The sequence below is a fragment of the Petromyzon marinus genome, chromosome 61, assembly GCF_048934315.1.
Source record: "Petromyzon marinus isolate PM22_M1 ecotype Great Lakes invasive population chromosome 61, UKy_Petmar_22M1.pri1.0, whole genome shotgun sequence".
NCBI lineage: Eukaryota > Metazoa > Chordata > Hyperoartia > Petromyzontiformes > Petromyzontidae > Petromyzon > Petromyzon marinus.
Window position 1 is genome coordinate 7,096,928 of NC_133727.1, and position 72,089 is coordinate 7,169,016.

General features: G+C 46.7%; 2 protein-coding genes and 1 long non-coding RNA gene across 3 annotated transcripts; 1 reads left to right on the forward strand and 2 right to left on the reverse strand.

The window, feature by feature from the left end:
- Nucleotides 1-6,790: 6,790 nt before the first annotated feature.
- LOC142906065 (uncharacterized) lies at nt 6,791-11,930 on the forward strand. The gene is made up of 2 exons (XM_076053508.1): nt 6,791-7,262; nt 11,196-11,930. Exons 1-2 carry the CDS (start codon nt 7,022-7,024, stop codon nt 11,906-11,908), a joined length of 954 nt encoding a protein of 317 aa, XP_075909623.1. The 5' UTR covers nt 6,791-7,021; the 3' UTR covers nt 11,909-11,930.
- A 3,257-nt stretch (nt 11,931-15,187) lies between these two features.
- Nucleotides 15,188-19,475, reverse strand: LOC142906066 (uncharacterized). Its single transcript, XR_012930044.1, has 2 exons — nt 16,805-19,475; nt 15,188-15,528 (listed from the first exon to the last, which is right to left on the reverse strand). It is a non-coding gene; the product is annotated as an uncharacterized LOC142906066 (long non-coding RNA).
- Nucleotides 19,476-26,017: 6,542 nt separating this feature from the next.
- LOC142906016 (exosome complex exonuclease RRP44-like) lies at nt 26,018-28,536 on the reverse strand. Its single transcript, XM_076053390.1, has 3 exons — nt 28,382-28,536; nt 26,659-26,769; nt 26,018-26,305 (listed from the first exon to the last, which is right to left on the reverse strand). Exons 1-3 carry the CDS (start codon nt 28,502-28,504, stop codon nt 26,018-26,020), a joined length of 522 nt encoding a protein of 173 aa, XP_075909505.1. The 5' UTR covers nt 28,505-28,536.
- Between the last annotated feature and the right edge of the window lie 43,553 nt (nt 28,537-72,089).

The window sequence follows — 72,089 nt, forward strand, 5'->3', positions numbered from 1 at the left end:
GCTGTGAGATCTGGCCACGCGTAGAGAACGTTGGCCGCGAGGTGCAGCGGTGGCGTCTGCGGCTTTGGCCACGATGACGTCTCGATCTTTGGCCTTTCCCCGACCCCTTCCGCAGAACGCCGGACACCATGGAGATAGCAGAGTCGCGAGCGAGAAGGCGACCAAGACCGTCCGATTTGCGGAATCCGAGAGAATCTTCTAAGGGGGAAACGCACGGTGCCACGTCCACACGCGGGAGCGCAGACTCACCAGGAAACACCTTTCCCCAATGGTCAGCAACCAGAATATCAACTTGGCATGTATGGGTAACCCTCTAAACACAACAACAACAACGGTTGCCGTTTGCCCGCTAAGTGGCGGGGATGTCACCACGGAGTTTGTGCGAGGCTCGGTGCACTTTGAAGCCACCGCGTGAAGTGTCAAGGCTTGCTGTGGCAGACCCATAACACCTGGGTCTGTTCTCAGGTTTTAATGGGTTAATTCTACACATGGGCACACGCAGCTACGTACTCAAATGCATGCACACATCCTCGCGCACACACTCACGCACGGATGCACAGGTTGCTGGCCAATGTCACTCTTCAACGTGCACAGAAGCACCGCAATGCTTTTGGTGCAGGTTAATTGGGTTTGGGTTTCTGAATTTTCTTAATTATTGTTATTATTTAGCTTTTTGTACACTTTAATGTGTTAACAAACAAATAATTCCTTTTTTTTATTTGTTACTGTTTAGTAGTTTAGTCAAAGAATAACATTTTGAGGAAACTGAATGTCAGGTGAGTGGCGACGCATTCAATGGCACTTGGATGATCTCAGTTAGCTACGTACGGCGCGAAGGAAGCTCAACGTGACTTTACCGAAAGAACCAAGAAGATGGGTATATACTTCCACACTCCCGCCAGCTCCACCGTCTCGTTCATCCCAACCTCGGGGGTGGAGGGTTGGCACCGTATTCCGACGCGGAGAGAACTCCGCACCCCCACGGCCTGCACCGTACCCAGTGGCACGAACCGCGAGTCCTGCTCCCCGTGAATTACGCCAATGCCTACACTGCACTCATTGTTGGGGGGGCAGGCTATTTGACCATACTTCACCACGCTGGTTCGTGCGGGTTGTCTAAAGGCAGGGGAGGCATAGACGTGAGGGCACAGCAACGGTACAATTGATGTTGCTGTGCCACCACACCTCTGGCTGCCCAGACTCGGCATAGCTCGTGATAAATGGCCCGGAATGGGTGCCCGATCTCAGCAGCTAAGCAGTATGAGCCTGGCTAGCTCTAGGATGAGTGACCGCCGTGCATGAAACAGGCTGCATTGTGGAGATGCGTGTGACGTGACCAACGTGTGTTGAGAAATACGTTAATAAATAATACCGGCCCATTCACTAATTTTCAAGGTTATTTTTAAAACCCACATTGTCTACGTTCTTAATCGCGTAATGAAAGCCATGCGTTTTTAGCGCTTTACTGAATGAATGATCCTGTAATAGATAGAATCAAGAATTTGTACTACGAATGCTGGTCACCTCACAGCCCAAGTCTTACAACAACTGGCATTCAGTCTCCCACAAGATTATCCAAAGGCGGTGGTAGTTATGCAATGCCTATAACCTAGTCTGGGAAAACTAGACGAAAGACCCATGATCAGGGGAGAGACAATAACTGACCACACGTAGGAGGAGTGTCTTTATACAGATTGTCCTTGGCTAAAAACCAGGCTTACGTGGCTGTGGAGACCACTATAGAGGACATTGTTTGAGCTTTGACTTTGTAACCCTTTCGAGTACTTTTCAAGCTAGATTTGAGATGCAATGGACATTTTCCAAAATGTCAGGACCTAGCATTAAAGACTGAGTATAGGAGCTACCAGCAGCATTCTTGAGGGCATGAGAAATGCTGGAGGCATTGACGGTGGCATGAATTGAAGCCCCGTTAATGAAAGGGGGGACACGTTGAGATATGAGTTTGATGGGTAGAGAGTCAAGGATAGAAAATATTTTTTTAATCGATTTGTAGAATTAGTACATGCTACTTTTTAGCAAAGTGGTTTGCCCACCCCTGTGCAGTAGCGCACTATGATGAGCTACAAAGTCTGAACACGATTCAGCATTTGCTTACTTGTATCTCTCTTCCACTATAGACTTGAGTTTCGACAGAGCAGAGCCAGCCAGGCTGTTTTTTTCCATGGTAGAATCCGAGCCGCGCTGTTGACGTCACACGCAATTGACTATGTTGAGACGCATGTAGATGACCTGGTGACACTGTCCTCACAGTGTACTAACTGACGTCACACACGATGAACAAATCATTTGCCCTGGCCTTGCTTGGCCATGAGCCAGATTAATAAAGTGTACTTAACTCGGTGAGAGCAAGAGGCCAGAATGAGTCTCATTTGCAACCATGAACTGAGGGAATCATTCTGCCAAAAGGGAGCGATGATCCCTTTGCATCGTTCCAAATGAGTTACTTGCAGGTAATTTTTGGCATTTCGCAGATTTGGACCCTAATGCCCACACACATTTGGCCATTCTTGTGACTCGCATCAAGGGATACTCAACGTCCACTTCAGCAGACAGCATGGTATTCTTCCATTTGTTACACCGGCATTATAATAATCGGGGCGGCTGATTGAGCCAAACCACGAATCTCTGCAACAAGCGGCGAACGAGCTACTGTAAGGGGCCACGTCCATCGCATCACGTTCCTTAAGAATGTATCGTGAGGCCCGCGTACCGCTGCTCGGTTCTGGCTCTGCTCTGCAAATGGCTAGTGGAAAAACCATCCAATATGGCGGCCGACTAATATCGCTAGTGGAAAGAGGGGTATGGTAATTAACTCTGGGTTTTGTACACGGGTGGTGAGGAAAGTGGTTTAAGTATGTGTACACGCGCGCGCTCGTTACGCTCCGCTTTAGTACTTGCACGTGCACGCTGCATGCCTGGCGAGGTGGAGGTTCGATGAGTTTGTAAGGGAGGAGTCGGGGTGTTTTCCATCCATTGGCAGTGATTGTGAACAGGCTGTTCATGTAACTTGGCCAAAATAAACACAAGTCTGCATGCATCTTTAATTAGCCTGCTCTTCATTTACTTGACCACTACAGTTCCCAATGCTAGCGGCCTGCGTACGAACAGTGAGAACTGGGAACTGTTAGGACGGCGGATGATGTTCCATTGAAGTCTCAGCATGAATCCAAGTCGACTAAGTGGGCTCAGGGGGCTCGTACCATGTACTGCAGCTCCCAAGACGTCTCTTTGGCACCCTGAACCCTGTGGCCTCACGGCAGGTGCTGGAGTTGGCTCCACTTTCACTGTGGCAGCACGTCGTGGCAAGCGGACCCTCCCAGGCGTGCTCGGGTATGGCACGAATACAACTCACTCGGGTCGCCACCAAGTGGCGAAGTGACTACATTATCAGTGGTGGAGTATCGACATTATCTGCTCAGGGGGTGCGGAAATCAGTCTGGTTGGGGCCCCAATATCTGATTCGTCACGCACGGTCTCACCCAGGCTATGAAATATCGCAGACTCCTCTTGCCTACTAATGACGTCGTCGTTACACTGACGGTCTCGAACATTTATTGCTGTAGGGGCGCTCCGCTTTCGCACAATGAAACCGTGACTACAGCTCCACAGTAACATCTTTGCCATATTATGTTACCGCTCTAATTACATTCAACTAAAACGAGGAAGGTACATGAAATTATTATTTTTTTAAATTATTTAAACCATGTTTTAAATAAAATTGTAATCTTTGATGCACCCCCCCCAACTCGTAGCTTTGGCTACCGAGGAGGTGGGGGCAAGACACCCACTGCCCCCACGATAGTTATGCTGCTGCCACTGGGTTAGAGGCAACCTAAAAGTTAAGACATTTCCTGCTCAAATGAGACAAGACAGCGATTATCTCCTGTTTTACAGCAATGAGCCCTTGATGGAAATTTCACAATCCTATGGTAGGCGCGAGTCTCTCCATCGTCGGACAACCGTTGTTGACGTCCCCACAATGTGGTACGTATTTTATTGACTCTGTAGGGAAGATGGACTGAAACTCAAGATCATTCTAATACAGTACTTGCATTCATATTGTACCCATGTCTTATAACGGGATTGTTTAGCCTAGGGGACCTACTAATGGCAGCTGCCCTTTGCAAGACAAAGTGAACAGAGCACCGGCCTGCAAGTGGGCATTAATTGGTCTGCCAATAGGTTTCAGTGTTGCTATTTGTTATTCTGATTAAGTAGGATGTGGCCAGTCTACTTATGCCTGGTTTCCACTGCCATTGGGAAGCCGGCTCTGCCGGCCCAGTAAAGTACTGGCCCAGCACAGCACCTAGGCCCAGGTCTGTGTCCCAACTTAATGCACCATGTGGCTCCGTGAGCTTACACAACAATACTTAGTTTTCCCCAACCCAGGCTAAACCACAGGCAGGTAGGATTTAAGAAACTTGCACCATGATTGCAACTGCCATGCCGGGAGGTCGATTCAAACCGTCGACCTCCGTATTGGGAACTGCGCTAGTGCTAATGATTGCACCACAGCAGTGCCCTGGCTAGGGTAGGTGACCCTTGTCAGAAATCGCTTTAATTGGCTCTGTGTCACAGCTTCTGAGCTTGAGAGATACATGCTAAACTTCAGGAATACCAACAATTTCACATGCGTGGCTTTCATAGAATCAGATATTTACGTAAAAGCCCGCACACAAATCTAAAGGGGTCCTTAATCTGCCCCTCGAACACTCAAACAATATAGCGGATCACTGCCAGGAGATCCATCACCACCATCAACACCGATGCCACCGCCACCACTGCTGGTGCCAAAGCCACTTGGTAAGGCAAACTCCATGAATTTGTTCGAGAACTTCACTGGTCAGCCACCACTGGAAGATCCACCACCACCCCCCGTGTCTGCAGGCCGATCCACCACCGACAACGCCACCTAAGCGCCCGCCACCACCGCCATCAGATCGACCTCCATCACCACTGGTGACAAAATAGCCTAAGAAGACCCAATATACGGATATGTAAATTACTTACAATAGACCCAGTCCTTCCTGACCAGGCATCCTTATTGCTTAGACCCACTGATTCCTGATTATAAATCCTTACTCCTGAGACCCTATCCTAACCTTAACTGATGGCTGTTAATTTTAATAGCCACCAACTGAAAATCGGCAGATACAACACACGCAAACACACGGATATCTAAACTGCTGTTCAAATTGTTAATTCTCTTGTTATGTTCTAAACCCGTCGAGAAATAAATTGTTGGACCGTGACGTGTAGTCATTACACTTTCGATGTTTTGCTTTCAATGTTGTGTTTGTCACGCCGAAATAATTGCCACGTTTTGCTTTCGAGAGAGCATTGCTGAGAGGGAGAGGACAACTGCGGAAGGAAAAAACCGGAGCTTTCTTTGGGGTGATAGGCCATGTAGGTTTTTACAGCATTATGCAGCTGAAAAAGAAAGGTTATACCACTCGACTGATTCAGAGTAAGACCTCCACTCTCAAATCGGAGCTGGTCATAACGAAACTGCCCAGGTATGGGAACGCCTCCACTCTTTCCTTAACTGCCCTATCATGCGGAGTTGAAGGGGGTGGGAGTACTTGAAGACATAAACTATTCAGGCAGGTACTTCTGCGATTTGGTAGGGCATATGCCCTATGGTAAGGCACCATCTCTCGTTTGTATGTATGTATGTTGAATTTCTTTTGCACCGTATATAGCCAACCACACTAATCAGAGACGCTAACGTTCAGTGTGTCACCAGCAGCAGCGTCAGCCTTGCTGGAACCAATGCTGGTGGACTGCAAGGCGCGTAGAGTTTGGGAGGGGCTTTGGTCGTGACGTCTCAAGCCCTTTTATGGGCAGGGAGCAGTGGGCGCGAGACCCCCCCCCCCACCACCGGGGGAGCGGGGGTGGGGGGGGGTGTCTCCGTGGTCACGTGCGTGGCGGTTTTTATTTTAAAATGTTATTACCTCAGAGCCGAGCGCGCGCCTTGCTATGAACGTTTTATTATTATTATTGTTTAAATGTGCACAGTATATAACGAAATTAAAATGTTACAACTAATTTGCAAAGATAGCGGGCCGCTTGTGTTAAAGACGTTGAGTTACATTTCGACAAAAAAAAAACCCTAAATAATAATATACAACAGTCCCTGAGGAAAATATAAACAACAACAAAGACGATCAGACAACAAGTGTGGGGCCGTCCATAAATGACGTCACGCACCTGGGGGGGGGGGGGTCAGACATTTGTGACGATGTGTGACGAGGGGGGTGGTTGAGAAATGTGACGTCACATCAAGATGCGCAACTTAAATAAATATAGACACAACACGTTCTACTTAATTAAATAGACTTTGTAGTAAATGTTTTCTCCTACAACATCAGAGTGCAGCGCCACATTAAATACGCACAACAATGACAATAGTTTAAAGCGATTTGAAGCATGCTTTATATATATTTTTTTGGGGAGGGGGGAGCAGCACTTTGTGACGTCACATTTGAGGGGGGGGGGGTCTGACTTTTTGTGACGCCGTGTGACGAGGGGGAGGGGGGTCAAAAAAATCGTCCAAAATCGCGTGACGTCATTTATGGACGGCCCCCTGTCTGTCTTGCACGGATTTGTCTCTGAACGCACACTCTTAGTTTCGTACACCCCTCCTCCACCCGACATAGCCAATGAAAGTTGTCACGTCGTGAATAACACAACGCCGCCAGTGTATTCATGCGTGAGCAGCAGCAGCAGCAGCAGCGGCTGCAGCAACGGCCACGCTAAAGAGAAGTCCACACAGCACCCTGAACAATCGAGTTCCCCTAGTAGAGGTGGAGAGCGGGGTTCAAAACGCCGCTCTGTTACGTCGCAAGGAGCGTGGCTGCAGTAGCCCACGTGACCGTGCTCTAGGGGAACGCCCCCACCGGAAACTTGCGGTGACGTCACGTTCACGTGACCGTGACGTCACTCTTGCGACGCCACTCGGGGACAACGGTCAGACACGCGCAGCAGCTCGCAAGCGAGGATGGGGAATTCCGAGGTGCTGCTTGACCTCCTCTGGCGAATGTTGTTCAACTGGATCAGCACTGTAGGAGGAGAAGAAGGAGATGTCGTTGAGAATCCCTGCGACAGCTGCCCTTGCGAGCTGCCCCCAAAAGCTAACCCCTCCACGGGCATCGACGCAGTGATGGCTGCAATCTTGGCGTTCACGGCAGCGTCCGTGATGTTCTGGGCCGTGCTCTACTTTTATGTCAACAATAGCTACAGTAAGCGCGTATATCGGTCTCGACGTGAGTCGTGAGTCTCAAGGGCTATGTGCGAGTCTGTGTTTGTGTGCACCTCAGTGGCTCTGCGTGTCTAAGTATATATGTGTGCTTCTATGTGTCCCTGTGCACATCTCTCGGTCTCAGTGTGTGTCTATGTGCACCTGTAAATCTCTGTGTAAGAGATTCTATCATCAGTCTATGTGTGTGTCCATGGATCCGTGTGCGTGTTTATGTGGGGAACGGTGGGGTAGCGGTTAGCGCGCTGCGTTACACACCCGACGACCCGAGTTCGATACCCACTCATGGCTAACACCAGTAATAATTATCTAAACCAGTCCTGGCCCTCCCTGAGGTCGACTTAGCCTCAAATTTGTACCTGGTATAGCGTGTAAAAACATTGCCACTGGGGAGATAAAGGCGATCGGACGTGGTGTTCGCCACCCACCCCCTCATATACGTGCCGGCCTTCATAGGTTTTAGTTAACTACACTTGCCCCAACAGTCTGTTAAGGCTATATGGAGGATGTGTCTTTTTGTTTCCGTGTCAATGTGTCTCTGAGCGTGTCAGCGTGCCTCAGAGCGTGTTTATGTGTCTATGTGCTTCTGTGGTTCTCCGTGTAGGTGAGTATATTCATTTCAGTGTGTGTATTGGCCTGTATGCACATACATGGGTCTCATTCTAAGTCAATGGATCTCTGCAAGTCTAAGTGTCTCTGTACACATCTATTTGTCTTGTGAGTCTTAGGGTCTATGTGCATGTCTGTTTGTCTGTATGTATGCACATGTGATGGGGCAGTTGTGGAGAGAGTTTGAAGTTTCTGTATTTGGGCAGTCTGCTAATAACCAACTTGAGTTTGGCAGCCAAGGTCTCAATCTGACTTATTCGAGCAGCATTATATTTTCATGAGCTGTGTAAGATACCTAGCCTGTGACTCCATACAAAGCTTCGGGTCTTCTTGGCCACAGTTATAACCTCCCATCTCTATTCTTGAGAAACGTGGAGCCTTCTAAAGGAATATCTGGGCCTGGTTTTGATACATTCAGGCTGGCCGGTTGTGGAGAGACACTGGATTGTGCGAGCTCACAGAACCTTTTAAAAATCAAGACACAGTCCCATCATTGAGCTCCTCCAGAAATCGAGGCTGCGTTGACTGGGTCATGGAGCCCAGTCAACTGGACCTGGACCGTACTGAGACTGAGCACAAGGCGGGGCGCAGGCATTGACTCAGAAATGATCATATTTTGCCTGTTTCAGCTGCACCTTCATTTAATACAATAACATATTCGCAGGCATGTTACACAATTGTCCCTACGTTTTTCTCCCTTGTTCCATTTGCGAGATCCGTAAGATGACCGACTCTTGCATCTTAACACCTGTTTTATTGCCAGAAATAGTAAAACCTATTCCTATTTTTCATACTTTGATACTGGCAAAGAGGTCTCATGATATAGCTGCTCGCCCCGTGCTATAAATGCTCTGATAGGGCATTGTCTTTGTACTATTCGCCTTTTTGCGTTCTCTGGTCTAATACTGGTGAGGCTAGGCCATAAAGAAGACTGTCTCTGGTGTAGGCCAATCAATGTCAAAGACTATATATTATCAGAGGATGTTTGTTTGCATGTTCTCCACAAGTGTGTGTGGTGAATGCAGACTTGATTCCTTACGAAGGTATTTATTTGGTGTTTGAACATCCTAACACCTGATTTAATGCCAGAAAGGGTAAAACCTATTCTTATGTTTTCATACTTGTGAATTATGTATGTAGATATATATTGATAATCCGCCACTACAATTTGGTGGTAGACCTGCACTGCTACCCAGCATCTCCGCAGGTGGCGGATAGTGGAACGACCTTCTCTCAAGGTTAGCTGCAAAATAAGCAGCGGCCACCCTGGCGGATAAGCAGTTGTGTACCAAGCAGCGACAGCACCACCTGGGTGTGGTTAGGACTGTAGATTCCAATGCTTTTCCTCTTGAAAAGCGACATATACCCTTTAACTATGCTGTGACATGGCGAGTATAGGCCACCATTATAATAAGCATACCATGGGTTAACAAGTCCTCAATAGAGCAGGAGGAACAAGATGTTAACATCTCAACAGCTGTGAAGGCGGACCAAGACAGCAGCAGAACGATATCTCCAATCGTATTGATCTCCTTGCCATTGCATTCATGGGCCCGTTCTATCAAGAACTGCGTGGAAGCTGCTGTACAACAGCTTCTCCACAATAAAATAAATCACGTACAGGCGTGTTTCATTAAAGGAACAATATCTTCTGGCACATTCAATACAATTCTTTGGCGACCAGCTAGTGACGACGGGAGCACGATTGTGAAGTCTGGAAGCTTCTAGCCACAAACTAGCACAAAGGCGGCAGCTACAAGATGGTCGTCTAACACTCGGTGGAGAAAAGAGTGTGTTTCTGTAACTGCGACTAAGCAGTCCTTTTTAAGGATCCACTCTGCTCACCCCACGTGGGGAACGGGCTAAAAAAGTTTCCCTTAACAGTCTGTCTCACTCTTTTCCGACTGGATAACCACATTCAGAAGGATCCCCATTACTGCGGTGGAAACAAAACTATCAGAATCAGTGAGCGCCTCATCCTCAAAGTGGTGGGGAGCCAATATTCCACTGTCATCAGCGCATATGCCCCGACTCTTCACTCCGATTATGAAACCACAGAGGAATTTTATGCCAATCTTGACCAGGTCCTTTCTCCCGTTTTCGTGGGAGACAAGCTTATTCTGCTCGTTGATATTAATATCAGAGTTGGAAGAGACTTAAACCTCTGTAATGGAACCATCGGCAAGGAAGGAATGGATAAAGTCAATTCCAACGGCATCCTCCTCTTGACTAAATGCACGGAACATGGACTCATCATCATCAACACCCTGTTCCGCCATAAAAACAAATATAAAACATCATGGCATCATCCGTGATCGAAGCACTGACACTTGATAGATTACGTCATTGTCCATGCCCGGGATCGCACAGATATCTGCATCACCCAGGCTGTTCTAGCAGCTGATGATTGCTGGACTGATCATCGACTCACCTGCTCAACCATGTCCATACAACTGGCTCCCAAATGACAGCTGTTTTGGAAGAGATGCCTACAGAATTTTAACATTGAAGGTCTCAAGGACTCGATTAAGCAAGACCTCTTCCACCAATGCCCAAATGAAAAGCTGTCAAACTTCATTCAGTGGGAGGATGAAGGCCGTTAGAGAAAGTGCTTCAAGGATGTCCTCAAGGACAACATGAAGAAGTGCTCCATCGACACCAACTCATGGGAGTCTCTTGCCCAGGATCACCTCAGGTGGAGACAGAGTCTATTTCAAGGAGCCAAACATTTTGAAACTCAACATCAGGAACAGGAAGAGGAAAAGCGGGACTGGTGGAAACAGCATGCTGCAGCCCGACTTACTAACGCAGTTCCACCCACCACTATTTCTGGACACGTGCCCAAGTTGCGGCAGAATCTGTCGATCCCAGGTTGGTCTCTTCATCCATCTTTAGACCCACAGAAAATCCAACTTTTCTATGGAAGATATTAATCCTCGACTGCGAAGGAAAGCCTATGATGACACTTTTGTCCCTGGTTCCATTGAGAAGGACGCAGTTGGGTTCATATTTTCACTTCCACCACAGCGTTCCTGCCCCTATTCTCCGCTATATGTGACTCAGTCTACGGGCCTCTGAGTCTGTGGGTTTGTATGTGCAACGTTAGTTCATGGGCTTCTGTGGACAGGCAAGATATTGCTATTACGAAGCTGTAATTGCCACAGCCCTGATGTGTTATATGTAATTTTTGGTGTGACTGAAATTATGTACATTATATAAGCGATATAGTTTGAAGAGTTGCGATGATTAGAAGGCTCATGTAGAGGCTAATGTTGACCAAACTGTTGATGATTTGCCTGTACCCAAGGATACAAACGGGAAAATGCAGAGCTCCATCTGCAGTTGGAGATGATGCGTCGACAGCTCAACGAGCTGGAGAAAGCCACGGCCACGGTCTCCACCAACACCACCACTGCCTCCAACGCCACCCTGGCAGCCACATGCAGTTCCGCCGCCACCACCAGGGATGCTGCTGGGAGATGCATCAACACCCCCACCCCGACTGCTTCTGGCATATTATTCACCCCCACCGCTATGGCGCTTGATGTTGGCAGATTTAACGCTGTCACCCCAATTGCTGCTGGCAGCTCCCTCACCGTCACCACCACCCCGGCTGCTGCCTGGAGATTAATCGCCCCCTTTACCACCACGGTCGCCACATACAGATCCAACCCCCCGGCTGCTGCCATGAGATCTAACGCTGCCACCCCAGCTGCTGCTGGCAGCTCCCTCACTGCCACCACCAACCCAGCTCATGCTGGTAGATGCACCACTGCCTCCCCAGTTTCTGCCGGGAGATCCACCACCATCAACATTGGTGCCACCACCACCGCCTGTGCCAAAGCCCAAAGGATCGCCAAATTGCGTAATTTTATTCGAGAACTCCAACGGTCGGCTACTACTAGAAGAATCACCGCCACTACCCCTGCATCTGTCGGTCGATCCATCGATACCACCCCTGCATCTGCAGGCCGAACCACCTCCACCACTCCTGGCTCTGCATTTGTCAATATCCCTTGAGAAATAAACTGTTGGACCCTGAGGTTCTTGCCTTTCGTGTAGTCATTACACTTTTGATGTTTTGCTTTCAATGTTGTGTTTGTCACGCCGAAATAATGGCCACATTTTGCTTTCGAGAGAGCATTGTTGGGAGGGAGAGGACAACTATGGAAGAACAAAAACAGAGTTTTGTATGGAGTTGTAATGGATTCGAATTAGGCACACTCGCAACTTCTTGGGAGGCAACACTATTTATTATTAACACAACGCAACACTTAACATAGGGTGGTGACCACCGACCTATTCTCGCTCACACACACCATCACTCACTAACACTTGACTCTCGGATACTAGCGTGGCCAAGCCAGAAGGGCTACTGGTTGGCCACGCTGACTTGAGGCTTGACTCTTCTTCACGAGGCGTCTTCATGAGGCATCTTCTTCCCGGACACGAGCAGCCCCGAACCCGGTGCGGAAGCCGCTTATATGCGCCTCGGGGTGTCCGGGCCACACCCCGGCCACGCCCACCTTTGAGAACTCTCGAGAAGCTCCTCTCCTGTCCACGTGGCACCCAAGGTGCCCCTGGGGCCCCGGCCCCAACCTTAAATCCCGTCTCGTGTCCAGCCGGGTTCACTCAAGAGTGCCACGGCCTCACACAACCCCCGCGCACTCACCCACGGCCTCCAGATCCCCTGAACCGGCCATGATGTCATTCCCGTATCCAGACGGGATGACGTCATGTGTGTATGTGTAGGCCCGTGTGGTAGTGAAGCTCCCCCGCATAGTGACGTCACGCGTGTGTGTGTGCACGGGAATGACGCTACAAGTCACTACAGAGTGATAGGCCATGTAGCTTCTATACAGCGCCATGTAGCTGAAAAAAAGGGTATGTTCCTGGACTAATTCAGAGTAAGACCTCTGCTCTGAAATCGGAGCTGGTCATAACCAAATTGGCCAGGTATGGGAACACCTCCACTCTTTCCACAACTGCCTATCATGCGGAGTTGAGGGGGGTGGAGTACTTGAAGATATACAAAATATCCAGGCAGGTACTGCTTAGATTTGGTAGGGCAAATGGTAAGGCCCTACCTCTTATTGGAACGATCAAGGTTCTCCATCAGACTCTCCCACTCCTCGAAGTGAACAGCCATTACGAGATCATCATCACCACCATCGTCAGCACACAGATCATCAGTTCTCTCTCCTTCTAGATCAAGAAAAACCGTGGGGCATGTTACACGTAAAAATTGTTACATCACGATTCGTAGATGGAAGTACATTTTAATACAGGCAGACCTCGCTTAGCGTGCCCCCGTAAAACACTGATTCGTTATTGTGATAGGTGTGGGGCCAAATTTTCTGTCCTGACTTCTAACGCCAAGCAAACTTCTCAACATTTGTGCATTTCTCCTGTTTCCTTCTCCGTGCGGAACCCTGATGCTTGGAAATGATCAAACACCTTAATGCAAAACGGAGCTGAGTCCCGAGACTCAATGTGACTTTTGTGGGTACATCAAGGATATTTCTAGGTTTGATTATTTACATGATTCAGCCCAGCAGCTGCACTGCGATGTGCCAGCCTTGCTACTGCGTCATGGTGGTGGTGATTAAACCGATTCGGAATCAAATATTCAGTTTGCGTCGTGATTTTTTATTTTAAAAGTGTTAATTAAACGAGTTCCGGTGAAGTCATGGCCGAGTGAGCACTTTATAGGGGGCCTATGAAAAGCTTGTTTTCTACTTTAGAGCTTCCTAGGGTGTTCCACAGACTGCTTAGGTGTAGGCGCCTCAGTAAGCAACTCGAGCCTGACCTCATGGCTAGGCCAAGGGGACTTCCTCTCCGTATCGTCCTGCTCCATTGAAGACAGATCCCCCGGGAAAAAAGCCACGGGTTCGTCTCCGCTGGCCTCTCCGTTCAAGTTGACACCGAAGACACGAGTGGGAGCAACGAGAGCTCTTATAATCCCTTCTGGAAAAAAAAACCGAAGAGAATACTGGCCTGCTTCAGGTCCCCAACGAGAGGTCGAGAAACTTTTGAGGAGGGTAGAGAAGCAGGAGGCAGCCATATACGACCCTTCACACTACGCTAGACGAGCAGAGCGGCGAAATGAAGACCCACGAAGCCAGGCTGCTGGAGCTTGAGGAGGCGCACAACAGACTGGCCGGTAAGGGACGGGAGTGCCAAGTGAAAGCGTACAGCCTCCCGGAGGGGGTCGAGGGCAACGCTCCTCAAGGTGCTCTATCCTACTTTCAGCTACATCTGCTCGAAGCACTTACAAAAAATATCCGCAGACTACCTGCTGGATCTCCTCTCTGTTTCAAAGAACAAATTTGACCTCAGGTCTTCACTCATTTACCAGCTTCACATTCCCTATTGCCGTACAAAAACTGGAGGAAGGGCCTTTGCTATTGATGCCCCCAGGGTCTGGAATGCTATTGCCAATAAACTGCAACTTGAATCGCTACCAATGAGATATTCTCTCAAAACTGCTCTAGAGGAGTTGTACACCCCTAGCTGCCACTGCTATTCATTGGCGTAAAATAAAATAAAATGTTTTCGCTCCAGATGACGCTGCAAAGTATTATCTGTATTTTGATTTAGCGTGCTGATCTTAAAGGTGCATTGAAAAATTTGCTACTCCGACTGATGCTTCTGTTGTTGTGGAGTAACTCATGCAGCCACCTATGGCTCTATGATTTGGTGTTACATGTTATTTATGTAGTTTATTGTACATATTCGGTCACAGTCCCTGTGATCACTGTCATGTTGCAATTATGGCTTCATTTTTTTTATTTCGAAAACGTTTTTTGGTTTGGACATGTTTGTTTTGTTGTAGTACGGAGTTAGACTGATGGCCTTATTCTAAATTTTCCTGTGGTTAATGTTGTTGTTTGACTTGCATCCCACTGGGATTTTTGCACATAGCGTTGGTGTACGGTGCTTTTTCAGGAATATTTTGCTGTTTTTCATGGATTTTCTGTTTGCAAAGTCACATAGTCACTTTAAGATGTTTTTCTTGTTCGTGTTTTTGTTTTTTTTGTTTGTTGTGGCTGCACCCGATTCAAGAGCCGAATGGCTCACAGGGCTATACCAAAATAAATCAACTGAAACAAACCACGACCCTCTACAACAATTCGATAAACACGCTGCAGTTTGAAGTTTATCAGAGCGGGAAATGCATTCATTTAAAGGGTACATGTTTGACCGTGTTAGTTGTGTAAGATGTATGCTGTTAATTACGCTGCAAAATAGTTTGATATGATAGATGTGTAGTGAGCTCAAACGGAAACTCAGACGTACTTTTGGAGGCAACACATTTATTAACATTACCACGTTAACACGAAGGGGTAACTGCCCCTTCACCAGATAGTACTCTATGGTGGTGGACAACCAGGCTATCCACACTAATCACACGTAACTAGCTACAACGGACCGGACCACAGCTCGGGTCCGGGTCCTCAAAGTTGGAGACTCTTTAGAACGTGGAGCAGGGACGTGAAGTCTTCTGAATGAACAACAGCAGCCGGTCCCACTGGGGGCCAGGCTGATATTCTGTGTGGCGGGGCTCGCTCCGCCCCTAGCCACGACCACCTCGAATTCTCGATGAGGATCTCCAACTGGCCACGTGATCACCCCAGCTTCTGGAGAAGCAAGCACATCTGTTGCAAGACCAAGCTGAACATCTTAAGACCATGCGGGTTCAGTAACAGCTTTATTTGCATGTCTGTGAGACTTGGGCATTAAAAGAAGACTAACAGAGATAACATATTGGCACTCGAAATGTATTGCTACAGGATGCCACATCTTAGCTGGACCCAAAGAGTGACAAACGTAGAAGTGAGAAAAAGGTTGCACGTAGTTAAAGACAACCTGATGATGATGCAGGCAGTGATGAGAAGGAAACTGCCACTCTTTGGACAACAACAGGACAATTTAAAGTGTGTTGTTCAGAAAAATGGAAGGAACCGGCAAGAGAGGAAGAGGTAACAGAGAATGGTTTGACGACGACATCATTAAGAGATTGGTGCCAGAAGATGTGACCACTACTAGAGCCAAGACAGAAAGTGGAAACAACAAATGACGAAATGTGCAGTGGACACCTCCTACTACGAGCTATCTGCTCATGTAGTTTTTGAATTCACTTTTGCACCACATTCCCCCGACTAACGTGCAGTATTTTCCCCACGTAAGGTTCGAGGGTTAACACCACTGGTAAAACAAGTCACAGCAACCTGAACTGTGAACAAAAAAAGAAAAGTTTGACAATGCGAGAGGATGATCCAGATTCGTGCCATTGTTGTTAAAGCTGGCGTTGTCCCATCTTTTGCTGATCATTTAACTGCTGCTGCTGATGATGGTGTGTGGTGCCACAGCAGCGAAGCCGCTCCGCCGGAGCCGTGCCTGCCACTGTGATGCCGCAGCAGCGAAGCCGTCCTGCCGACGCCGTGGCCGCGCCACCGCCACCTCCGAGCGACGGGGCCGACGCCGCTCTTCCCTCACCACCCCCCACATGAACACACACACACCCCCACATAGAGCCCCGAGGGGAGGTCACCTGGCCGATGCCCCCTCATGGGACCAAACTTCACGGTTTCCTACGACCAGGGAATTGGGCGACCTCCCCCGAGGCTAGTGTGCACTGCGGCGCCGTGACTTGGGTTGTAATCACGTGGTCACGACGGGGCTGCTAAGCCACCGCGGATAGGAGACAACCAAAACACACACTGGTCAGCAGGCAGGTAAGGGGTGGGGCGGAGTAGCGAGCGGCGGGAAGGCAGGGGGGCCCTCTCCCTGCACAGTGTGTGTACAACGTGTGTGAAAAGCGGACGTCGGAGAGAGCACCGATCGGATTAGCGAAGAGCGGGAAATCCGAGGCTCCTGATTGGATGAGAGGCCAGCGGATTAGCGGCACATTACCTTTGATGTGGGAACAATAAAAAGGGCAGGGAAGGTAGGGGCCAGGTAGTCGGGTTCTTCTGGAATCAAGGATCAGAGGAGTCATCGTGTCTGCTACTGGAATGTCCGTGAGACGAGTTGCAGCGCAGCCAGGCCTCGTTCCCAGCCAGGACTAGGTGCAGCCTCGCCTTTCCACGGCTTCCTGCACCTCGGAGTCGATCCATGAGTACGAAGGAGAGAGGTGAGATAAACGGGAATATCCCTTAGGGAGAGAGATTGGGGAGAGACGGGGACAGATTGAGTCCTAGACCGCCGGGAGATAGGTTATACCTGCCCTGCTGGCCCACACTGACGCGGGTAGTTTAGCTTCATTATTCTCGGGGGAATAAAGCACCGGTAGTCAATAAACCTCGTCGTGTCGTCCCTGCGAGTACGGAGAGGGGTGCATGGTACTGTGAGCCGTCTCGTCGTGGTATCCTGTGTGTGCGTACGAGCGTGTATTTTACCCGCGTGTGTGCGCTCGCCACTGTGTAGCTCGTAGTTAACGTGCACGCGAGGTAGATGGGCACCGTGCATGCGAGGTTAGCTGAGTGTAGCTCGTGGTTAGCGTGTGCGGGTGGTGAGCGGCGTTGGACTTGTACGAGGGTACGTGAGATTACTCGTGCGACCTTTGGTTAGCGTGTGCGAGAGGTGCAGCGGCGGCGTACTTGTGAGTGTGGTCGTACAGCCCTTTAAATCAGCTCCGGGGCATCTCCTCAAATCGGCGGCGCGCGTACGAGTGACGCCCCCACCCTCTGATCCCCGGCCCCGGGTCCCACGCGTGCGATTGGTGCGCGGCGCCGGGCAGGTAGCCGCGTCGAATTTTGGTGGCTGCGGGCGCGTACAGCGTGCATAGCGTTTAGAGGAGCACGCGAGGGGGAGCGGGTGCGAATTAATCCCAGGTGGCTACGGGCCAGCCGCGGATCATGCCCCGAGGGGCCCCAGCGAAGGGGGGGGGAGTTGGTGAACAGCAACCCTCCCAGGACACGGAAGAGGGGAGCAGTGGATCCCACATGAGCGAGGGGACGGTGGTCAGCCTCCCCGGCAGATGCTGATGATGCTACTGCTGTTTCTGATCATGTAACTGCTGCTGTAACACTAGATGGAGAAATGCACGATATGCTAAAATTACGTTTATACTAAATTTAGGAAACAGAAAATATGTAAATAGGGAGTTTCGGTTACATTTTGCATTAATGTGCAGTCATTTCCCTATGCAAGGCTCCAGGCTAAAGTGACCCGGAATAAATATCCAGTGAAGTTCTCTGGCTTTGTGCATGCACAACAACCTCAACTCTCGACAACAGATGAAGTTTTACGGTTAAGGAGATGATGGCCGTCATGATCAGGATGCTGAAATTACATTGCTGTCGCTGCTGCTGTTGACATTGATGTTCTGATGACGATGATGTAGCTGCTGCTATTGCTGCTGTAGCACTAAATGTAGAAATGCAATAAATGCAGTAATCGCGTAACGTTTTGATAACTGTATGGCAAGTAGGAGTTTTAATTCACTTTTGCACAACATTCCTCCGACTAACGTGCAGTCTTTTCCCCACGCAAGTCTCCAGGGTTAAAGCCACTGGTAAAAACAAGTCTACAGTTGAAGTTATATTCCAAACAACAAAGTAGGTTTTACAAAGCGAGAGGATGATCGTGATGATCCAAGTACAGTGAGGGAAAAAAGTATTTGAAACCCTGCTGATTTTGTACGTTTGCCCACTCACAAAGAAATGATCAGTCTATATTTTTAATGGTAGGTTTATTTGAACAGTGAGAGACAGAATAACAACAACAAAATCAAGAAAAACGCATGTCAAAAATGTTATAAATTGATTTGCATTTTATTGAGGGAAATAAGTATTTGACCCCTCTGCGAAACATGACTTAGTACTTGGTGGCAAACCCTTGTTGGCAATCACAGATGTCAGACGTTTCTTGTAGTTGGCCACCAGGTTTGCACACATCTCAGGACGGATTTTGTCCCACTCCTCTTTGCAGATCTTCTACAAGTCATTAAGGTTTCGAGGCTGACGTTTGGCAACTCGAACCTTCAGCTCCCTCCACAGATTTTCTATGGGATTAAGGTCTGGAGACTGGCTAGGCCACTCCAGGACCTTAATGTGCTTCTTGAGCCACTCCTTTATTGCCTTGGCCGTGTGTTTTGGGTCATTGTCATGCTGGAATACCCATCCACGACCCATTTTCAATGCCCTGGCTGAGGGAAGGAGGTTCTCACTCAAGATTTGACGGTACATGGCCCTGTCCATCGTCCCTTTGATGCGGTGAAGTTGTCCTGTCCCCTTAGCAGAAAAACACCCCCAAAGCATGGTTCCACCTCCATGTTTGACGGTGGGGATGTTGTTCTTGGAGTCATAGGCAGCATTACTCCTCCTCCTCCAAACACGGCGAGTTGAGTTGATGCCAAAGAGCTCCATTTTGGTCTCATCTGACCACAACACTTTCACCCAGTTGTCCTCTGAATCATTCAGATGTTCATTGGCAAACTTCAGACGGGAATGTATATGTGCTTTCTTGAGCAGGGGGGCCTTGCGGGCGCTGCAGGATTTCAGTCCTTCACGGCATAGTGTGTTACCAATTGTTGTCTTGGTGACTATGGTCCCAGCTGCCTTGAGATCATTAACAAGATCCTCCCGTGTACTTCTGGGCTGATTCCTCACCGTTCTCATGATCATTGCAACTTCACGAGGTGAGATCTTGCATGGAGCCCCAGGCGGAGGGAGATTGACAGTTCTTTTGTGTTTCTTCCATTTGCGAATAATCGCACCAACTGTTGTCACCTTCTCACCAAGCTGCTTGGAAATGGTCTTGTAGCCCATTCCAGCCTTGTGTAGGTCAACAATCGTGTCCCTGACATCCTTGGAGAGCTCTTTGGTCTTGGCCATGGTGGAGAGTTTGGAATCTGATTGATTAATTGCTTCTGTAGACAGGTGTCTTTTATACATTTAACAAGCTGAGATTAGGAGCACTCCCTTTAAGAGTGTGCTCCTAATCTCAGCTCGTTGCCTGTATAAAAGACACCTGGGAGCCAGAAATATTTCTGATTGCGAGGGGGTCAAATACTTATTTCCCTCGTTAAAATGCAAATCAATTTATAACATTTTTGACATGCGTTTTTCTGTTTTTGTTGTTGTTGTTGTTATTCTGTCTCTCACTGTTCAAATAAACCTACCATTAAAATTATAGACTGATCATTTCTTTGTCAGTGGGCAAACGTACAAAATCAGCAGCGGATCAAATACTTTTTTCCCTCACTGTAATGACATTGCTGCGTTTGTGTGTGTGAGCGCATGTTATCTGACCATACTTCACCACACTGGTTGGAGAACGCGGGGAGCACAGACGCGAACCCCCTGCATAGCTTATTTGATGTTCAGCTCTTGTTTCAAGTTCACGTTATTTAATTAGGCGAGAAACTGAAGAGACCAGGATAGATAAGAGTCTCAATTACGAGTGTGACCTGGGAGTCTACCAGTAGCGGGAGATGATTGCTGCTATGTTGTAATCGTGCCACTTGAGTAATATGCGCTGTCATTTTAGAATTTGGAAAAATGTTGACCGTGACGTCGGCACACGATAGCCCTCTCCTGCGAATGATGTCACGGGATCTTTAACATCTCACTGTCAATCGGACGGTGTGCAGCATCATGACTACGGTTATTGCACCCGTGGTAATGACCAGGGCGGCCGCTGGAGACAGAACCGCGAACCCTCTGCAACGTGCAGCGAGTGCGCTGCCGTTGAGTCCACCGCGTGAGCGCCACCCCAGAAGAGGCGTTAGCAGTCAAAGATCCGTGTCCTTTAGACATCACGTAGGAGGGTAAAAACCGACGGCCCTCCGCACAAACCTCTGAACTACCTGTGCACATAACAAGTTTTTTTGTTTAATAAGAGCATCAGAGTCCCGTATATTAAAGCCATTATACAACGTGAAGGATATTGCGACCAATGTTACGATTAATAATTAATCAAATAAAAAAATTCATGGCGATGATGTTGGTGCTTTTGCCACTGTTGCCATTTCGTGTCGTGTGATATCCGACCATACCTGTCAACCCATTCGGTTTACTCGTATTCTTGTACAGGGAAATGTAGTTTTCAGGTCCATACAGCGTTCAGCCATTTAATACGGGCAAAAAAAGTGTTTTGTTTATTTGTTTGTGTTTCTCCCTTGTGATAGGATTTTGGAGGATGAACGTTTAGATTTCTAAGGGCACGGGTGACCAATAAGTTCTGACTTGGTTATAATTAGGCTAGGCAATGAAAATGAGTTGACAGGTTTGTCGGAGTGATATCTGAGCTGGCCCTGACCGCCCCCCCAATCCCCCTTACCAACCCGCACTGATCAGAGTGGTGGCGCATGGTCAAACAACCCCCAAGACTGGCAACGTGCAGCGAGACCTTCATCCAGTAGTGGACTAGCAAAGAACTGAATATTACATTTCGATTAAAAGCTTTCGTGACTGCAGGGATTCATCTTCTTGGTTCTTTCGGTAAAGTCAGGTAGAATGGAAATACAATAATAAAAATAAAACGTAATAAAATAAAATTCTCACGACGTTTCGGCCACAACACAAGTAGCCTTCTTCAGGTGAAGGAACAGAACTGTCGGGACGACAGCGCTTCAATGAACACTGCTAAGCTTGGCAGCGTCTTTTAAGCTTGGTGGGAGGAGCAGAGCGCCTTGACAAAGGAGTTTACATATCAACAGAAGACTTTAGCATTGAAGTAGCTGTGTTAATGTGTTGGATTAGCAGGGTGTTAAAGTCAGAAATTAGCATGTAACTGGGAGATTAGCATGATGTTAGTGTGAGGGATTAGCATGTAACTGGTCACGGAAGTAGCTTTGTTAAAGTCAGAGTTTACATATCAACAGAAGCATTTAGTATATTGACGCTAAAGAACTGCAACTACCCAACTATCATACAATAAGCCGATGTGAAAGAACTAAGTTCTTATTGTATGATATTTGGCTAGTTGCAGTTCTTTAGCGTCATCATACTAAATGCCTCTGTTGATATGTAAACTCTGACTTTAACATAGCTACTTCCGTGACCAGTTACATGCTAATCCCTCACACTAACATCATGCTAATCTCCCAGTTACATGCTAATTTCTGACTTTAACACCCCGCTAATCCAACACATTAACACAGCTACTTTAATGCTAAATTCTTCTGTTGAGATGTAAACTCCTTCGTCAAGGCGCTCTGCTCCTCCCACCCAGCTTAAAAGACGCTGCCAAGCTTAGCAGTGTTCATTGAAGCGCTGTCGTCCCGACAGTTCTGTTCCTTCACCTGAAGAAGGCTACTTGTGTTGTGGCCGAAACGTCGTGAGAATTTTATTTTATTACGTTTTATTTTTATTATTTTATTTCCATTCTAAAAAACTGAATTACTCGTGATTATTTTATTATCATTGCTACGACTAAATTATAACAGGCTTTGTATAGGATACCGTTTCTGGTAATGGTCTTTCTTGTCCGAAACTTGTGTGTGTGTATATATATACAGTATACTGCGTAGCTACGCAGGACGGAGATGGGCTGCGTGCTTGTACAGCCTAGGTGTAGCCGCGTTAAGAAGTGTATCGCCCTATGTGCTTTTAATAAATAAGACGCCTTCTACTAGACGTCTGTCGGAAGTCGCTCACTCCACATGCATGCATAACCTCCACCATAGCCACTCCAACCAAAGCACAATAATGTGAAATGAAATGCACACCCATTACTACCTGGTGCATTCAATTTGAACCAGGCATTGGGCCAGTGACGTGGACACTAAGGCCAGTGGCGTCTTAGCCATGGCTTGGCTCAGGCTTGGCTCTCGCGCAACATGCATTGAGATTGTTTCTATTATTTTGGCTGCTATAAATGTCCAAATGATGGGCCACTTTGTTGAGCTATTCATTTGTGGCCAGGTCACTAATCAAAAATAAATCAATACCTCAGTGGGCTTTGCCTGGTAGGATGGGGATGGTTTCGTTGTATTTGTTTGTGTTTGGGTTATTTGTTTATCTTTCTTGTACTTTGCACTACTATTATGTTTTTGTACTGTTTGTTGTTGTAACGTTCTTACCCGCCTCTACTGGACATGTGAAAAATAGCTTTATAGCTCATCGGATTCCTCCAGTATAAATATTCTGATTCTAATTCTCAATAAGCCACATCAAAGCAATGCTTAAAACCCGAGCTGCCTCTAAGCATGGTTCCAGCCCTGAGCCTCTGTGTCCCTTGTGCCTCCTCGTATATCTCTGCATGCTCCCAGCCACGCTCAGAATTTCCGTGAGCTGAGCCTGAGCCAAGGCACAGCTGAGCCACTCATACTTCTTTGGAGGCAACGGAGCAGATCAAGCCAGAACCGAGCCATGTTGAAGTCAGTCCTGAGCCGAGCAGAGACCAAGAATACGGGCACTAAGGCAACAATGTTTGGAAACTTAATAACAGGAATATTGTCCACCCCTTTGTCAATCCACTGCAGGATGAGGGCTTCTCCATGCCGTAATGGGTCGCGATTGTCATTTGACCTTGCTTTATTACGATGGTCAATGCAGGTGGTGAAGGGGAGAACTTGGGCAGTTTTTTTAGATATCACTCTGTACCGGTGTTAGCCATGACTGGAACTAAACCAGCTTGACAGGATGAATGTGCAGTGCACTTATCATTGTGCCACTAAACTCCCCTTGTCACCTCCGCTAGCATTGACAAAACCATGAAAGGAATAGGCACGAATTACCGCGACCGTGACCACGATTACCACCACCAAATGAATACCTCGGTGTTCCCATTGTCGAGCGGTTTGCAGTGTAGGGCATCGTCGATGTCTGTGCAGCCTGGAGGATCCACACTGCAGATGGGCAACGCACGGAGGTCCTCCCTGCCAGCCTGGTCCTTGTACGGGACACACACAGCACCAGGTTCAACAAAACGCTGCCTTACAACAAACAAAACACAGGGTGAGCCATACATGGGTAAACCAACTTCATTCTAATGGCGTTCTATCTTCTCAATAGGCGACTGAATATTTTGAAAGTACAGTCCGTTCTCCTATAACTCTGCGTGTTTTCATATCGTGAATTAGATATCATGCGATGAATGCATTAGGGAACACATTTTTTTCATAACATGGATGCGAATTGGATAAAAGGCGATCGAGTGAACAGAACTGCGTTGTGCGAGGCAGAATAAGCGGTTGTACGGTTGCCTCGGTGTAGCATCACACAAGGCGGGATGCTTCTGGATGCTTCTAGATGCTACTCACGTACCCGAAGTCTTTGTTAAGCCTGCGTACGCATCTCACGTGTTATCGCGGACTGTGCTTTACCCTATATTATTTATTATGTGATTTTTCCACAATTCGGTGTTCTTCAGGAACGCAAGTACAGTGCTATAGGAAAAAAGTCTGTAGTCCCCTTGCTCCATTCATTTCTGTACTGGACCATCTCCACGGCTACTGCAGAGTCCTCCACATCCTGGCTCACCACTTTGATCCGCATCTCTCGAGGCCTGCCTCTCAGGTCTCCGCCCTGGTGCTTCCATAAGTCCGTCGCCTTCCTTCCTCCGATGTGAATTTCCTCTCTTCTTACGATGATGTGTCCGAGCCATCGACTTTCTTTCAGGTCGACGGCTTTTCTATATACGGTCTGCGGTAAAGGTGTAGAGCCCCGTGGCTTCTCGTTCATGCCAGTGCAGCGGAAGGACCTCGACTGGAGGGAGAGCTCCAGAGAGGCCCTCTAGAAGGTATTCTACACAGGCCAAACACCTTGAAACTATTGAGGTTTGACAGCACGATGATGATGATGGGGGGTGTTTTCGCATCTGTCTATTGTCGGGGGCCTATACGTCGGGGGCCACACGTCATGGGCCACACCAAAGGCCACCCAGGGGCCACCAGTGGCCCGTGGGCCTTGTAATAAAGAACATTGAAGTAAAGGATTCTCACATGCACAACCAAACACACCAACACACCGCAGGCGTAAGAATTGAACTCAATCGATGAATTGACATATCGTCACACGTCTCATGCGTACCTCTGCTCTGATGCTGAACGTGGGAGGGGGCAGGCATGCAAGTACGGCCTGGCTGAAGGGCTGGTGTGGCACGTCGTGCTCCAGCAGCAGCACCTCTGTCTCCGTCTCCTTATCCCCACATTCGCCCAGAGAGCGCACAAAATGGCCCTGCACAAGCACACCGACGATAAGCACGGTTGTCTACGTATGGTACGGAAGAAGTTCAACATGCATATGCACATACGTGGCCAATCGTCACCGGTATCCCTTTTCCACTGGTACATTGGAACCCAGACAGCGCAGAGCTCTTGAGGTGTCTGTGGTCACCCACTGGCTTTTTGCCGTGTCGAACCAGAACCAAACCCTGATATGCTGGCCCCACAAGGCATCCAAATCTATCTGGGGGCCGAGCAGGGCCAGGGGCGGGGCTAGCGACACGTTAATTGTGTGACGCAGTCGGTACACCACGGGGACGTGGCACCACAGCGTCATCTGCATGTGCCTAGACTTGTTCAAAGCATTGACCGTCCATGGCATGGATCTGCTTTTGCAGTGGATAAACAACCTGCAGCCTACAAAACCGTGCCAGCCATGGTGCCGCTCGGTTGTTCAGTGGCAAATAGGTATGAAAAGCACAACCACAATGCCAACCTTGTACCTAACGTACATTATGTAGAATATTAACCGGCATCTGTTTAAACAAAGATACAACCCAAAGAATACATCTTAACAATATATTTAACTTTTCACCAATTTTGTTTCTCATTGTGTTAATGGTATCACACAAGACAAGCAATCTATGCAAACCCTTCGTGGTCAAGGATGACCCACAGGAGCAGACATAACAGAGCTACTTCTAAGATCCAATGAAGTGAAATGCGGTCCAAATTGTAGGGGGGCAGTGCTTTTCCAACCGCTCTGCCAATCAAAGTAATGTTCATCACATGGCAGTCAAACGCAGTAGTTTTCTCAGAGATGGAAATTAAACAATCGAAGTGCACGACAAAATTTAATATCGTTTTTGGTGCAGTTATTGGTGACTGGGCTGAGACTATCAACTTACAACACCTTAATAACCTAGGTTGAATCACAGGTGAGTTTGCCATGCTTTCAAACAAAAAAATCACAGTGGTGCCAGCTCATCCACCCTGACTTCCAATTCACCGTGTCACCGTTCGTGTTTTTGGTTCGACGGCTGTATTGCATACAGAGCCGCGTGGCCGCGCGTCAAGTGACAGAAGGATGAGCCCGACGATGCCGACCACGGGACGGACGGGTGAGGTGTCACGGCGTGCGGGGCGTCACGGTGCAGTCGTACGTTCGGGTAGCGGGAGTGTCGCAGCCAGCCATCGATGGCCACCACGATGCGGTGGGCCTGCAGGGACGCTGCTTGTCTTGTCTCCACCCGCACTCGTGGCATGCGAAGGTCCGCGGGCGTGAACAGGCGGTGGGTGGCCTGCAACACGCACAAAGAGCCCCCAGTAAGGCATTCAACAAACTGTTTGGGCGAGTGCCGTCAGCACACACCTATTCAAGCTGGTACGGCAAACGACGGGGTGGGTACAGCCAGCACCATGCCCGACCGTCTTTGTCTCCACAGCGCTGATGTTTACATGCCACATCAGAGACTCATTTATGGCCGAGTCGACCTAGGGAAGGGCCCAAGACAGGTTCAGACATTTGCCGCTGTTTATTGGTTATGAGCGATAAATATAATCCAACTCGGGTCCCAGAATTCGTAGCGCAGCGCGCTAACTGCTACATCACCGCTCCCCACACGTACACACACACACATGCAGATCAGCCCACCTCCTTGATTGGGCTGGGCATGAGCATGCCGCACAGCGGCCTCGAGTTCCGCTTGATGATGCCGACCACTTTGCCAGTGGGCCGACGCATCTTCCCACTTTCGGCTTTCAGCTGGAGACCAAAACAAAGGACAAACATCGTGTTGCGTAATCTAAGCAAGAGCGACGACAGCAGCAGCAGCAGCTGGGATAGCACCGGGAGATGACAACGCAAACTCAAATGAGCACTCATCACAGTAGCGTCTCTCTCACACACTGAAATAATGAAATAACTATTTTTTTTACCAGCTCACTGCGTAACACAATACAATTTGGCTTGAAGAGGAAGGAGCTATCCAAAACAATAGCGCTTAACCTGCGGATGTGGTTTCATGCTGTGTCTCATCAATGTCAATAATGAGACTGACGCTTTGTTAAAATGACAAAAGATCACAGTGAGGAGTCCTCCGTAAATATTGATAAGTTAAAAGAGTTCTGGCAATTGATAGAATCAACCGGAACACGCCCATCAGATACCACACGTTTAAAAAAAAACGCGTAGGCTTTTGCGACCAATATTATCTACAACAAAGGTTACCCTCCCATCTAATTCACAATTTGATGCTTAATCTCTCGATTCTTTATGATTTCACTTGCAATTGTGATTGACATTTTCTCTTACCTGCTTAGCACATGAGTCACCCTATATGTGTTTAATGTTTACGTAACGTTTTTATAAGTATAACTGTGCAATGATCAGTCTATAAATAATCTGCCCAAGCCAACTTGCACTACATGCGATTTAATATCTAACACTTGTTTATGTTTGTGAAATATTGTCGACTTTTCATAAACCACGGTTGTTTTTGTGCCAATTTCAATTAACTTCATTGCTGTACTTAATTATGTTTTGCATTTTGTTACTGTGGTATGTATGCATGTAGAACTTATTTCGCACCGTACACAGCCAACCATGCTAAAAAGAGGTGCGTGGCAAGGATTACAATCTAAATACAAAAAGCAGTTCTAAAGAAATTAGTTTTCAATATAGAGGCCACCCTGTGACCCAGCTCAGACCGTGGAAGCGACGCCGTGTTGAGCCTGGATATGCATAACAGGTGGTATAGGCTCTGCGCCAAAATGGCAGGCAGCAGAGCGCAGTACAGCAAAATGAACTGTTGTCCTGTCCTTCTATGCTCCTGATCTACGCCCCCCCCCCTTCACCAACCCGCACCGAAGTATGGTCAAATAACCCCTACGTACATACAAAAATAGTACGAATTGATTAGCACTCCTGACTTGATTTTGAAGTAATGTAATGTAAAGTCATTTAATAAACGCAAAATCAAGCTAACAGCATCTCTAATGTGGATTGTTGTCTGGTCACACGGTGTTCATTATGTTTAAGGTCTCTCTTGAAGTGGTTGAGTCTTTGTTGTTATTCTTTGTTTAAACTATATTAAAACTATTTAAAAACTATAAACTAAATAACTTTACTAGGTAAGGACCCTGAGAGCTATATAGCTCTTTTTAAGTGACCTGGCCACAAATGATCGTTCAATGAAGTATCTTATCACATTTGAAATTGATAGCAGCCAAATACTCTAAGTGCATGTCAGATTGTAACTGTGGAGGGAAAAGCCGGAGGACCTGGAGAAAAATCCATGCGACCACGGGGAGAGAGACACGCACACTGCAGGTGTCTGGGTTTGATTTTGGTTCGGCAGTGTTGACGCTCCACTCACCACATGCTCCTCATTCTCTTCTGCAACGTCCCCTGCGACGCCCTCATCGTGCAGGACCAGCGAGGAGGGGGCAACCCAGCGCTCCTCGGGGAACATCTCCACGCACACGATGTCGTCGTGCATCGCGCGGTTTAAATGCTGCAGCCCCTGGATCAACACCTGCACGGAGACAAAAAAGATCCCCCGTATAGCCTGAACAGACCGCTGGGCCAAGTGCTGTTAGAGAGCAGCATATACAGTAAAACCTTGGATTGCGAGTAACTTGGTCTGCGAGTGTTTTACAAGACGAGCAAAATTTTTAATAAATATGAATTTGATAAACGAGCAAGGGTCTTGCAATACGAGCAGCTTTGTACTGCCGAGCGTCACGTGATCACAACTGATATACGAGTGCTTTGATATACGAGTGCTTTGGATTACAAACACGTTTCCGGAACGAATTATGCTCGCAATCCAAGGTTTTACTGTACAAGAGTTTTAATACCACGAATAAACAATTTAAAATGTAGGACTATGAGCCCATGAATCTTCTGAAACCAATGTTTTTCAGTAACATATGTTCAAGCAGGGCAATTTCTGGACTGGGTTTTTTTTCCAACAAAGGGCCAATGTACCTAATTGTTATTTAACGTTACATTTTGGAGGTGGAAATAGACTATTCATTTTGTTAACAAAGTAGTCACAACTATCATTAGACCTCCTTTGCCAGTACCAAAATATAATAGGGTTTTTCCCCTTTTTTCTGGCAACAAAACTGAAACCTTTTACAAGGAATCATGTGTGCATTAACCACAATACTTGTGGTGAAAATGCAAACAAAAACAGACTGATAATATCTGCAATATATGCGTACGCCTTTTGGCGTCCTCTGGTCTCCCACCAATTGGGTCGAGGCTCAAAAGAAAGCCGTCCCTGGTGTGGACCAATCAGTCTCAAGGACAATGCATATATTATCATAGTGTATTTTGTTTGCATTTTGACCACAAGTATTGTGGTTAATGTACACATGATTCCTTGTAAATGGTTTCAGTTTTGTTGCCAGAAAAAAAGGGAAAAACCCTATTATTAAAGTAGTCATAATTAACGTATATACTGTGGTTGTGGTGGCGTAGCTATCGAGTGTGCAGGCAGTGCAACTGCACCAGGACCCACAGGCTGGGGGGGCAGGAGCCAGGCTACGACACATACGTAGGGTGCAAAAGACGTTCAAAATAAAAATATTTTAGCCCAGTAGCTCTTAACCTTTACTGCAGCCTTGCAGTAAAGGTTAAGAGCTACTGCTCATGGCAAGAACGCTATGCCACTGCTTCATTATAAATTTGACTTTAAAACTCACACAGATACGATCGAACAGCATTGTTCCTTCCAGACGCAGGCTTGTGAAACGTGTACCTCTTTATCACTGTCACCGTCCCCTCGCACCCTCAGAGTCCCCTCCAGGTAATTCTCACGACTCGCAAGGAAGGTTCCCTGGACAAACCGGCCGGAGCGCACACCTTGCTGCAGCTGGGACAGCGGGAGATGTTCGGGGAAGATTACCCGGGACTCCACCACATCCTGCACACGTACACAGCACACGCACGGCACATGCACGCGTCAACAACAATTTTGCAACCGCCATCACGTAATGAGACGAAGGATCCAGTCTGATTTATCTCAGAGCAGTACGGCCATCCGTGTTAGAGAACGTTCCACAAAAGCGGATATCATAGAGCTACCTCTAGAGTTTCACCCTTCCGTCTCTGCTTTTTGCTAAATATGCCACGTTATAAATCTAGGATTTATTTGATTCATAATAAAGGTTTTTGGGTTAGATCGCGTTATTTATAAATGTGTCGTAACCCTCCACCATCCGACACGGCCAATCAGCAAAAGAAGTGTCACGTTGACAAAAGACAAATAATTCACTACTTTAGCCCACCGGTGTGTTGAAGAGTGAATCCAATTGAGTACTCAAACTGTAAATGTTGTGGATTCACTCTTCAACACACCGGTGGGCTAAAGTAGTGAATTATTTGTCTTTTGTCAACGTGACACTTTTTTTGCTGATTGGCCGTGTCAGGTGGTGGAGGGTTACGAGACATTTATAAATAACGCGATCTAACCCAAAAACCTTTATTATGAATAATATTGGTCGAAAAAAGCCTACGTGTTAAACCGATTTATTTGATTGAGTGACCATTGCTGGTGAGGATGAGACGTTCTAAAAGGGAGCTGTTTAACACGTATTCTTTTGCGACCAATATTATCCATAATAAAGGTTTTTTGGGTAAGAGCACGTAAATGTGTGTAGTTAACCCAGTACAGACAATTAGTAAGGTTTGTTACGTAAAACAAAACGTGTCAATTAGTTACTACTGCAGCACGCCAGTGTATTGGAGAGTAAACCCACAACACTTACAAATCGAGTATATCGTTTCCCTGGCGATTACAACCAGCGAAACGTCATACTCAGCGCAAGGCAAGTGTCCCTTTCTTCAGTGAGGCAGCTGGATGCAACGCGGAAGTGAGGGGTCGGACAAGGGTACAGGCCCGCACCAAAAATATGACGGGGGGGCAGAGCTGATGCACGCATACGGAGTCTCACCTGCTCCGAGGCCAGTGCCAGACGGTCAATCAACTCAGGGTTGTCCAGCAAGCTGCGCACGTATTCCTCCACTGGGGGTACACAGACACGTGCAGATACACGCAGAAATTATAATTGGCGACACGATTTACCGGACGATTTAGAGTGCCACCCAAAATGTAAATTTGTTACTTTTCAAGTCATGCCTGCTGGATTTCTTAATTTTCCTGTTTAACTGAAGCACTCTTTAACAAGAGGCACTACAGACTTGATTCAAAGCTTTCGTGACTGCAGGAATTACTCTTTGTTTTTTTTCGGTAAAGTCACGTATAAATAAGAAATAATAAAATTACATAATAGCGTACGACGTTTCGGTTGCAACACAAGCAGCCATCATCAGGTACAGAAGAGCTAAATTTACGAGAGAGAGGAAACACATAACCCCAGATGTATATACAGACACACAAGTAGGGGGGAACTAACACAGATACAACAGGGGACACAGAGAGAGAAGCATACCAAACAAACAGGGTTTAGCGCCCGAAACGTCGTGATGTTTTATTTTATACCTATGTTACTTTACCGAAAGAACCAAAGAGTATGTTTAACTGTGTCTCTGTGACTGTGCGTGTTTAACTGTGTCTTTGTATGTGACTGTGTCTGTGGTGCACGTCTTTGTTGCCATTAATATGGCTGTCTGGGTGGCGAGTGGTCGCTCAGTGGTTAGTTCACTGTGCTACGAACCCAACGGCCAGAGTTCGATTCCCGCTCACGGCCAACACCAGTGACAATTATCTGAACCGGTCTTGGGCCTCCCCAGGTGGACTCAGTCTCAAATGAGTACCTGGTGCGGTGTGTAAACATCTACACTGGGGAGACAAAGGCGGCCGAGCACCCACCCCGTCGTGTACCGTGGCCGACCTTCACAGAAGTTGCCCCAAGTTTGTTGAAGGCCACACAGGGATTTTTTTTCTTTTTTTTTAGTGCATCCACCGCGACCTGGCTGCGAGGAAATTGCTGGTAACGCATGGACACATCGCCAAGATTTGCGACTTTGGGCTGGCACAGGACGTCCAGACTGACCCCAACTACGTGGTGAAGGGCAATGTGAGTCCTTCACCTTACTTAGCATCATCAGCATCATTATCAGTATCGCCAATGTCATCACCATCATCGGGATAGAAGGCCCATCACTTTAATTGTACTCAATGTTTTTATTTTATTTTGCACAGCCCCTAAGAAAAAAAGAGTGGGGGTGCTGCCACACACGGTGGTGCAATGGCTCTCCCACCCTGGACTTGCAATCCAGAGGTCGGTAGTTTAAAATATGGGGCAATTTTACAAATCGCCTTCCCCCCCCCCCACCATGTGGTACACGGGGTAACTCTGGCCCAGAATAACCTGTGGTGACCACCAGGCTAACTACACTAATTACAACATGACTAGCTACGACAGACCGGGACCACAGCTCGGGTCCAGGTCCACGTGTTGGAGACTCGGTAGAATGTAGACGCAGACAAAGGTTTCTTCAAGATGAACAACAACGCCGGTTCCTCTGGGGGACCCGGCTTATATTCTCTGTGGCGTGGCTGGCTCCGCCCTTGGCCACAACCACCTTCTAGAATCCTCGAGCAGCAGGATCTGGACCCCGACCACGTGACCACCCCAGGCCCCCACTTCGGGCCCCTTTGTAGACTTAGCCGGTCACGTGTCCTCTCGGGTCAACCAGAGTGCCATGGCCTTTAGTAACCCCTTTCCTACGGCCGGCATTCCCACACCCTATCCTGTCGGGCTGGCACTGCACGCCAAGCGTGATGCCATCCAGCTGATCAATCAGCGCTAACTGAGCCCTTCTAGGGCCGGTACTACACCTGGCACTACACAGTGACATCCCATGATATAATTACACATTTAACCCTTCAGGGTAGTGGAGGGCTAGATGACGCTAATTTGGCCAGATGAATATGTGGCCTCACGCAAAAAAACGTATGACGAATCGTGACGCATCGCCCTGAACTGAATTTACTGAACGTATTGTTGTTGTGCTTGTGGCCATGCGGTCATGTCTCCAGAAAGCATGTTCCATGAGCTCTACAAGGTGCAGAGCGACGTGTGGTTAAGGGCATTTCCCTGTCCCCAGACGACTTGCTTGTCAGTTTTGATGTGGTTTCCTTATTCACCAAAGTTCCGATACCTGACACCATATCAATCACTGAAGACTTGGTTCATCAAGGACTGCATACTGATGTACCCCCCCTGGTGAGACACTGCTTAACCAACACATACTTCACCTGGAATGGAACTTTCTACAAACAAACTGAGGGCACCCCAATGGGCTCCCCCCTATCTCCGGTTGTAGCCAACGTTTTCATGGAGAAATTTGAAACTGACGCCATCCAGACTGCCACTCTACGCCCGACGTTATGGAAGAGGTACGTGGATGACACTTTTGTCATCTGGCCACATGGCCGGCCTGCTCTAGACCAATTCCTCGACCACATCAATTCCATATACCCAGCCATCAGATTTACCATGGAAGTCGAAAAAGATGGCAAGCTACCCTTTTTTATGTCCTAATTAAAAGGAGACCTGATGGTTCAATGAGCCACTCTGTCTACAGTAAAGCTACCCATACGGATGCTTACTTAAAAGCGGATTCCCACCACCATCCATCCCAGAACAACTCCCTCATCAAGACTCTATACCATAGAGCCCAATGCATTTCCGACCAGGAACATATTGCCAGTGAACTCAAGCATGTACACCAAGCTCTCAAGGCTAATGGTTACTCCGACTACACAATCCGCAAAGCCATCACTCCAGCCATGAAGAAGGATCCTCTTGAGGAGCCATTCAAAACCATCACCTTACCCTACATTGCGGGGGTCACAAATAAGATCTCCAAAATCCTGAATAAACACAAGATCCAGGTCCGATTCAACACAGTACATAAAATTCGTGATCTGGTTCCGTCTGTAAAAGATGTGGTTCCAGACATACAGTACCCGGGCGTCTACAAACTAAGTTGCCTTTGTGGTAGCAGTTACATTGGAGAAAACAAACGACATATCTCGGACCGCATCCGTGAACATAAAGCAGACTTGAAACACTGTAGGACGAACACCTTAGCCGTGGCAGATCACTGTTATAATTCAGTGGGCTCACATGACATTGACTTCTCCAAGACGGAGATTCTCTGCAAGCCATCCGGCTTGTATTTTATGGTGACTTTCAGACCGCAGTCCATTCGCTGGCACTGCCTCGTCACGCGACGATCAATGGTATGGTTTATAGCATGTTATATAATAATACAAAATAGTATAACATTGTAATGTTTAACATAATTCATAAGGCAATATAGTATCGTAATTGTATAGTGAATATACAGCAGTGTGGTATACAGTAGGGTTGGTAGAATAATACATAGTGTAATATTACAAGTCTAACATTTTACAGTCTAAAGTATAGGGTAGAGTAAAGTAACGCATTGTATAATTCAAGGGTGGGTTTGTCTATGGTAGTGTATATTACGGTGTATAATTATGTAATGTAGGAAAAAGTTTAGTTGGAGACATATCAATATACTGCATAATGTTCGAGCTTACATTGGGCTGTGTATACGATATTATACAATGTAGTTTAGATTGGAAGGTATAACATTACAATGTATAGTAGTCTAGTTTATGGCATGGTTGTAACGCAACACAGGACAGAGCAGCGCATCGTGGCAGTTTCTCCCCCCTCCTACGTTCCGAGCATGGATGGACTCGTCCGTCTGAACGAGGCTCGTCGCTGTCCGTGGTGCTAACGTTGGAAAGAAGGAAAAAACCGCCACCCTTTTTTTCGCCATATGGCATTATAATGTATAATGACTTATTGTTAGTAGCTCAGCTGATTGGAGAGTATATAGAGTTTATTGATAACATTGATGTAGTTTAAATTTTAGTTTTATTAATTCGTTTACTATATGGTATTCATTATATAGTGTAGTGTATACTCAGTTACTTTATGTTTATAGCTCAACGTATTGAAGAACATATTGATTACATTTATTATATTGATGTTGTTTATACTTAGTTTTTTTCCACATCGGTTAATTGTATAATAGTTGGGTAGTTGCAGTCCTTTAGCGTCCATATACTAAATGCCTCTGTTGAGATGGAAACTTTGACTTTAACATAGCTATTTCCGTGACCAGTCACATGCTAATCCCTCACATTAACATCATGCTAATCTCCCAGTTACATGCTAATTTCTGACTTTAACACCCTGCTGATCCAACACTTTAACGCAGCTATTTCAATGCTAAATTATCCTGTTTGATATGTAAACTCCTTTGTCAAGGCGCTTTACCTCTCCCACCTAGCTTAAAAGACGCTGCGAATCTTAGCAGCAGTTATTGAAGCGCTGTCGTCCTACAGTTCTGTTCCTTCACCTGAAGAAGGCTACTTGTGTTGTGGCCGAAACGTCGTGAGAATTTAATTTTTTATTATGTTTTATTTTTATTATTTTATTTCCATTCTACGTGACTTTACCAAAAGAACCAAGAAGTTGCATAGAGTTGTTGCATGCTTGGGCTCCAGATGCCGAAATTACCTTTTACAAAACGGCTACCAGTCTCATCAGATCTCAGAAGCTAAGCTTGCAGCGCCCAGCCCTGATGGTAACCCGGGGATACAAATTAATGTGGAGAAACAAATGTTCACTTGTGACGACCAAGACTACGCCTGTCCTCCCAAGGACAGGCCTCACTGATTCCGAAGACTTTTATTTTCAGGAGGGTCCTGCCGAGTATTTTTGCAGTAGGGAGGCGATGTTGTGCTGTGCAGTGCCGGAGAGTAAGCTCATGCAGCCGGTCCACCCTGTCCTCTCTCCTCCCGTCGGGACAGGACGGTCGCAATAGCGATCAGAAACACCCTGTACGTCACAACACCGCCAGTCAATTTCTCAATCCGGAGGTCAGCTCAAATCTGTATTGTGGGCGTTCCCTTGTACTCTACTGTGTACGTGGGGCTCTGGATCCAATCCCCTGATCACCATTGCATTCACTTAAATAATAATAAATTCTCCTGGCCACCCATAGAAAATAAGAGTGCACAATTATACGTGTGATTCATCACAGGCGAGCTCACACCGGCTACACTTACAGCTTAGGGCCTCGCATTAAGAGAGGGGGGGTCTCTAAATACGAAACAAGAAATGGACACGATGTTTCGAGTTTTAACATAATTGTTTAAAAAAATTAAGATCGGTGAGAAAAAAAGACTCTCCAAAGCAGTTATTTTCATTCTGCTGACAAAAATATACAGGCATTCATAGAAGGGGCCTCTTAAGCTTAACAATGGCATAGGGCCCCAGCAATGCCATCATCTGGCTCTGCTGCCGAGTGTCATCCCAATGAAGTAATTTCCAGGTAACTTTAGCATTGGGATGCTTGGCCAATACCCAGTTACATTGTGATTGTGTGTTTTCTAGCTATGTGAGCAAACTGGATAACCCATAGAGAACAAAGGGGAGAACATAGAAAACTCCGCAAAGTGCCAGTCGGATAATTAACCAAGGCCCTTCTTGTTGCGAGGGTCAAAGATCACCGCTGCACCACCCTGCCACCTGAAACGATAATAGTTCGCTTAGAATTTTTTCGTTATTTTAGTGTGCACATTTACACGCGATAATCACATCTCATCTCAAGCATTTGAAAAGGGCACCCTCAGTGGCAACTGTTCTCTGTGTGACACACGGTTATTCAGCACCTAACCTGTAAGCAGGTCAAGTGCTGTTTGCTGCGAGCAATCCCAATTGAGTGAGTCGCAGTGAAGTTTATTTTTACATGCCAATTTTCGCCTGTGATGCTGACACACGATGGCCATACTTTATTTTAAATGTCTTGGGATCGTTTTTATTTTTTTACGTTGAATTTTAGTGAGTAAATCACGAGCCCGTTACAGTGCGCCACGGGACTGCACGTCATTCGAGTGGTGCATTCACAATGCAACCGGACCATTTATTAGTAGGGGCTGACGCGAAGGGGGGAGTGAGGCCCGCGCCCCCCCATAAACTGGGGGGGGGGGGGAGAGGGGGGCATTGTGACAGGCGTAGAGTTGTAGTTGTAATCTGCTCCGCGTTTGTCTTGATAAAGGAGCCCTGTGCAACCTGCTCGGTGTGTGACGTGCGTGCTCCTCGGTGTGTGACGTGTGTACCGCTAGGTGTGTGATGTGTGTGGGTGTAGGAGAGGCCCCTTACCCTGGCGCATGGCAGTCGATGACAAGTTCTACCGCTTGATCTGCGATGGCTACTGCATGCAGCCACCCCCCTGCTGTCCACCGCAAGTGTAAGCCGCCCCCCCATACCTCCCACACCAGGTTTTATCCACTGCTGGACTGATGCGTTTCTATTGTGGATGCAGGTGGCTGACGGAGGAGAGTGCGAAGTGTTTGTTCTGGGATATTCTTTGATTTTAATTGTAGTGATTCAATTAATTGATTGAACAATTGCTTAAGGGTGAATTACGTGATGTGTTATTGGCAGTGAGTTGTGCTGGCTGGTTCAGTCTCGTTGACAAGGCCATTATGAACCCTCTTAGTCTGGAATGTCCTACTTCCAGCCGTACGTGCTGTTGCGACCCACAGACTCCTCACATACAATGAGGGAAAAAAGTATTCGATCCCCTGCTGATTTTGTACGTTTGCCCACTGACAAAGAAATGATCAGTCTATAATTTTAATGGTAGGTTTATTTGAACAGTGAGACAGAATAACAACAAAAAAATCCAGAAAAACGCATGTCAAAAATGTTATTAAATTGATTTGCATTTTAGTGAGGGAAATAAGTATTTGACCCCCTCTCAATCAGAAAGATTTCTGGCTCCCAGATGTCTTTGATACAGGTAACGAGCTGAGATTAGGAGCACACTCTTAAAGGGAGTGCTCCTAATCTCAATTGTTTTCTTGGTGACTATGGTCCCAGCTGCCTTGAGATCATTGACAAGATCCTCCCGTGTAGTTCTGGGCTGATTCCTCACCGTTCTCATGATCATTGCAACTCCACGAGGTGAGATCTTGCATGGAGCCCCAGGCCAAGGGAGATTGACAGTTCTTTTGTGTTTCTTCCATTTGCGAATAATCGCACCAACTGTTGTCACCTTCTCACCAAGCTGCTTGGCAATGGTCTTGTAGCCCATTCCAGCCTTGTGTAGGTCTACAATCTTGTCCGACATCCTTGGAGAGCTCTTTGGTCTTGGCTATGGTGGAGAGTTTGGAATCTGATTGATTGATTGCTTCTGTGGACAAGTGTCTTTTATACAGGTAACAAGCTGAGATTAGGAGCACTCCCTTCAAGAGTGTGCTCCTAACCTCGGCTCGTTACCTGTATAAAAGACACCTGGGAGCCAGAAATCTTTCTGATTGAGAGGGGGTCAAATACTTATTTCCCTCATTAAAATGCAAATCAATTTATAACATTTTTGACATGCATTTTTCTGGATTTTTTTTGTTGTTATTCTGTCTGTCACTGTTCAAATAAACCTACCATTAAAAATATAGACTCATAATTTCTTTGTCAGTGGGCAAACGTACAAAATCAGCAGGGGATCAAATACTTTTTTCCCTGCCAATGAACATCTGCATGATTCAGAGGACAATTGGGTGAAAGTGTTGTGGTCATATGAGACCAAAATGGAGCTCTATGGCATCAACTCAACTCGCCGTGTTTGGAGGAGGAGGAATGCTGCCTATGACCCCAAGAACACAATCCCCACCGTCAAGCATGGAGGTGGAAACATTATGCTTTGGGGGTGTTTTTCTGCTAAGGGGACAGGACAACTTCACCGCATCAAAGGGACGATGGACGGGGCCATGTACCATCAAATCTTGGGTGACAACCTCCTTCCCTCAGCCAGGGCATTGAAAATGGGTCGTGGATGGGTATTCCAGCATGACAATAACCAAAAACACACGGCCAAGGCAACAAAGGAGTGGCTCAAGAAGAAACACATTAAGGTCCTGGAGTGGCCTAGCCAGTCTCCAGACCTTAATCCCATAGAAAATCTGTGGAGGGAGCTGAAGGTTCGCGTTGCCAAACGTCAGCCTCGAAACCTTAATGACTTGTAGAAGATCTGCAAAGAGGAGTGGGACAAAATCCGTCCTGAGATGTGTGCAAACCTGGTGGCCAACTACAAGAAACGTCTGACCTCTGTGATTGCCAACAAGGGTTTTGCCACCAAGTACTAAGTCATGTTTTGCAGAGGGGTCAAATACTTATTTCCCTGATTAAAATGCAACTCAATTTATAACATTTTTGACATGCGTTTTTCTGGATTTTGTTGTTATTCTGTCTCTCACTGTTCAAATAAACCTACCATTAAAATGATAGACTGATCATTTCTTTGTCAGTGGGCAAACGTACAAAATCAGCAGGGGATCAAATACTTTTTCCCTCATTGTAGAGACCCACAGACTGCTTCTCTCTCTACAAGATAAACATGACCAGTGTTTCTGCACTACGTATGGAGATGCAGTGGCATTTAGACGCCGCTGTGTGAATCCATACTGTAGATATTTTATGCCTTCATGACCCTCTCCCTACTCACCCCCCCCTCACCCCCCTCGCCACCTGACCCCCTTCATCCCCCTCTGTGACGTCATTAACATCATCGGCACTCATTCAACCATTCTGAGAACGAACGCGCACTGGAAGAGGTGAAAGCACAGTCCGAGCTTGTGCGCGATTCACCTTCCTCGCACCCTCACCACACCCTCCCCTCGCCCCACAGCCGCAAGGTGATGCACCGCTGCTGGAGCTACGCGCCGTTAGAGCGCCCCACGTTTGAGGCGATCCTCGCAGAGCTGAGACCGGCCTCCAACGATGACAAGATCCACAAAGGCGAAGAGGTCGGCTGGGAGCCGTCGTCCGTTCCGTCCGAGTACAGCTCCCTCGCTTGCTAGAATCACCCTCGCTACCTTGTCCACTCTAGGGGTGAATAGTTTATTTTATTATTTCAAAGATTACCGTGCTACATTTGTTTATTCAGGGAAGTCTCACTCTTTTGCAGGAGGGTCCTGTCCAGCTTTCACAGAAGGGGGCGATGTTGCCACGGTGTGTAATCCCTGTTTAAGTAATTTGCAAGTAAAATCTCACTGTTAGAATTGGTTGTTCTTTTTTGAAAGCTAGGAACCCTGAGAAAACGCGTGCACAACAGGGGAAGAACATGCAAAGTCCACAAACTCTCACTTACACGCCAAGACTAAGATCCCCCCATGTAACAGACTGTTGGGTAAGTGCCGTTATGAGCACTTATGCAGGCCAGCACAGCATATGGGGTTTGTCTCTGCCAGTGCTGATGTTTTCACAATGCACCAAGTACTCATTTGAGGCTGAGGGTAGGTCCAGGAATGGTTCAGATAATTGCCACTGGTGTTGGCCATGAGCAGGAATTATACCAGGATTTATGGCTTCATAGTACACCTCGCTAACCCGCTGCACTAACGCTCCCCGTAAACATCGGTAACATAAACAAACAACAGCTCGTACAAATACAAGAACAAATACAAGAACCCCCCCCCCCCCATAAGGTACATCGTGTTGTTTTGATTTCACGACTCGGCGCAACTCGCGAATACTCAAAGCGAGATGCTCGTGGTTAGTAAACAGGTGTCCAGTAGTCAATCCGTGTTTACTAAAATCTCGTGGTTGGTAAATTCGTGGTTGGCAATGGATTCCTGTACATGTATGCCTCTATTTACGAAAGGAATGCGTTCTTCTGAAAACGCACGCAAAACAAAATGTCGTAAATCGGAATGGCCTTTCCCATTAATTGAATACGAAAAACTTGCGATGTGTTTCAGACAGTCATTTCTGCTATGCTCCTAAACCCAAAATATACGCCAATATTTCACAACACAAAAAATAATTAAGAACAAATATTATAACGGTTGAATAACAATCAATTTAAGACAAAAATAATTAACATCTTCAAGGAACTCACCAAAAGATCTGCATGTTGGAGTGACTGGAGAGGTGACGAGGCGTTACTTTTGCACTATGGGGATACCGTGACACTGTCGTGGATGGATGACAGCTTCTTGCTTGATGATCTCATGGCGCGTGCCATGTGATATATTGTTTCCGCTGAAATTCTATTTCGTAAGTCGAAAAGTATCCTTAATTTGTCAATTTCGTTTTCACTAAATTTCGTGAATGGAACATTCGTAAATCAAAACACAAAGATTTGCTGTACAACCAATATAGACTGTTGGGCCAAGTGCTGTCGTCAAGCACCTAATACAGAAAATAAAAAACACGTGCATTCATGCACAACCACGTACAAATACATGTGACCATTATAAGCACATGCTTTCAACAGAAATTACAAATGTTATATATTGTGCTTTAATGATTACATTTTATATCAGTGTGTCTAAATATTACACAGTAAATATCTTCAAGGACCACTCTTACAGTCCCATCATCACCACCATCATCACCAAATGTATCATTATCATCATCCCAACCATCTGTATAATCAATCACCATCTGTATCATCACCACCAAAGCAAAGACCCCCTTATAGCCCGAATAGACTGTTGGGGCAAGTGCTGTTAGCGAGTACCTGTGAAGGCCAGCATGGCACAAGAGGGGTGGGTGGCCAACACCACGCCCGGCCGCCTTTGTCTCCCCAGTAGTGATGTTTACACCACACCAGGTACTCATTTGAGGCTGAGTCGACCTAGGGGAGGCCCATGACCGGTTCAGAGAGTCGTTACCTGCGTTGGGCATGAGCGAGAATTTAACTCGGGTCGCCGGGTTCATAGCGCAGCATGCTAAACGCTACACTACCGCTACCCACCACCTGTATCACCATCATCTTCCAGAGTTAATACATTTCATGTCAATAGCTGGAAATGCTTGTATTTGTAATAAAAAAATGCATAAGTAGTTGTCACTCACTCACCCACACTCAAACGGTCAGAAAGGACTGAAAGATGAAATATCTTCAGAACCCTACATCCTGAAACTAAATTAATTATTTCAATTTTACCAAGTAAGGCCCACTGAGCTATATCGCACACTCAAGAGTCCTGATTCCACTTCTGGGAGTCTCAAGTCCAACGCCATGGAATTGTATATGTTTAAACATGTGCGTGCATGTGTGTTTGTGTGCACGTATGTGTGCATGCATGCCTTCATATGCGCATGCGTGTATGCACGTGCGTGTGTATGCACGTGCGTATGTAAAATAACTTTAGCCATGACATTTGGGATATATTAGTTTTAGGGTTAAGAGCTTTGCGCACGCAAACAGGTGGGTGTGTTAACTCACCAGTGTGTAGCTCACCTCACTGGTGAGCTGGTGTGTAAGCTATCTAATCTGTAAGCTTACGACTGTGTGTGTGCACACTAGTGTGTAAGCTCACTGATGTGTAAACCTGCTGGTGTGTGCTCTTTGGTGTGTGGCCTCACTAATGTGCAGAACATTTTGTGGAAGCTCACTAGTGTGCTTGCACACGAGTGTGCCGGTGAGTGTGAGTGTGTGCGGTGTGTGTAAGTGAGTGTGTGTGAGTGTGCGGTGAGTGTGGGTAAATGTGTGTGAGTGTGTGTGAGTGAGTGTGTGTGAGTGAATGAGTGCGGTGTGTGTGTGAGTGTGTGTGAATGCGGTGTGAGTGCGGTGTGTGTGAAAGTGCAGTCAGTGTGCCGGTAAGTGAGTGCGTGGTGAGTGTGCAGTGAGGGTGTGTGAATGTGCAGTCAGAGTGCCGGTAAGTGAGTGCGTGGTGAGTGTGCGGTGAGTGTGCGGTGAGTGTGGGTGAATGTGCAGTCAGAGTGCCGGTAAGTGAGTGCGTGGTGAGTGTTCGGTGTGTGTGAAAGTGCAGTCAGTGTGCCGGTAAGTGAGTGCGTGGTGAGTGTGCGGTGAATGTGCGGTGAGTGTGTGTCAATGTGCAGTCAGTGTGCCGGTAAGTGAGTGCGTGGTGAGAGCGGTGTGTGAGTGTGCAGCCAGTGTGCCGGTAAGTGAGTGCGTGGTGAGTGTGCGGTGTGTGAGTGTGCAGTGAGTGCCAGTGTGCGAGTGTGCCGGTAAGTGAGTGTGCGGTGAATGTGGTGTGTGTGAGTGTGCCGGTGAGTGTGTGGTGAGTGTGTGGCTTGACGTGTCTCCGTATCAGTCTTACTCAGCCACCCCCTTACTTGCCCATGCGTAGATCCGTCCTGCCCACCAGACAGCTACATGCGATTCAAATGTCCACGTACACATGACATCACATTGCGATGTGCATGTGTGACATACATGTGCCACGTGTTGCACACACTACGCACGTCCCATGCACAAAGGGCATGCCTTACAAGTGATGAACACGCGATGCAGGTGCTTGCCTTGTAGATGTCACGTACCCGTGACGCACGTGGCCCGTGCGCGTGACGCGCGTGCTCCGCGCTGCCGTGTGCTTTGACCAGGGCCGTCCATAGGGGGTGCGTGGGCCCCCCCCCCGATGCCTTCAAACTAAACCGGAAGCATTACATGTGACACTGATGTCTACACGTGGGGCCTCCCCCGAAGCGCGGGGCCCGGGATAGTCGGTCCAATTTGCCGGACACTCGGGGACAACTCTTGATTTGGCATACGCGACGCGCACGTTGTGTGCGCTGTGCGTGGGGTGACTGGCCCGATGTGCGTGCCAGGCAGGGCAAGGGGGACTGCCATTGATTGTGTCGAGACCTTTTGTATGGGTGACGAGATGAATGCCCAATTCAATGCAGGCCGCCACACAAGGGCTGCACATTTCAATGTTGAGCAGGCCCCTGTGTGTCCGTGCGTGTGGGTCCCTGTGTGTTGTTTCTGTGTGCGTTATGTGAGGGTAGCAGTGACGCAGTGATAGTACGCTACGCTCCGAACCCTGCAAACATGCGAGTTGGAGTCCCGCTCATGGCCAACACCAATAACGATTATTTATCTGAACTGGTCCTGGGTCGATTCAACCTCAAATGAATACCTGGAGCGGTGTGTGTAATACGTCACCACTTGGGAGACAAAGGCGGCCGGGTGTGGTGTTGGCCACCTACCCCCTGGTATACCATGCCGACCTTCATTGGTGCTTGCGAACAGCACTTGCCACAACAGTCTGTTAAGGCTATATGGGGGATCTTCGTCTCTGTAGTGAAACTCGTAGGTGTGTGCATGTGTGGAGGGAAACCTGTACTGCTGTCGTACGTTGTGACCGGGCGAGGCCAATTTCCGTCCTCATGGTCGGCCACGGCGTCCTGGTCTTCGTACTGCTGCTTGTTTTTGGCTGTAATGACACCCAACATGGACAACCCCATCACCTGCGTTCAAACAAGTGTTACACAGTATGAACAACATGCGCAATAAAGCAACCACAAAGCACATACACTTTTAAATATAAAAGCACTGGGGGTCTAGTACTGTAGTCACCAATCCGTGTGTATTATTTATTTATTTGTCATTCTGATGGCAGCACAACAGAAGCTGCATCCATAACTTCTCAATCCCCACAGTCCCAGGCCAAGGTCCATTCATGGAATTAATACAAATATTTACTTATTAGAGGGTGTTTTTGTTTGTTTGGGTTAGATCGCGTAAATCTTAGTCAAGTTTGTCACGTAAACAAAACATGCCAATTAGTGACTATTTCAGCACATCGGTGTGTTGGAGAGTAAACCCACAACATTTACAATTCAAGTACTGTGACGTTTCGCCTGTAACTACAACAACAACCCGCCTCGTCAGGTGACAGCCAGAGTTGTGGTGAAATCCTTCCCCTGTTTCGGTCTTTAATAGACGTAGACGGGGGATAAATGTGACGTCGTCGCTTGTAAGCAGATCCGATACGAAGACCGGGGGGGGGGGGTTAATGTATTGATGTAAATTACAATGGATATCTGTTATTGATTGGGTTATTCGCAGTTAATCAACATACATAATTGTTACTCCTGCTATTATGGATTGACTCAAGCAGCTAGCGAAGGATGCTAGGTTTAGTAATATATGTTAAGTATGTCGCTATTGTTAACTTTCAATCACATTTCTTATGATCACTGTTGCATTGTTTTCATAGCATTATTTTAGTAATTTCTAGAAAGTTTTAGTTTAGCCTGATTTTTTGATGTAGTGTAGAGTTAGACTTAAAATTGTAATTTAAACTGTATTATGATTGTTATTGTTATCTAACATAAAAATGGGATTTTTTTGCACACTTTAGTACGCAGCATAAACAAATGGTGCTTTTTCTAGAATATTTTATTGTTTTTGTAGGGGATGTCTCAATTTGTGTACAGTAAATTATCAATGCATCTTGTAATTGTATTGTTTGTCGCGGTTGCACCCGAACCAAGAGCCGAATCGCTCACAGGGTTATTCCAAATAAATGAAACTGAAACTGAGCAGTCCATGCGGTCCGCACCACGCCCGGCCACCTTCGTCTTGCCAGTGTTGACGTTTACACACTCGACTCGGTTAAGGCTGAGTCGACCTTGAGGGAGGCCCGGGACAGGTTCAGATATTCGCCGCTACTGCTTTTGGCCGTGAGCGTGAATGAACTTTGCTGGCTGAGCACAACGTAGCAAGTTGCCACGAGGTTCTACAGCAAAGTGGCAGAGCCCCCCCCCCTCCCTCTACACCGCTCCCATCCCCCGCGCGGCCCTCACGGCCCCTCCACCTCACCGCGTGCCGAACCCGCGCACGTGCAACTCACACACACACACAGGGTCTACTACTGGCCCGTACGTGTTTACAGTATGTTAGACTTCTTTCACACCGTACATAGTGGACACTGTGTGTGTGTGTGATGCGAGCTGAGTGGTGGAGGTACCTGGCAACAGTTGAACCGAGCCCGCTCGGCCTCTTCATCCGTGGCGAGCAGAGTACAGTCCTTACTATATTCTTGGTTCTTTCAGGTAGTCACGCAGAGAGAAAATAACAACAATAAAATAAAAATAAATTAAAACAAAAGCAAAAAACCCACGACGTTTCGATCGCAACACGTGATGAAGACCGCTTGTGTTGCCACCGAAACCTCGTGGGTTTTTTGCCTTCACTTAAAATGTTATTTTCTATCTACGTGACTTTACCGAAAGAACCAAAAATATGAATTCCTGCAAGTTACGAAAGTTTAAAGTAAAAATTTGACAGTCGTGTAACTAATCAGGCCTGGAGGATACAGTGGACCACGTGGTTTCCGGGGTTTGTTAACTTAACAAGTGACGTCACTTCCTTAGCAACGGTCGATCATTACAGACGGAGGTGGACGCGCGCTCTGTGTGCTTAAAGATCGCATTCGGGAGCACACTTCGACAACGTCGTCAGTGAACATCGATAACGCGGTTAAATTACTTGGTAAACCTCATTGACAAACATCCGTGAGGTTGAACACTTCATTAACACAGTTAACGAAATCTATTGACAAAACGTGACCATCCGTGACTTCTCGTTCTGCCTTCAAGGCGATATCTTCCGTGAGTACATCCACACACGCGCTGTATCAGGATGACATTAATCTGAGAGAACATCCATATGTGAATGTGTGTCTGTTCGAAATGTTTAATGATGAGGACGGTACTGATGATGGTGGTGGTGGTTGTAAGCTGTGATTTGATTAGAGTCTCACGTGCGCTGCTGTGATTTTGTTGCAGGGTGGAGAGATGAGCAAGCCGACGGGAAGTGAGTACTGTAATTCCACACACAGACATACACACAGACACATGCACCTGTATACAAGACAGATCCCCGTATAGCCTTAACAGACTATTGAGTCAAGTGCTGTTAGCGAGTTAGCACCTATGATGGGGTGGGTGGTCAGCACCGCATCCGGATGCCTTTGTCTCCCCAGTGTTGATGTTTATACGTTGCACGAGGTACTATTTTAAGTTTGAGTAGATGTAGGGGAGGCACACGACCGGTTTTATTTATTAGTCACTGATGGTTGTGAATGGGAATCGAACTCAGGTCGATCCCCACAGACACAACTGCTCCCAACCACTCATACAGACACTGCACATAGACACAAACAAAGACAGAAATCTTGTGTATAGCCTTGACACACTGTAGGAGCAAGTGCTGTTAGTGAGCACCTATGACGGCCGGCACCGCACACGAGGGGTGGGTTGCCAGCACCACACTTGTCCGTCTTTGTCTCCCAAGTGGCGATGTTTACACACCGTATCAGATACTTATTTGAGGCTGAGTGGACCTAGGGGAGGCCCCTAACCGACTCAGATAACAACAACAGCCCTCATTCGCCACTAAGTGACGGAGACGTCACCATGGCGCTTGTGCCAGGCCTGGTGCACTCTGAGGCCACTTGAAGTGTCGAAGGCTTGCCGACAGGAGATCAGGGGACAGACCCCAGTGCGATGGGTTGACTGACTGAGATGACTGGCAGACGCACCACCTTTGCATCTTACTGTGCCAACTTGCTGCGTTTTAGTCATCCAGTGCACCGTCTGTTGTTGTGAGCGTCGCTCCTCTCACCCTCCTTTTTTGCTTGAGGGCAACTGCCACCAACTTCCCATAAGCATCCTTCACGAGCTTCCTCCATAGAGGCAGATCTTGACACCAGTGGTACCAGTCTTTGGCAAGTCCACTTAGTTCCGTATCCTCCTGTACTGCATCAGTCCATCTCTTCTCCAGGCCGTGCCACGCCCATTTAGCCCCCTCTATCTGGAAAAACAGAGGCTGCTTGGGCATGCGGTGGCTGAGCAAGCAGGCTACATGACCCAGGCAATGCAGCCCTGCCCACCAGTGGAGCTCACTGTGAGCTCTTCACACATTCCAGCCTAGTTAAACCCAGGGTGGATCGTAGGCAGGCCAGTCTGAAAGTGTAAAGCTGGTTCAGATTTTTTATTTATTCTATCATTGGCCAAGAAGACCCAGCGTTTTGTGTCGAGTGACAGACCAGGTAGATACCCCAAAGTGTTACGAAGCTGATGAAAATATGCCACTTGACCGATTCGGAGTGAGACCTCTGCTGCCAAACCAGAATTTTTGCATAAACACACTATCCAGGTACGTAAACTTCTCTCTACAATTACCCCATCACTCAAGAGTAGTTGAGGGGGCGGAGTATTAAATTACACAAAATACTCAGGCGGGTGCCTAGTTTTGGTGGGGCTGATGGTAAGGCACCACATCTTTGTCACACGCTCCAGGCTTAGCAGCAGAACCTCCAACTATTTTTCAGTGTGAGCATCAACTTCCAAATGATCAGTGTACATAACATGGTTGACCAGTAGGGAGCCATCCCTTGACCTCACCCAGGCATCAATCAGCCTCCCATTGTATCTGTAGCAAATATTAAAAAAATCCACCGGTACAGCCATAAAAAAACTTCTCGAATTATGTGGTCGAAGATGATGCTAAATAATGTGTCAGCCAGAGTAGATCCCTGTCGCACCCCACTGTAAACAGGAAATTGCTCTGACTCCCGGGCACGCAACTTTATCCGGGCCTGCCCACCATCGTGAAGGTCCTTAATGATTGTGAGCAGAGGGTTAGGGACTCCGGAAATACGAGTAACAATCCAGAGCCCTGGCCTACTGATTGTATCATAGGCCTTGACCAGGTCGGCGCTGCAACACTACACATGTAACGCATGGATTTGTTACACCGTTCAACCACACACACAGACACATTTTAATTAAAACAAGTCCCTGATTTGTAAAAAAAAGAATCAGAGTACCAGTCATCAAATAGGCAATTGACACTTGGTCCAAAGAACATGTGATACTGTAATAGAAATACATGAATAGCTAAATTCAGAATTTAGGTTAATAAGGCATAACCCAGTGCACAATATGACATTCATGAAAAGACAAACAGTGCAACAAAGGAAATAAGCTTTCAGTCTGTATCAGACGGTCTCAGACGCTAGTGTTGAGAAGGTGACATGGCAGGCGTTTAGAAACCCGCAGTGCCGGCGGATGTAAAGTCGTTACACACAGTGTCTTTCGAACAATACAACAGTCAGGTGCTTGATGCAGCTGGTGACTTTCCAGATGTGGTGGGGTATTGACGATGTGTAGAACGATGCAATTGTACTTCTTTCTCGAATGTCAGGTGTTGTCGGGCTTTGACGATGTGTAGCACGATGGATTTCCTTCAGTATCCAACGTATAGAGGTGTCTTCACCATGATAATTATTCACAGGCTTGTTGGTTTACAGTCACGTTTTTTATAAACTCATATGATTCATGGCACGTGACCTTGCAGCACAGTTTTGAGCAATGCCTTTCCTTCTCCAAGAGACACACATGTATCCTCTCTTTCTGCAAAACTCACTTTAAGTCTTCTTAATTTCACTTGCCATATGTATCGGCTCAATATAAATTGACAAATGCAAATCTTAAACTTTGCTTTTAAAATCTCCACTGTTTTACCACTATACCGTCTCCACTGCTTAACCACTATACCTCTGAGTGGTTACTCAGCGTTTCAGCCATTCTCGTGCAAGGAATGACATCTGTTGAGAGCAACCTCACATGCACGGGAGCACATGCTATCCAGCCAACAGAAACATCAGGGTTGCCCCTGGCTCTCTGGCCCCTCTGGACACTCTCTGGGCTCCGGGCACCCCGGCCCTCCTCTTCTCCTCTCCTCCCTTTATCTTCTCTAACGTAGCCCACTAATATACTAATTGTATGAATGGACCAGTGTATAAGAATTAATAGTGTATTTCTTATCCAATTCATGTTCTCTCTTGTGAAACAATGGACATCTTATAAATTTAGCCAGACCTCCACAGCTTGCCCATCAATCCATCTTACTTTTTCTGAGATAACGTAAGTTTATCTATGTTTGGCCTGGAGTTTCTAGACCTCGCAAACTTAATATGGCCTCCCCAACCAGCCCATAATCCTAATGAAGTTATTTGGAGGAGGAGGTGTCTCCGGCACATGAGTCAACCTCCAGACCTCCCTACAGTGTTATCATTGTTACATCGGTCTCAAGTTAAGTTAGATTCCTGTCAATGGTGCCAAGTTTCTTTACCAAAATAACATACAGGAAATACGCCTTTTGGCGTCCTCTGGTCTAACACCGTTTGAGACGAGGCTCAAAAGAAAGCTGTCCCTGGTGTGGACCAATCAGTTTCAAGGACAATGCATATATTATCAGAGTATGTTTTTTGTTTGCATTCTGACCACAAGCATCATGGTTAATGCAGACATGATTCCTTGTAAAAGGTTTCAGTTTGGTGTTTTAACATCTTAACACCTGTTTTGTTGCCAGTAAAAACGGGAAAAACCTATTATCATACAGGAAATACTCAAATACCCATTAACGAATCAATTGTGGTGCTGCTCTCTCCTCCCCATGTGACTCCCCAGACCGTCGCTCGAAGGGGCAGCGAAAGAGGTTCCTCGTTGACACAAGACTAGAAGCTAAGCGCCAGATTCTGGAGCTTGAGATGATCCTGCTGGATCATTGTGCACAGCAGCAGGCCAAATATCAGCGGGAGCTGCTGCAATTCCAGAACAGCACCGAGCTGAAGAGCTTCATCATCCACCACCAGCAGCAGCAGCAGCAAAAGGCAGAAGAGCAGCAGCAGGCAGGAGTCAGCACCAATAATGAGGATGTGAAGCAGACATGTCAGAATAGTAACAAGGTTGAGAACGAGATTGAAGAGATGGAGAAAGTGGGGGAGAGAAATGGTATGAAGAGAAAACGTGGGAATAGGAAGAAATATAAGAACAAGAAGAAAGTTCTGGAGGAGACAGTGAAAGAAGAGGTGGCTGAGAGAGAGGGGAGTGAGGGAAAGCCCATGCAGGAAGTGGTGGAGGTTGGGAGGATTGAGGTAGAGATGATTGAGGCAGTGGCTTTGGAGGATGTGATGAATGAGGTAGAGTTGAATAAGGTAGAGGTATTAGAAGGAGATGGCAAGCGGGAATTAGCGAATGAGGCAGAGGTAGCGGGGATTGAGGTAGAAGCAGTGGCCAAGCAGGAAGTGGTAAAAGATATAGCAGACAATGTCATAGAGGGGATTGAGAGAGATGCAAAACAGGTATTAGCAGAAGAGGTAGAGCCAAATGAGGTCGATCGGAATGAGGGAATGGCCAAACAGGAAGTGGCGGAGAAAGTTGAGAATATTGTGGAGACAAAGAAAGAGGGAGAGGATTGTGTTCAGAGGAAACGTAGGAATAGGAAGCTACGAAGGATTGAGATGAAAGTTCGGGAAGTAGAAGAGATGAAGGAAAACGAGATTGAGAGAGAGGGGAATGATGGAGAACCCAAGAAGGAAGTGGCGAGTGAGGTAGAGGCAAATGAGGTAGAGGTAGCAGTGATTGAGGTAGATGCAGTGGCCACACAGGAATTTGTGAAAGAGGTAGTGGCCAATGTCATAGAAGGGATTGAGAGAGATGCCAAGGAGGACTTAGGGAAAGAGGTAGAGGCAAGTGAGGTAGATGGGAATGAGGGAATAGCCAAACAGGAAGTGGCTAAGAAAGTTGATAATGTTGTGGAGACAAAGAAAGAGGATGGTGTTCAGAGGAAACGTAAGAATAGGAAGCTACGAAGGACTGAGATGAAAGTGCGGGAAGTAGAAGAGATGAAGGAAAACGAGATTGAGGGAGAGGGGAATGATAGAGAGCCCAAGAAGGAAGTGGCGAGTGAGGTAGAGGTAGCGGTGATTGAGGTAGATGCAGTGGCCACACAGGAATTTGTGAAAGAGGTAGTGTCCAATGTCGTAGAAGTGATTGAGAGAGATGCCAAGGAGAACTTAGGGAAAGAGGTAGAGGCAAGTGAGGTAAATGGGAATGAGGGAATGGCCAAACAGGAAGTGGCTAAGAAAGTTGATAATGTTGTGGAGACAAAGAAAGAGGGAGAGGATGGTGTTCAGAGGAAACGTAGGAATAGGAAGAAACACAAGAACAAGAAGAAAGTCCTGGAGACAGTGAAAGAAGAGGTGGCTGAGAGAGAGGGGAGTGAGGGAGAGCCCATGCAGGAAGTGGTGGAGGTTGGGACGATTGAGGTAGAGATGATTGAGGCAGTGGCTTTGGAGGATGTGATGAATGAGGTAGAGTTGAATAAGGTAGAGGTATTAGAAGGAGATGACAAGTGGGAATTAGCGAATGAGGCAGAGGTAGCAGTGATTGAGGTAGAAGCAGTGGCCAAGCAGGAAGTGGTGAAAGATATAGCAGCCAATGTCATAGAGGGGATTGAGAGAGATGCAAAACAGGTATGAGCAGAAGAGGTAGAGCCAAATGAGCTCGATCGGAATGAGGGAATGGCCAAACAGGAAGTGGCGGAGAAAGTTGAGAATATTGTGGAGACAAAGAAAGAGGGAGAGGATTGTGTTCAGAGGAAACGTAGGAATAGGAAGCTACGAAGGATTGAGATGAAAGTTCGGGAAGTAGAAGAGATGAAGGAAAACGAGATTGAGAGAGAGGGGAATGATGGAGAACCCAAGAAGGAAGTGGCGAGTAAGGTAGAGGCAAATGAGGTAGAGGTAGCGGTGATTGAGGTAGATGCAGTGGCCACACAGGAATTTGTGAAAGAGGTAGTGGCCAATGTCGTAGAAGTGATTGAGAGAGATGCCAAGGAGAACTTAGGGAAAGAGGTAGAGGCAAGTGAGGTAAATGGGAATAAGGGAATAGCCAAACAGGAAGTGGCTAAGAAAGTTGATAATGTTGTGGAGACAAAGAAAGAGGGAGAGGATGGTGTTCAGAGGAAACGTAGGAATAGGAATAAACACAAGAACAAGAAGAAAGTTCTGGAGACAGTGAAAGAAGAGGTGGCTGAGAGAGAGGGGAGTGAAGGAGAGCCCATGCAGGAAGTGGTGGAGGTTGGGACGATTGAGGTAGAGATGATTGAGGCAGTGGCTTTGGAGGATGTGATGAATGAGGTAGAGTTGAATAAGGTAGAGGTATTAGAAGGAGATGACAAGCGGGAATTAGCGAATGAGGCAGAGGTAGTGGTGATTGAGGTAGAAGCAGTGGCCAAGCAGGAAGTGGTGAAAGATATAGCAGCCAATGTCATAGAGGGGATTGAGAGAGATGCAAAACAGGTATTAGCAGAAGAGGTAGAGCCAAATGAGGTCGATCAGAATGAGGGAATGGCCAAACAGGAAGTGGCGGAGAAAGTTGAGAATATTGTGGAGACAAAGAAAGAGGGAGAGGATTGTGTTCAGAGGAAACGTAGGAATAGGAAGCTACGAAGGATTGAGATGAAAGTTCGGGAAGTAGAAGAGATGAAGGAAAACGAGATTGAGAGAGAGGGGAATGATGGAGAACCCAAGAAGGAAGTGGCGAGTGAGGTAGAGGGAAATGAGGTAGAGGTAGCGGTGATTGAGGTAGATGCAGTGGCCACACAGGAATTTGTGAAAGAGGTAGTGGCCAATGTCATAGAAGGGATTGAGAGAGATGCCAAGGAGGACTTAGGGAAAGAGGTAGAGGCAAGTGAGGTAGATGGGAATGAGGGAATAGCCAAACAGGAAGTGGCTAAGAAAGTTGATAATGTTGTGGAGACAAAGAAAGAGGGAGAGGATGGTGTTCAGACGAAACGTAGGAATAGGAAGAAACACAAGAACAAGAAGAAAGTCCTGGAGACAGTGAAAGAAGAGGTGGCTGAGAGAGAGGGGAGTGAGGGAGAGCCCATGCAGGAAGTGGTGGAGGTTGGGACGATTGAGGTAGAGATGATTGAGGCAGTGGCTTTGGAGGATGTGATGAATGAGGTAGAGTTGAATAAGGTAGAGGTATTAGAAGGAGATGACAAGCGGGAATTAGCGAATGAGGCAGAGGTAGTGGTGATTGAGGTAGAAGCAGTGGCCAAGCAGGAAGTGGTGAAAGATATAGCAGCCAATGTCATAGAGGGGATTGAGAGAGATGCAAAACAGGTATTAGCAGAAGAGGTAGAGCCAAATGAGGTCGATCAGAATGAGGGAATGGCCAAACAGGAAGTGGCGGAGAAAGTTGAGAATATTGTGGAGACAAAGAAAGAGGGAGAGGATTGTGTTCAGAGGAAACGTAGGAATAGGAAGCTACGAAGGATTGAGATGAAAGTTCGGGAAGTAGAAGAGATGAAGGAAAACGAGATTGAGAGAGAGGGGAATGATGGAGAACCCAAGAAGGAAGTGGCGAGTGAGGTAGAGGGAAATGAGGTAGAGGTAGCGGTGATTGAGGTAGATGCAGTGGCCACACAGGAATTTGTGAAAGAGGTAGTGGCCAATGTCATAGAAGGGATTGAGAGAGATGCCAAGGAGGACTTAGGGAAAAAGGTAGAGGCAAGTGAGGTAGATGGGAATGAGGGAATAGCCAAACAGGAAGTGGCTAAGAAAGTTGATAATGTTGTGGAGACAAAGAAAGAGGGAGAGGATGGTGTTCAGAGGAAACGTAGGAATAGGAAGAAACACAAGAACAAGAAGAAAGTCCTGGAGACAGTGAAAGAAGAGGTTGCTGAGAGAGAGGGGAGTGAGGGAGAGCCCATGCAGGAAGTGGTGGAGGTTGGGACGATTGAGGTAGAGATGATTGAGGCAGTGGCTTTGGAGGATGTGATGAATGAGGTAGAGTTGAATAAGGTAGAGGTATTAGAAGGAGATGACAAGCGGGAATTAGCGAATGAGGCAGAGGTAGCGGTGATTGAGGTAGAAGCAGTGGCCAAGCAGGAAGTGGTGAAAGATATAGCAGCCAATGTCATAGAGGGGATTGAGAGAGATGCAAAACAGGTATTAGCAGAAGAGGTAGAGCCAAATGAGGTCGATCAGAATGAAGGAATGGCCAAACAGGAAGTGGCGGAGAAAGTTGAGAATATTGTGGAGACAAAGAAAGAGGGAGAGGATTGTGTTCAGAGGAAACGTAGGAATAGGAAGCTACGAAGGATTGAGATGAAAGTTCGGGAAGTAGAAGAGATGAAGGAAAACGAGATTGAGAGAGAGGGGAATGATGGAGAACCCAAGAAGGAAGTGGCGAGTGAGGTAGAGGCAAATGAGGTAGAGGTAGCGGTGATTGAGGTAGATGCAGTGGCCACACAGGAATTTGTGAAAGAGGTAGTGGCCAATGTCGTGGAAGTGATTGAGAGAGATGCCAAGGAGAACTTAGGGAAAGAGGTAGAGGCAAGTGAGGTAAATGGGAATAAGGGAATAGCCAAACAGGAAGTGGCTAAGAAAGTTGATAATGTTGTGGAGACAAAGAAAGAGGGAGAGGATGGTGTTCAGAGGAAACGTAGGAATAGGAATAAACACAAGAACAAGGAGAAAGTTCTGGAGACAGTGAAAGAAGAGGTGGCTGAGAGAGAGGGGAGTGAGGGAGAGCCCATGCAGGAAGTGGTGGAGGTTGGGACGATTGAGGTAGAGATGATTGAGGCAGTGGCTTTGGAGGATGTGATGAATGAGGTAGAGTTGAATAAGGTAGAGGTATTAGAAGGAGATGACAAGCGGGAATTAGCGAATGAGGCAGAGGTAGCGGTGATTGAGGTAGAAGCAGTGGCCAAGCAGGAAGTGGTGAAAGATATAGCAGCCAATGTCATAGAGGGGATTGAGAGAGATGCAAAACAGGTATTAGCAGAAGAGGTAGAGCCAAATGAGGTCGATCGGAATGAGGGAATGGCCAAACAGGAAGTGGCGGAGAAAGTTGAGACTATTGTGGAGACAAAGAAAGAGGGAGAGGATTGTGTTCAGAGGAAACGTAGGAATAGGAAGCTACGAAGGATTGAGATGAAAGTTCGGGAAGTAGAAGAGATGAAGGAAAACGAGATTGAGAGAGAGGGGAATGATGGAGAACCCAAGAAGGAAGTGGCGAGTGAGGTAGAGGCAAATGAGGTAGAGGTAGCGGTGATTGAGGTAGATGCAGTGGCCACACAGGAATTTGTGAAAGAGGTAGTGGCCAATGTCGTAGAAGGGATTGAGAGAGATGCCAAGGAGGACTTAGGGAAAGAGGTAGAGGCAAGTGAGGTAGATGGGAATGAGGGAATAGCCAAACAGGAAGTGGCTAAGAAAGTTGATAATGTTGTGGAGATAAAGAAAGAAGGAGAGGATGGTGTTCAGAGGAAACGTAGGAATAGGAAGCTACGAAGGACTGAGATGAAATTTCGGGAAGTAGAAGAGATGAAGGAAAACGAGATTGAGGGAGAGGGGAATGATGTAGAGCCCAAGAAGGAAGTGGCGAGTGAGGTAGAGGTAGCGGTGATTGAGGTAGATGCAGTGGCCAAGCAGGAAGTGGTGAAAGAGGTTGTGGCCAATGTCGTAGAAGGGATTGAGAGAGATACAAAGCAGGAATTGGTGAAACAGGTCGAGGCAATTCAGGTCGACACGATCGAAGAAAAGGCCATGCAGGTCTTGATCAATGAGGTAGACACGAATGAGCTAAAGGCCAAACAGGAAATGGCAAAAAAAGTTGAGAACGTGGTGGAGGAAATAAAGCAGGAAGGGGCAAATGAGGTCGAGGCATATGAAGTAGATGCCATCCTGGAAGTGGCAAAAGAGGTAGAGGAGATTGAGGGAGAGGCCAAGCAGGAGGTGGTTATGGAGGTAGAGCCGAATGAGTTAGAGGCGAATGACATAGAGGTGATTGAGGTAGAAGTGGAGGTAGGGGATTTTGAGGTGGAGGAGAGTGAGGCGATTTTGGTAGAGGCGAATGATGTAGAGGCAATAGAGGTAGACGCAAAAGAAGTAGGAGCTATTGAGTTAGAGGCAAATGAGGTAGAGCTGAAGGAGGTCGACACGATTGAAGACGATACAAAGCAGGAAGTGGTGAATGAGGAAGGAAGATGTGAGCAACCTTGGAGGGCAGAGAGTGTTCAGGAAGAGAAGAAAGAGATTAAGCACATCCCATCTTCTAAGGGAGAGAGAAAGAACAGTTTCTGGCGTTGGGCAATTTGGAGCTTCATGTGCTGCACACGGCAGCTGGAGAAAGATGAAGAGGAGAATGAACGAGGAGGAGACAGAGGGAAGGAGCACCAAGACGAGGAGCTGGGAAACAAGAAGAAAGAGAAGTGGTGGAGACTCCACAGAGGGAGAAACTAGCGTGTTCTCCCAGACATAGACATTGAGACGTGGTTGTATGGACATGTATATTTATATTTGTATATATACATTTCAGTTGAAATAAAAACGTACTTATGTTTCTTGAACTCGACTTCTGGTATAAAATATGTATTACCTAAGCTATCAACAGAAGGTTTGTACAGGATTAACTGCACTTGTGGCAAATGTTATGTTGGGCAAACAGGACAAATGATCAGCACGAGACTAAAAGAACATCAGAGAAATATTAAATACACACGTTTCAACAAGAACACTCAATCCACTGCTGGATGAAGCCCTCTCCATGCTGCGATTCCTCACATCCCTGTGATGTGGCAATCCATTCAACTCCTGTAAGCAACCTATTTTTATTTGACCAGGTAAGGCCCACTGAGATATATAGCTCTTTTCCAGAAGCAGCCTGGCCACATATGATTGCTCAACGAGGTGGCTTATGTGAAAATTCATAGTCATTATCTCAACGTGACTATGGGGAGAACATGCAAACTCCAAATACGGGAGACCCTTGAATATCACGAGTTCATAGTTCGTGGTTTAGACCTATCGCCGGCAAGCTCTATGTATATCAATTTACCTATCATGGGGATTAGATTTGGTCTTTATTGGGTATACTGTACAAGGAAGTACTATATCATTGTGTGATATCGTGGTGGGGAGCGGGCGAGGGGATTATTTGTTTACTAGCCTTTTGCCCAGCCAAGTATGGGTGTATTGCAGTAAATCTGAAACTTGCAAGCGCAAAGCAGACCGCAAAGTGATATACATTGCATCCATTTGTGTGTAATTTGTAAGGCCGCGGTGACAGACCTATTTCATTTAAAGGTTATAATCCCTTGTTCATCATGACGTTCTTTTTACTTAGATGTCTCAATAGCGTTATGGAGATTGCGTTACGTGAGGGTTCTACCTTTGTAGTGAGTTTATAAGTTGACGCTTAGGAGGGGAGAGGAGGCACCTCGCCCCCCCCCCCCCCCCCATGTGGAGTGATGTCACCCGCTAATTATTATCAATGGAGGGGGGTGTCCATTTGAGGACGTCACCTGCTCATGATTAATAATGAGGGGGGGGGTCCATGTAGAGGACGTAACCTGTTTATGATTATATGCTATGGGTCCTTTGGTAAAGCCACGTAGATAAAAAATAATAAAAATATCACGACGTTTCGATCGCAACACAAGCAATCGTCTTCAGGTCAGGTGAGAGAGAAAGTTGCTGAGACAAGGTCTTATATAGGCCTGAGATAGGTGCATCAAGGTAGGTGGGTGGAGCTAGAGATGGTCCAACCACAGAGGCTGGGACAGTGGCCTTTGTATTGTGAGTTTGGCAAACTCCTCCGCCATCTCAGTTGAGTACTCTCTATTAACTTATTAAATATTTAAACTTGTTATATACAATAGAACCCCTCTTAACGACCACCCCATGTTAACGGGTAATCCCTTAACGATAGGCCTCCATAGAGCCCAATGTTTACTGTATAGTAGTGGTGTATAATAGTGGAGTGCCTCTGTAGAGCCCAATGTGTTCCCTTACCGATCATTCCCATTGCTAACGACGGGCTGCTGGTTTATTCTCCTTGACACGAGATCAGCAAGGTATCATGGTTCATGTGTGGCAGTTTCACCACCTGTACGCGATCACGACAGTCGACGCGGCTGACCGGGCCCCACGTTTGTGGTGAGGCACCACGGGGGCCAACGTTTTCATGGAGAAATTTGAAACTGATGCCATCCAGACTGCCACTCTACGCCCGACGTTATGGAAGAGGTACGTGGATGACACTTTTATCATCTGGCCACATGGCCGGCCTGCTCTAGACCAATTCCTCGACCACATCAATTCCATACACCCAGCCATCAGATTTACCATGGAAGTCGAAAAAGATGGCAAGCTACCCTTTGTGTATGTCCTTATTAAAAGGAGACCTGATGGTTCAATGAGCCACTCTGTCTACAAGAAAGCTACCCATACGGATGCTTACTTAAAACCGGATTCCCACCACCATCCATCCCAGAAGAACTCCCTCATCAAGACTCTATACCATTGTGCCCAATGCATTTCCGACCAGGAACACATTGCCAGTGAACTCAAGCACGTACACCAAGCTCTCAAGGCTAATGGTTACTCCGACTACACAATCCGCAAAGCCATCACTCCAGCCATGAAGAAGAATCCTCTTGAGGAGCCATTCAAAACCATCACCTTACCCTACATTGCGGGGGTCACAAAAAAGATCTCCAAAATCCTGAATAAACACTAGATCCAGTTCCGATTCAACACAGTACATACAATCCGTGATCTGGTTCCGACTGTAAAAGATGTGGTTCCAGACATACAGTACCCGGGCGTCTACAAACTAAGTTGCCTCTGTGGTAGCAGTTACATTGGAGAAAACAAACGACATATCTCAGACCGCATCCGTGAACATAAAGCAGACTTGAAACATGGTAGGACGAACACCTCAGCCGTGGCAGATCACTGTTATAATTCAGTGGGCTCACATGACATTGACTTCTCCAAGACGGACGTTCTCTGCAAGCCATCCGGCTACCATGAGAGATTCGTTCATGAGGCCATTCACATATACAAACACAGAGACAATTTCAACCGAGAAGATGGATTCTGGCTTAGTAACCATTGGAAAGATGTTATAAACCATTTCGGTTCTTAATTGATTGTATTTTATGGTGACTTTCAGACCGCAGTCCATTCACTGGCACTGCCTCTTCACACGACGGTCAATGGTATGGTTTATAGCATGTTATATAATAATAAATAGTATAACATTGTAATGTTTAACATAATTCATAAGGCAATATATAGTATCGTAATTGTATAGTGAATATACAGCAGTGTGGTATACAGTAGGGTTGGTAGAATAATACATAGTGTAATATTACAAGTCTAACATTTTACAGTCTAAAGTATAGGGTAGTGTAAAGTAACGCATTTTATAATTCAAGGGTGAATAGTTCAAGGGTGAATAGTTATAATTCAATGGTGAATAGTCGTGTAATGTTGGAAAATTTTAGTTGGAGACATATCAATATCATGCATAATGTTAGAGCTTACATTGGGCTGTGTATACGATATAATACAATGTAGTTTAGATTGGAAGGTATAACATTACAATGTATAGTAGTCTAGTTTATGGCATGGTTGTAACGCAACACAGGACAGAGCAGCGCATCGTGGCTGTTTCTCCCCCCTCCTCCGTTCCGAGCATGGATGGACTCGTCCGTCTGAACGAGGCTCGTCGCTCTCCGTGGTGCTAACGTTGGAAAGAAGGAAAAAACCGCCACCCATTTTTTCGCCATAGGGCATTGTAATGTATAATGACTTATTGTTAGTAGCTCAGCTGATTGGAGAGTATATGGAGTTTATTGATAACATTGATGTAGTTTATATTTTAGTTTTATTAATTCGTTTACTATATGGTATTCATTATATAGTGTAGTGTATACCCAGTTACTTTATGTTTATAGCTCAACTTATTGAAGAATATATTTGGTACATTTATTATATTGATGTAGTTTATACTTAGTTTTTTTTCACATCGGTTTCATTGTATAATAGTTGGGTTGTTGCAGTCCTTTAGCGTCCATATACTAAATGCCTCTGTTGATATGTAAACTTTGACTTTAACATAGCTATTTCCGTGACCAGTCGCATGCTAATCCCTCACATTAACATCATGCTAATCTCCCAGTTACATGCTAATTTCTGACTTTAACACCCTGCTGATCCAACACTTTAACACAGCAATTTCAATGCTAAATTATCCTGTTTGATATGTAAACTCTTTTGTCAAGGCGCTTTACCTCTCCAACCTAGCTTAAAAGACCCTGCGAATTTTAGCAGCAGTATTTGAAGCGCTGTCGTCCCGACAGTTCTGTTCCTTCACCTGAAGAAGGCTACTTGTGTTGTGGCCGAAACGTCGTGAGAATTTTATTTTTTATTATGTTTTATTATTTTATTTCCATTCTACGTGACTTTACCGAAAGAACCAAGAAGTTGCATAAAGTTGTTGCATGCTTGGGCTCCAGATGCCGAAATTACCTTTTAAAAAACGGCTACCAGTCTCATCAGATCTCAGAAGCTAAGCTTGCAGCGCCCAGCCCTGATGGTAACCCGGGGATACAAATTAATGTGGAGAAACAAATGTTCGCTTGTGACGACCAAGACTACGCCTGTCCTCCGAAGGACAGGCCTCACTGATTCCGAAGACTTTTATTTTCAGGAAGGTCCTGCCGAGTTTTTTGCAGTAGGCAGGCGATGTTGTGCTGTGCAGTGCCAAAGAGTAAGCTCATGCAGCCGGTCCACCCTGTCCCCTCTCCTCCCTTCGGGACGGGTCGGTAACAATCGCGTTCAGAAACACCCTCCAAGTCCTAACACAGTTCAATTTCTCAATCTGGAGGTCAGTTCAAATCTGTACTGTGGGCGTTCCCTTGTACTCTACTGTGTACGTGGGGCTCTGGGTCCAATCCCCTGATCACCATTGCATTCACTTGAATAATAATAAATTCTCCTGGCCACCCATAGAAAATAAGAGTGCACAATTATACGTGTGATTCATCACAGGCGAGCTCACACCGGCTATACTTACAGCTTAGGGCCTCGCATTAAGAGAGGGGGGCTGGCTCTAAATACGAAACAAGAAATGGACACAATGTTTCGAGTTTTAACATAATTGTTTAAAAAAATTAAGATCGGTGAGAAAAAAAGACTCTCCAAAGCAGTTATTTTCATTCTGCTGACAAAAACATACAGGCATTCATAGAAGGGGCCTCTTAAGCTTGACAATGGCATAGGGCCCCAGCAATGCCATCATCTGGCTCTGCTGCCGAGTGTTATCCCAGTGAAGTAATTTGCAGGTAACTTTAGCATTGGGATGCTTGGCCAATACCCAGTTACATTGTGATAGTGTGTTTTCTAGCTACGTGAGCAAACTGGATAACCCATACAGAACAAAGGGGAGAACGTAGAAAACTCCGCAAAGTGCCAGTCGGAAAATAAACCAAGGCCCTTCTAGTTGCGAGGGTCAAAGATCACCGCTGCACCACCCTGCCACCTGAAACGATAATAGTTCGCTTAGAATTTTTTCGTTATTTTAGAGTGCACATTTACACGCGATAATCACATCTCATCTCAAGCATTTGAAAAGGGCACCCTCAGTGGCAACTGTTCTCTGTGTGACGCACGGTTATTCAGCACCTAACCTGTAAGCAGGTCAAGGGCTGTTTGTTGCGAGCAATCCCAATTGAGTGAGTCGCAGTGAAGTTTTTTTTTACATGACAATTTTCGCCTGTGATGCTGACACACGATGGCCATACTTTATTTTAAATAATGTCTTGGGATCGTTTTTATTTTTTTACGTTGAATTTTATTGAGTAAATCACGAGCCCGTTACAGTGCGCCACGGGACTGCACGTCATTCGAGAGGTGCATTCACAATGCAACCGGACCATTTATTAGGGGGGGCTGACGCGAAGGGGGGAGGCCTGCGCCCCCCCATAAACTGGGGGGGGGGGGAGAGGGGGCATTGTGACAGGCGTATTGTAGTAGGTGTAATCTGCTCCACGTTTGTCTTGATAAAAGAGCCCTGTGCAACCTGCTCGGTGTGTGACGTGCGTGCTCCTCGGTGTGACGTGATTGCCGCTGGATGTGTGATGTGCGTGCTCCTTGGTGTGACGTGCGTGCTCCTTGGTGTGACGTGTGTACCGCTCGGTGTGTGATGTGTGTGGGTGTAGGAGAGGCCCCTTACCCTGGCGCATGGCAGTCGATGACAAGTTCTACCGCTTGATCTGCGATGGCTACTGCATGCAGCCACCCCCCTGCTGTCCACCGCAAGTGTAAGCCGCCCCCCCATACCTCCCACACCAGGTTTTATCCACTGCTGGACTGATGCGTTTTTATTGTGGATGCAGGTGGCTGACGGAGGAGAGTGCGAAGAGTTTGTTCTGGGATATTCTTTGATTTTAATTGTAGTGATTCAATTAATTGATTTAACAATTGCTTAAGGGTGAATTACGTGATGTGTTATTGGCAGTGAGTTGTGCTGGCTGGTTCAGTCTCGTTGACACGGCCATTATGAACCCTCTTAGTCTGGAATGTCCTACTTCCAGCCGTACGTGCTGTTGCGACCCACAGACTCCTCACATACAATGAGGGAAAAAAGTATTCGATCCCCTGCTGATTTTGTACGTTTGCCCACTGACAAAGAAATGATCAGTCTATAATTTTAATGGTAGGTTTATTTGAACAGTGAGAGACAGAATAACAACAAAAAAATCCAGAAAAACGCATGTCAAAAATGTTATAAATTGATTTGCATTTTAATGAGGGAAATAAGTATTTGACCCCCTCTCACTCAGAAAGATTTCTGGCTCCCAGGTGTCTTTTATACAGGTAACGAGCTGAGATTAGGAGCACACTCTTAAAGTGAGTGCTCCTAATCTCAGCTTGCTACCTGTAAAAAAGACACCTGTCCACAGAAGCAATCAATCAGATTCCAAACTGTTCACCATGGCCAAGACCAAAGAACTCTCCAAGAATGTCAGGGACAACATTTTAGACCTACACAAGGCTGGAATGGGCTACAAGACCATTGCCAAGCAGCTTGGTGAGAAGGTGACAACAGTTGGTGCGATTATTCGCATCATGGAAGAAGCACAAAAGAACTGTCAATCTCCCTCGGCCTGGGGCTCCATGCAAGATCTCACCTCGTGGAGTTGCAATGATCATGAGAACGGTGAGGAATCAGCCCAGAACTACACGGGAGGATCTTGTCAATGATCTCAAGGCAGCTGGGACCATAGTCACCAAGAAAACAATTGGTAACACACTACGCCGTGAAGGACTGAAATCCTGCAGCGCACGCAAGGTCTGCCTGCTCAAGAAAGCACATATACAGTGAAGGAAAAAAGTATTTGATCCCCTGCTGATTTTGTACGTTTGCCCACTGACAAAGAAATGATCAGTCTATATTTAATGGTAGGTTTATTTGAACAGTGAGAGACAGAATAACAACAAAAAATATCCAGAAAAATGCATGTCAAAAATGTTATGAATTGATTTGCATTATAATGAGGGAAATAAGTATTTGACCCCTCTGCACTTGGTGGCAAAACCCTTGTTGGCAATCACAGAGGTCAGACGTTTCTTGTAGTTGGCCACCAGGTTTGCACACATCTCAGGAGGGATTTTGTCCCACTCCTCTTTGCAGATCTTCTCCAAGTCATTAAGGTTTCGAGGCTGACGTTTGGCAACTCGAACCTTCAGCTCCCTCCACAGATTTTCTATGGGATTAAGGTCTGGAGACTGGCTAGGCTACTCCAGGACCTTAATGTGCTTCTTCTTGAGCCACTCCTTTGTTGCCTTGGCCGTGTGTTTTTGGTTGTCATGCTGGAATACCCATCCACGACCCATTTTCAATGCCCTGGCCGAGGGAAGGAGGTTCTCACCCAAGATTTGACGGTACATGGCCCCGTCCATCGTCCCTTTGATGCGGTGAAGTTGTCCTGTCCCCTTAGCAGAAAAACACCCCCAAAGCATAATGTTTCCACCTCCATGCTTGACGGTGGGGATGGTGTTCTTGGGGTCATAGGCAGCATTCCTCCTCCTCCAAACACGGCGAGTTGAGTTGATGCCAAAGAGCTCAATTTTGGTCTCATCTGACCACAACACTTTCACCCAGTTGTCCTCTGAACCATTCAGATGTTTATTGGCAAACTTCAGACCGGCATGTATATGTGCTATCTTGAGCAGGGGAACCTTGCGGGCACTGCAGGATTTCAGTCCTTCACGGCGTAGTGTATTCCAATTGTTTTCTTGGTGACTATGGTCCCAGCTGCCTTGAGATCATTGACAAGATCCTCCCGTGTAGTTCTGGGCTGATTCCTCACCGTTCTCATGATCATTGCAACTCCACGAGGTGAGATCTTGCATGGAGCCCCAGGCCACGGGAGATTGACAGTTCTTTTGTGTTTCTTCCATTTGCGAATAATCGCACTAACTGTTGTCACCTTCTCACCAAGCTGCTTGGCAATGGTCTTGTAGCCCTTTCCAGCCTTGTGTAGGTCTACAATCTTGTCCCTGACATCCTTGGAGAGCTCTTTGGTCTTGGCCATGGTGGAGAGTTTGGAATCTGATTGATTGCTTCTGTGGACAGTTGTCTTTTATACAGGTAACAAGCTGAGATTAGGAGCACTCCCTTTAAGAGTTTGCTCCTAACCTCGGCTCGTTACCTGTATAAAAGACACCTGGGAGCCAGAAATCTTTCTGATTGAGAGGGGGTCAAATACTTATTTCCCTCATTAAAATGCAAATCAATTTATAACATTTTTGACATGCATTTTTCGGTATTTTTTTGTTGTTATTCTGTCTCTCACTGTGCAAATAAACCTACCATTAAAAATATAGACTGATCATTTCTTTGTCAGTGGGCAAACGTACAAAATCAGCAGGGGATCAAATACATTTTTCCCTGCCAATGAACATGGGAATGATTCAGAGGACAACTGGGTGAAAGTGCTGTGGTCAGATGAGACCAAAATGGAGCTCTTTGGCATCAACTCAACTCGCCGTGTTTGGAGGAGGAGGAATGCTGCCTATGACCCCAAGAACACCATCCCCACCGTCAAGCATGGAGGTGGAAACATTGTGCTTTGGGGGTGTTTTTCTGCTAAGGGGACAGGACAACTTCACCGCATCAAAGGGACGATGGACGGGGCCATGTACCGTCAAATCTTGGGTGAGAACCTCCTTCCCTCAGCCAGGGCATTGAAAATGGGTCGTGGATGGGTATTCCAGCATGACAATAACCAAAAACACACGGCCAAGGCAACAAAGGAGTGGCTCAAGAAGAAGCACATTAAGGTCCTGGAGTGGCCTAGCCAGTCTCCAGACCTTAATCCCATAGAAAATCTGTGGAGGGAGCTGAAGGTTCGAGTTGCCAAACGTCAGCCTCGAAACCTTAATGACTTGGAGAAGATCTGCAAAGAGGAGTGGGACAAAATCCCTCCTGAGATGTGTGCAAACCTGGTGGCCAACTACAAGAAACGTCTGACCTCTGTGATTGCCAACAAGGGTTTTGCCACCAAGTACTAAGTCATGTTTTGCAGAGGGGTCAAATACTTATTTCCCTCATTAAAATGCAAATACATTTACAACATTTTTGACGTGCGTTTTTCTGGATTTTTTTGTTGTTATTCTGTCTCTCACTGTTCAAATAAACCTACCACTAAAATTATAGACTGATCATTTCTTTGTCAGTGGGCAAACGTACAAAATCAGCAGGGGATCAAATACTTTTTTCCCTCACTGTAGAGACCCACAGACTTCTTCTCTCTCTACAAGATAAACATGACCAGTGTTTCTGCACTACGTATGGAGATGCAGTGGCATTTAGACGCCGCTGTGTGAATCCATACTGTAGATATTTTATGCCTTCATGACCCTCTCCCTAATCACCCCCCCTCACCCCCCTCGCCACCTGATCCCCTTCATCCCCCTCTGTGACGTCATTAACATCATCGGCACTCATTCAACCATTCTGAGAACAAACGCGCACTGGAAGAGGTGAAAGCGCAGTCCGAGCTTGTGCGCGATTCGCCTTCCTCGCACCCTCACCGCACCCTCCCCTCGCCCCACAGCCGCAAGGTGATGCACCACTGCTGGAGCTACGCGCCATTAGAGCGCCCCACGTTTGAGGCGATCCTCGCAGAGCTGAGACCGGCCTCCAACGATGACAAGATCGACAAAGGCGAAGAGGTCGGCTGGGAGCCGTCGTCCGTTCCGTCCGAGCACAGCTCCCTCACTTGCTAGGATCACCCTCGTTACCCTGTCCACTCTAGGGGTGAATAGTTTATTTTATTATTTCAAAGATTACCGTGCTACATTTGTTTATTCAGGGAAGTCTCACTGTTTTGCAGGAGGGTCCTGTCCAGCTTTCACAGAAGGGGGCGATGTTGCCACGGTGTGTAATCCCTGTTTAAGTAATTTGCAAGTAAAATCTCACTGTTAGAATTGGTTGTTCTTTTTTGAAAGCTGAGAACCCTGAGAAAACGCGTGCACAACAGGGAAAGAACATGCAAAGTCCACAAACTCTTACTTACACGCCAAGACTAAGATCCCCCCATGTAACAGACTGTTGGAGTAAGTGCCGTTAGGAGCAGTTATGCAGGCCGGCACAGCATATGGGGTTTGTCTCTGCCAGTGCTGATGTTTTCACAATACACCAAGTACTCATTTGAGGCCGAGGGTAGGTCCAGGAATGGTTCAGATAATTGCCACTGGTGTTGGCCGTGAGCAGGAATAATGCCAGGATTTATGGCTCCATAGTACAGCTCGCTAACCCGCTGCACTAACGCTCCCCGTAAACATCAATAACATAAACAAACAACAGCTCGTACAAATACAAGAACAAATACAAGAACCCCCCTCCCCATAAGGTACATCGTGTTGTTTTGATTTCACGACTCGGCGCGACTCGCGAATACTCAAAGCGAGATGCTCGTGGTTAGTAAACAGGTGTCCAGTAGTCAATCCGTGTTTACTAAAATCTCGTGGTTGGTAAATTCGCGGTTGGCAATGGATTCCTGTACATGTATGTCTCTATTTACGAAAGGGATGCGTTCTTCTAAAAACGCACGCAAAACAAAATATCGTAAATCGGATTGGCCTTTCCCATTAATTGAATACGAAAAACTTGCGATGTGTTTCAGTCATTTCTGCTATACTCCTAAACCCAAAACATACACCAATATTTCACAATACAAAAAATAATAAAGAACAAATATTATAACGGTTGAATAATAATCAATTTAAGACAAAAATAATTAACATCTTCAAGGAACTCACCAAAAGATCTGCATGTTGGAATGACTGGAGAGGTGACGAGGCGTTACTTTTGCACTATGGGGATACCGTGACACTGTCGTGGATGGATGACAGCTTCTTGCTTGATGATCTCATGGCGCGTGCCATGTGATATATTGTTTCCGCTGAAATTCTATTTCGTAAGTCGAAAAGTATCCTTAATTTGTCAATTTCGTTTTCACTAAATTTCGTGAATGGAACATTCGTAAATCAAAACACAAAAGATTTCCTGTACAACCAATATAGACTGTTGGGCCAAGTGCTGTCGTCAAGCACCTAATACAGAAAATAAAAAACACGTGCATTCATGCACAACCACGTACAAATACACGTGACCATTATAAGCACATGCTTTCAACAGAAATTACAAATGTTATATATTGTGCTTTAATGATTAAATTTTTTATTAGTGTGTCTTAATATTACCATCATCACCACCATCATCACGAAATGTATCATTATCATCATCCTAACCATCTGTATAATCAATCACCATCTGTATCATCACCACCAAAGCAAAGACTCCCCGTATAGCCCGAATAGACTGTTGGGGCAAGTGCTGTTAGCGAGTACCTGTGAAGGCCAGCATGGCACACGAGGGGTGGGTGGCCAACACCACGCCCGGCCGACTTTGTCTCCCCAGTAGTGATGTTTACACCACACCAGGTACTCATTTGAGGCTGAGTCGACCTAGGGGAGGCCCATGACCAGTTCAGAGAGTCGTTACCTGCGTTGGGCATGAGCGAGAATTTAACTCGGGTCGCCGGGTTCGTAGCGCAGCGTGCCAAACGCTACACTACCGCTACCCACCACCTGTATCACCATCATCTTCCAGAGTTAATACATTTCATGTCAATAGCTGGAAATGCTTGTATTTGTAATAACAAAAAATGCATAAGTAGTTGTCACTCACTCACCCACACTCAAACGGTCAGAAAGGACTGAAAGATGAAATATCTTCAGAACCCTACATCCTGAAACTAAATTAATTATTTCAATTTTACCAAGTAAGGCCCACTGAGCTATATCGCACACTCAGGAGTCCTGATTCCACTTCTGGGAGTCTCAAGTCCAACGCCATGGAATTGTATATGTTTAAACATGTGCATGCACGTGTGTTTGTGTGCACGTATGTGTGCATGCGTGCCTTCATATGCGCATGCGTGTATGCACGTGCGTGTGTATGCACGTGCGTGTGTAAAATAACTTTAGCCATGACATTTGGGATATGTTAGGTTTAGGGTTAAGAGCTTTGCGCACGTAAACAGGTGGGTGTGTTAACTCACCAGTGTGTAGCTCACCTCACCGGTGAGCTGGTGTGTACGCTATCTAATCTGTAAGCTTACGACTGTGTGTGCACACTAGTGTGTAAGCTCACTGATGTGTAAACCTGCTGGTGTGTGGCCTCACTAATGTGCAGCACATTTTGTGGAAGCTCACTAGTGTGCTTGCACACGAGTGTGCCGGTGAGTGTGAGTGTGTGTGAGTGTGCGGTGAGTGTGTGTAAATTTGTGTGAGTGTGTGTGAGTGAGTGTGTGTGAGTGAATGAGTGCGGTGTGAGTGTGTGTGAGTGTGTGTGAATGCGGTGTGAGTGCGGTGTGTGTGAGTGTGCAGTCAGAGTGTTGGTAAGTGAGTGTGCGGTGAGTGTGTGTGAATGTGCAGTCAGTGTGCCGGTAAGCGAGTGCGTTGGGAGTGTGCGGTGTGTGAGTGTGCAGTGAGTGCCAGTGTGCGAGTGTGCCGGTAAGTGAGTGTGCGGTGAATGTGGTGTGTGTGAGTGTGCCGGTGAGTGTGTGGTGAGTGTGTGGCTTGACGTGTCTCCGTATCAGTCTTACTCAGCCACCCCCTTACTTGCCCACGCGTAGATCCGTCCTGCCCACCAGACAGCTACATGCGATTCAAATGTCCACGTATACATGACATCACATTGCGATGCGCATGTGTGACATACATGTGCCACGTGTTGCACACACTACGCACGTCCTATGCACAAAGGGCATGCCTTACAAGTGATGACCACGCGATGCAGGTGCTTGCCTTGTAGATGTCACGTACCCGTGACGCACGTAGCCCGTGCGCGTGACGCGCGTGCTCCGCGCTGCCGTGTGCTTTGACCAGGGCCGTCCATAGGGGGTGCGTGGCCCCCCCCCGATGCCTTCAAACTAAACCGGAAGCATTACATGTGACACTGATGTCTACACGTGGGGCCTCCCCCGAAGCGCGAGGCCCGGGATAGTCGGTCCAATTTGCCGGACACTCGGGGACGACTCTTGATTTGGCATACGCGAAGCGCACGTTGTGTGCGCTGTGCGTGGGGTGACTGGCCCGATGTGCGTGCCAGGCAGGGCAAGGGGGACTGCCATTGATTGTGTCGAGACCTTTTGTATGGGTGACGAGATGAACGCCCAAATTCAACGCAGGCCGCCACACAAGGGCTGCACATTTCAATGTTGAGCAGGTCCCTGTGTGTCCGTGCGTGTGGGTCCCTGTGTGTGTGTGTTGTTTCTGTGTGCGTTATGTGAGGGTAGCAGTGACGCAGTGGATAGTAAGCTACGCTCCGAACCCCGCAAACATGCGAATTGGAGTCCCGCTCATGGCCAACACCAATAACGATTATTTATCTGAACTGGTCCTGGGTCGACTCAACCTCAAATGAATACCTGGAGCAGTGTGTGTATACATCACCACTTGGGAGACAAAGGCGGCCGGGTGTGGTGTTGGCCACCTACCCCCTGGTATACCATGCCGACCTTCATTGGTGCTTGCGAACAGCACTTGCCACAACAGTCTGTTAAGGCTATATGGGGGATCTTCGTCTCTGCAGTGGGAAACTCGTAGGTGTGTGCATGTGTGGAGGGAAACCTGTACTGCTGTCGTACGTTGTGACCGGGCGAGGCCAATTTCCGTCCTCATGGTCGGCCACGGCGTCCTGGTCTTCGTACTGCTGCTTGTTTTTGGCTGTAATGACACCCAACATGGACAACCCCATCACCTGCGTTCAAACAAGTGTTACACAGTACGTACACACGCGCAATAAAGCAACCACAAAGCACATACACTTTTAAATATAAAAGCACTGGGGGTCTAGTACTGTAGTCACCAATCCGCGTGTATTATTTATTTATTCGTTGGTTATTCTGATGGCAGCACAACAGAATCTGCATCCATAACTTCTCAATCCCCACAGTCCCAGGCCAAGGTCCATTCGTGGAATTAATACAAATATTTACTTATTAGAGGGTGTTTTTTTTTGTTTGGGTTAGATCGCGTAAATCTTAGTCAAGTTTGTCACGTAAACAAAACATCCCAATCAGTGACTATTTCAGCACATCGGTGTGTTGGAGAGTAAACCCAAAACATTTACAAATCAAGTACCGTGACGTTTCGCCTGTAACTACAACAACAACCCGCCTCGTCAGGTGACAGCCAGAGTTGTGGTGAAATCCTTCCCCTGTTTCGGTCTTTAATAGACGTAGACGGGGGATAAATGTGACGTCGTCGCTTGTAAGCAGATCCGATACGAAGACCGGGGGGGGGGGGGGGGGGGTTAATGTATTGATGTAAATTACAATGGATATCTGTATTGATTGGTTTATTCGCAGTTAATCAACATACATAATTGTTACTCCTGCTATTATGGATTGACTCAAGCAGCTAGCGAAGGATGCTAGGTTTAGTAATATATGTTATATGTCGCTATTGTTAACTTTCAATCACATTCATTATGATCACTGTTGCATTGTTTTTATAGCATTATTTTAGTAACTTCTAGAAAGGTTTAGTTTAGCCTGATTTTTACATAGTGGACACTGTGTGTGTGTGTGCTGCGAGCTGAGTGGTGGAGGTACCTGGCAACAGTTGAACCGAGCCCGCTCGGCCTCTTCATCCGTGGCGACCAGGGTACAATCGTTACTATATTCTTGGTGCTTTCAGGTAAAGTCACGTAGATAGAAAATAATAACAATAAAATAAAAATAAATTAAAATAAAAGCAAAAAACCCACGACGTTTCGATCGCAACACGTGATGAAGACCGCTTGTGTTGCCACCGAAACCTCGTGGGTTTTTTGCCTTCACTTAAAATGTTATTTTCTATCTACGTGACTTTACCGAAAGAACCAAAAATATGAATTCCTGCAAGTTACGAAAGTTTAAAGTAAAAATTTGACAGTCGTGTAACTAATCAGGCCTGGAGGATACAGTGGACCACGTGATTTCCGGGGGTTGTTACCTTAACAACTAGGGACGTCACTTCCTTAGCAACGGGCGATCATTACAGACGGAGGTGGACGCGCGCTCTGTGT

Excerpts from the sequence above, each read along its gene's own strand:
- LOC142906016 (XM_076053390.1), bottom strand. The coding sequence starts at position 28,504 with ATGCACGACGACATCGTGTGCGTGGAGATGTTCCCCGAGGAGCGCTGG. Across the intron at positions 26,770-28,381 it reads AAGAGAATGAGGAGCATGTG|CTGAAAGCCGAAAGTGGGAA; the intron begins GTGAGTGGAGCG and ends TTTGGTCTCCAG. Across the intron at positions 26,306-26,658 it reads TGCCCAGCCCAATCAAGGAG|GCCACCCACCGCCTGTTCAC; the intron begins GTGGGCTGATCT and ends TGCGTGTTGCAG.
- LOC142906065 (XM_076053508.1), top strand. The coding sequence starts at position 7,022 with ATGGGGAATTCCGAGGTGCTGCTTGACCTCCTCTGGCGAATGTTGTTC. Across the intron at positions 7,263-11,195 it reads TTATGTCAACAATAGCTACA|GATACAAACGGGAAAATGCA; the intron begins GTAAGCGCGTAT and ends CCTGTACCCAAG.